This window comes from Ovis aries, chromosome 15 (genome assembly GCF_016772045.2).
Source record: "Ovis aries strain OAR_USU_Benz2616 breed Rambouillet chromosome 15, ARS-UI_Ramb_v3.0, whole genome shotgun sequence".
Classification (NCBI taxonomy): domain Eukaryota; kingdom Metazoa; phylum Chordata; class Mammalia; order Artiodactyla; family Bovidae; genus Ovis; species Ovis aries.
Window position 1 is genome coordinate 78,914,129 of NC_056068.1, and position 72,089 is coordinate 78,986,217.

General features: G+C 41.6%; 1 pseudogene; it reads left to right on the top strand.

Annotated features, from left to right (window-relative positions):
- The first annotated feature begins 10,821 nt into the window (after window positions 1-10,821).
- Window positions 10,822-50,288, top strand: LOC114118566 (fatty acid desaturase 2-like protein FADS2B; annotated as a pseudogene).
- Window positions 50,289-72,089: the final 21,801 nt, after the last annotated feature.

Below are 72,089 nucleotides of genomic sequence, written 5' to 3' on the forward strand. Positions count from 1 at the left end.
TCTGAGGGTGCTGGACAGTCACAACCTTCCTCACGGGGTGTGCCAGCTATCCACCCAGAAAGCTGAGCAACAGCGGCAGAAAAGGTGACAAGCCGCGGCGATCGCGCTCGCCAAACTCCTGAGCTACTCGGACCTGGGAAGGGCACAAAGTGCAGTCCCAGCCGAATCTGTGCCTCTGAGGGCTGCCTGAGCGCCAAACCTGAGTGGCTTGGACCAGGGAAGTGCACGCAGCCTAGGGCCGGCCCCAGACGGTTCCTGGCTGAGCATCGTAGAGCCGGAGTGGTTTGTGCGCCGCGAGAAAGGACAGGTCAAGTGGGGCTGAGATACTGTGTGTACACGACAGTGCTATTTGTTTGCAGCATCCCCCCTCCCCACAGCGTGACTAAACTAGTGAGCCTAAAAAACCAGCAAACAGAAGAAGTTAAACAGAGGGAACCACCTTAGAAGTGATCCCACATTGCCCACAACATCGGAGAAGGGCCAGATATTTTTACTATTTTTAAAATCATTCCCTTTTTTTTCCTTTGCTTTTTTGTTTTTTGTTATTTTTTTCTTATTTCTTTTTTTTCTAAATTTTTTTATAATTGTTAAGTCTTCTATTTCTCCTCTAATTTTTACTTCTATAACCTATTATTACTATTTTTTAAAAAAAGACTTTTTTTTAAGGCAAACACCATATATAGTCTTTGGATGGTTGTTGGTGGGTTTTTTTTTGTTGTTGTTGTTTTGTTTTTTTGTTTTTTTAATAATTCTTTTTTTCTTTCTTCCTTTTTCCTTCTGCTTCTCTTTAATATTGTATCTTTGAAAATCCAACCTCTACTCTAGATTTTTAATCTTTGCTCTTAGGTTTTTGTTGTCAATTTTGTACATTTAAAAATCCAAACTTCACTACCCAAGTTTACCTGAGAGCGAGATTACTGGCTTGACCACTCTCTCCTCCTCTGGACTCTCCTTTTTCTCCACCAGGTGGCCTCTATCTCTTTTCTCCCCCATCTCTTCTCTATCCAACTCTGTGAATCTCTGTGTGTTCCAGACGGTGGAGAACACCTAAGGAACTGGTTACTGGCAGGATTTGTCTCTCTCCTTCTCATTCCTCTCTCTTATCCTCCTGGTCACCTCTGTCTACTTCCTCCCTCTCCTCTTCCCCGTATAACTCTGTAAATACCTCTGAGCGGTCCAGACTACAGAGCGCACATAAGGAAGTGACTACTGGCTAGCTTGCTCTCTTCTCTTTTGATCTCAGCGCATCTCATTCCAGTTACCTCTAACTACCCCCTCCATCTTCTCTTCTCCTTGTAACTCGGTGAACCTCTCTGAGTGTCCCTCAATGTGGAGAAACTTTTCATCTTTAACCTAGATGTTTTATCATCGGTGCTGTATACATGGAGAAGTCTAGAGACTACTGTAAAAATAAAACTGAAAACCAGAAGCAGGAGGCTTAAATCCAAAGCCTGAAAACATTAGAAAACTCTTGAATTCAGGGAACATTAAGCAATAGGAGGTCATCAAATGCCTTCATACCTATACCGAAACTAAGCTCCACCCAAGGGCCAACAAGTTCCAAAACAAGACATACCACGCAAATTCTCCAGCAACACAGGAACACTCCCCTGAGCTTCAATATACAGACAGCTCAAAATTATCCCAAAACCTTTGATGTCTCCTAACCCATTACTGTTCACTCCACTGCACTCCAGAGAGAAGAAACCCAGCTCCACCCACTAGAACTCCAACACAAGCCTCCCTAACCAGGAAGGCTTGACAAGCCACTGATAGAACCCCACCCACAGTGAGGAAGCTCCACAATAAAGAGAACTCCACAAATTACCAGAATATAAAAAGGCCACCCCAAACGCAGCAATATAACCAAGATGAAGAGACAGAGGAATACTCAGCAGGTAAAGAAACAGGAGAGTTGCCCACCAAACCAAATGAAAGAGGAAGAAGTAGGGAATCTACTGGAGAAGGAATTCCGAATATTGATAGTGAAAATGATCCAAAATCTTGAAATCAAAATGGAATCACAGATAAATAGCCGAGAGACAAGGATTGAGAAGATGCAAGAAAGGTTTAACAAGGACCTAGAAGAAATAAAAAGAGTCAAAATATAATGAATAACGCAATAAATGAGACCAGAAACACTCTGGAGGCAACAAATAGTAGAATAATGGAGGCAGAAGATAGGATTAGTGAAATAGAAATTGAATGGTAGAAATAAATGAATCAGAGAGGAAACAAGAAAATGAATTAAAAGAAATGAGGACAATCTCAGAGACCTCCAGGACAATATGAAACGCTCCAACATTCGAATTATAGGAGTCCCAGAAGAAGAAGACAGAAAGAAAGATCATGAGAAAATCCTTGAGGAGATAATGGTTGAAAACTTCCCTAAAATGGGGAAGGAAATAATCACCCAAGTCCAAGAAACACAGAGAGTTCCAAATAGGATAAACCCAAGGCAAAACACCCCAAGACACATATTAATCAAATTAACAAAGGCCAAACACAAAGAACAAATATTAAAAGCAACAAGGGAAAAACAACAAATAACACACAAGGGGATTCCCATAAGGATAACCGCTGATCTTTCAATAGAAACTCTTCAGGCCAGGAGGGAATGGCAAGACATACTTAAAGTGATGAAAGACAATAACCTACAGCCCAGATTACTGTACCCAGCAAGGATCTCATTCAAATATGAAGGAGAAATCAAAAGCTTTACAGACAAGCAAAAGCTGAGAGAATTCAGCACCACCAAACCAGCTCTCCAACAAATTCTAAAGCATATCCTCTAGACAGGAAACACGAAAAGGGTGTATAAACCTGAACCCAAAACAATAAAGTAAATGGTAACGGGATCATACTTATCAATAATTACCTTAAACGTAAATGGGTTGAACGCCCCAACCAAAAGCAAAGACTGGCCGAATGGATACAAAACCAAGACCCCTCTATATGCTGCTTACAAGAGACCCACCTCAAAACAAGGGACACATACAGACTGAAAGTGAAGGGCTGGAAAAAGATATTCCACACAAATAGAGACCAAAAGAAAGCAGGAGTGGCAATACTCATATCCGATAAAATAGACTTTAAAACAAAGGCTGTGAAAAGAGACAAAGAAGGCCACTACATAATGATCAAAGGAACAATCCAAGAAGAAGATATAACAATTATAAATATATATGCACCCAATATAGGAGCACCGCAATATGTAAGACAAATGCTAACAAGTATGAAAGGGGAAATCAACAATAACACAATAATAGTGGGAGACTTTAATACCCCACTCACACCTATGGACAGATCAACTAAACAGAAATTAACAAAGAAACCCAAACTTTAAATGATACATTAGATCGGTTAGACCTAATTGATATCTATAGGACATTTCACCCCAAAACAATGAATTTCACCTTTTTTTCAAGTGCTCATGGAACCTTCTCCAGGATAGATCACATCCTGGGCCATAAAATCTAAACTTGATTAATTCAAAAAAATCGAAATCATTCCAAGCATCTTTTCTGACCATATTGCATTAAGATTAGATCTTAATTACAGGAGAAAAACTATTAAAAATTCCAACATATGGAGGTTGAACAACACACTTCTGAATAACCAACAAATCACAGAAGAAATCAAAAAGAAATCAAAATATGCATAGAAACGAATGAAAATGAAAACACAACAACCCAAAACCTGTGGGACACTATAAAAGCAGTGCTAAGAGGAAAGTTCATAGCAATACAGGCATACCTCAAGAAACAAGAAAAACGTCAAATAAAAAACCTAACTCTACACCTAAAGCAACTAGAAAAGGAAGAATTGGAGAACCCCAGAGTTAGTAGAAGGAAAGAAATCTTAAAAATTAGGGCAGAAATAAATGCAAAAGAAACAAAAGAGACAGTACCAAAAATCAACAAAGCCAAAAGCTGGTTCTTTGAAAGGATAAATAAAATTGACAAACCATTAGCCAGACTCATCAAGAAGCAAAGAGAGAAAAATCAAATCAATAAAATTAGAAACGAAAATGGAGAGATCACAACAGACAACACAGAAATACAAAGGATCATAAGAGACTACTATCAGCAGTTGTATGCCAATAAAATGGACAACGTGGAAGAAATGGACAAATTCTTAGAAAAGTACAATTTTCCAAAACTGAACCAGGAAGAAATAGAAAATCTGAACAGATCCATCACAAGCACGGAAATTGAAACTGTAATCAGAAATCTTCCAGCAAACAAAAGCCCAGGTCCAGACGGCTTCACAGCTGAATTCTACCAAAAATTTCGAGAAGAGCTAACACCTATCCTCCTCAAACTCTTCCAGAAAATTGCAGAGGAAGGTCAACTTCCAAACTCATTCTATGAGGCCACCATCACCCTAATACCAAAACCTGACAAAGATGTCACAAAAAAAGAAAACTACAGGCCAATATCACTGATGAACATAGATGCAAAAATCCTCAACAAAATTCTAGCAATCAGAATCCAACAACACATTAAAAAGGTCATACACCATGACCAAGCGGGCTTTATCCCAGGGATGCAAGGATTCTTCAATATCCGCAAATCAATCAATGTAATTCACCACATTAACAAATTGAAAAATAAAAACCATATGATTATCTCAATAGATGCAGAGAAGGCCTTTGACAAAATTCAACATCCATTTATGATAAAAACTCTCCAGAAAGCAGGAATAGAAGGAACATACCTCAACATAATAAAAGCTATCTATGACAAACCCACAGCAAACATTATCCTCAATGGTGAAAAATTGAAAGCATTTCCCCTAAAGTCAGGAACAAGACAAGGGTGTCCACTTTCACCACTACTATTCAACATAGTTCTGGAAGTTTTGGCCACAGCAATGAGAACAGAAAAAGAAATAAAAGGAATCCAAATTGGAAAGAAGAAGTAAAACTCTCACTGTTTGCAGATGACATGATCCTCTACATGGAAAACCCTAAAGACTCCACCAGAAAATTACTAGAGCTAATCAATGAATATAGTAAAGTTGCAGGATATAAAATCAACACACAGAAATCCCTTGCATTCCTATACACGAATAATGAGAAAGTAGAAAAGAAATTAAGGAAACAATTTCATTCACCATAGCAACGAAAAGAATAAAATACTTAGGAATATATCTACCTAAAGAAACTAAACACCTATATATAGAAAACTATAAAACACTGATGAAAGAAATCAAAGAGGACACTAATAGATGGAGAAATATACCATGTTCATGGATCGGAAGAATCAATATAGTGAAAATGAGTATACTACCCAAAGCAATTTACAAATTCAATGCAATCCCTATCAAGCTACCAGCCACATTTTCACAGAACTAGAACAAATAATTTCAAGATTTGTATGGAAATACAAAAAACTCGAATAGCCAAAGCAATCTTGAGAAAGAAGAATGGAACTGGAGGAATCAACTTGCCTGACTTCAGGCTCTACTACAAAGCCACAGTCATCAAGACTGTATGGTACTGGCACAAGGACAGACATATAGATCAATGGAACAAAATAGAAAGCCCAGAGATAAATCCACACACATATGGACACCTTATCTTTGACAAAGGAGGCAAGAATATACAATGGAGTAAAGATAATCTCTTTAACAAGTGGTGCTGGGAAAACTGGTCAACCACTTGTAAAAGAATGAAACTAGATCACTTTCTAACACCGCACACAAAAATAAACTCAAAATGGATTAAAGATCTAAATGTAAGACCAGAAACTATAAAACTCCTAGAGGAGAACATAGGCAAAACACTCTCTGACATAAATCACAGCAGGATCCTCTATGATCCACCTCCCAGAATTCTGGAAATAAAAGCAAAAATAAACAAATGGGATCTAATTAAAATTAAAGCTTCTGCACAACAAAAGAAAATATAAGCAAGGTGAAAAGACAGCCTTCTGAATGGGAGAAAATAATAGCAAATGAAGCAACTGACAAACAGCTAATCTCAAAACTATACAAGCAACTTATGCAGCTCAACTCCAGAAAATAAACGACCCAATCAAAGAATGGGCCAAAGAACTAAATAGACATTTCTCCAAAGAAGACATACGGATGGCTAACAAACACATGAAAAGATGCTCAACATCACTCATTATTAGAGAAATGCAAATCAAACCACAGTGAGGTACCACTTCACACCAGTCAGAATGGCTGTGATCCAAAAATCTGCAAGCAATAAATGCTGGAGAGGGTGTGGAGAAAAGGGAACCCTCCTACACTGTTGGTGGGAATGCAAACTAGTACAGCCACTATGGAGAACAGTCTAGAGATTCCTTTAAAAATTGCAAATAGAACTACCTTATGACCCAGCAATCCCACTTCTGGGCATACACACCGAGGAAACCAGAATTGAAAGAGACACATGTACCCCAATGTTCATCGCAGCACTGTTTATAATAGCCAGGACATGGAAACAACCTAGATGTCCATCAGCAGATGAATGGATAAGAAAGCAGTGGTACATATACACAATGGAGTACTACTCAGCCGTTAAAAAGAATTCATTTGAATCAGTTCTGATGAGATGGATGAAACTGGCACCAATTATATGGAGTGAAGTAAGCCAGAAAGAAAAACACCAATACAGTATACTAACACATATATACGGAATTTAGGAAGATGGCAAGGACGACCCTGTATGCAAGACAGGAAAAAAGACAGAGATGTGTATAACGGAGTTTTGGACTCAGAGGGAGAGGGAGAGGGTGGGATGATTTGGGAGAATGGGAATTCTAACATGTATACAATCATGTAAGAATTGAATCGCCAGTCCATGTCTGACGTAGGGTGCAGCATGCTTGGGGCTGGTGCATGGGGATGACCCAGAGAGATGTTGTGGGGAGGGAGTTGGGAGGGGGGTCATGTTGGGGAATGCATGTAAGAATTAAAGATTTTAAAATTAAAAAAAAATTAAAAATTAAAAAAAAATTAAAAAAAAAAAAAGATCATACACCATGACCAACTGGGCTTTATCCCAGGGATACAAGGATTCTTCAATATCCACAAATCAATCAATGTAATTCACCACCTTAACATATTGAAAAATAAAAGCCATATGATTATCTCAATAGATGCAGAGAAGGCCTTTGACAAAATTCAACATCCATTTATGATAAAAACTCTCCAGAAAGCAGGAATAGAAGGAACATACCTCAACATAATAAAAGCTATCTATGACAAACCCACAGCAAACATTATCCTCAATGGTGAAAAATTGAAAGCATTTCCCCTAAAGTCAGGAACAAGACAAAGGTGTCCACTTTCACCACTACTATTCAACATAGTTCTGGAAGTTTTGGCCACAGCAATCAGAGCAGAAAAAGAAATAAAAGGAATCCAAATTGGAAAAGAAGAAGTAAAACTCTCACTGTTTGCAGATGACATGATCCTCTACATGGAAAACCCTAAAGACTCCACCAGAAAATTACTAGAGCTAATCAATGAATATAGTAAAGTTGCAGGATATAAAATCAACACACAGAAATCCCTTGCATTCCTATACACGAATAATGAGAAAGTAGAAAAAGAAATTAAGGAAACAATTCCATCCACCATTGCAACGAAAAGAATAAAATACTTAGGAATATATCTACCTAAAGAAACTAAACACCTATATATAGAAAACTATAAAACACTGATGAAAGAAATCAAAGAGGACACTAATAGATGGAGAAATATACCATGTTCATGGATCGGAAGAATCGATATACTGAACATGAGTATACTACCCAAAGCAATTTACAAATTCAATGCAATCCCTGTCAAGCTACCAGCCACATTTTTCACAGAACTAGAACAAATAATTTCAAGATTTGTATGGAAATACAAAACAACCTCGAATAGCCAAAGCAATCTTGAGAAAGAAGAATGGAACTGGAGGAATCAACTTGCCTGACTTCAGGCTCTACTACAAAGCCACAGTCATCAAGACTGTATGGTACTGGCACAAGGACAGACATATAGATCAATGGAACAAAATAGAAAGCCCAGAGATAAATCCACACACATATGGACACCTTATCTTTGACAAAGGAGGCAAGAATATACAATGGAGTAAAGACAATCTCTTTAACAAGTGGTGCTGGGAAAACTGGTCAACCACTTGTAAAAGAATGAAACTAGATCACTTTCTAACACCACACAAAAATAAACTCAAAATGGATTAAAGATCTAAATGTAAGACCAGAAACTATAAAACTCCTAGAGGAGAACATAGGCAAAACACTCTCAGACATAAATCACAGCAGGATCCCCTATGATCCACCTCCCAGAATTCTGGAAATAAAAGCAAAAATAAACAAATGGGATCTAATTAAAATTAAAAGCTTCTGCACAACAAAAGAAAATATAAGCAAGGTGAAAAGACAGCCTTCTGAATGGGAGAAAATAATAGCAAATGAAGCAACTGACAAACAACTAATCTCAAAACTATACAAGCAACTTATGCAGCTCAACTCCAGAAAAATAAACGACCCAATCAAAAAATGGGCCAAACAACGAAATAGACATTTCTCCAAAGACATATGGATGACTAACAAACACATGAAAAGATGCTCAACATCACTCATTATTAGAAATGCAAATCAAAACCACAATGAGGTACCACTTCACACCAGTCAGAATGTCTGCGATCCAAAAATCTGCAAGCAATAAATGCTGGAGAGGGTGTGGAGAAAGGGAACCCTCCTACACTGTTGGTGGGAATGCAAACTAGTACAGCCACTATGGAGAACAGTGTGGAGATTCCTTAATAAATTGCAAATAGAACTACCTTATGACCCAGCAATCCCACTGCTGGGCATACACACCAAGGAAACCGGAATTAAAAGAGATACATGTACCCCAATGTTCATCGCAGCACTGTTTATAATAGCCAGGACATAGACACAACCTAGATGTCCATCAGCAGATGAATGGATAAGAAAGCAGTGGTACATATACACAATGGAGTATTACTCAGCCGTAAAAAAGAATTCGTTTGAATCAGTTCTGATGAGATGGATGAAACTGGAGCCGATTATACAGAGTGAAGTAAGCCAGAAAGAAAAACACCAATACAGTATACTAACAGATATATATGGAATTTAGGAAGATGGCAATGACGACCCTGTACGCAAGACAGGAAAAAAGACACAGATGTGTATAACGGACTTTTGGACTCAGAGGGAGAGGGAGAGGGTAGGATGATTTGGGAGAATGGCATTCTAACATGTATACTATCATGTAAGAATCGAATCGCCAGTCTATGTCTGACGCAGGATACAGCATGCTTGGGGCTGGTGCATGGGGATGACCCAGAGAGATGTTATGGGGAGGGAGGTGGGAGGGGTGGTTCATGTTTGGGAACGCATGTAAGAATTAAAGATTTTAAAATTAAAAAATAAAAACTAAAAAAAAATTAAATAAATAAATAAATAAATGAAAATAAATAAAATGATTGAAAGATGAAATCTTCACACTTTTGGAAATAAGGATGGGCTTCCCTGGTGGCTCAGATGGCAAAACATCTGCCCACAATGCAAAGGAGACCCAGGTTCAGTTCCTGGATTGGGAAGATCCCCTGGAGAGGGAGACGGCATCCCACTCCAGTATTCTTGCCTGGAAAATCCCATGGACAGAGGACCCTGGTAGGCTACAGACTTGGACACCACTGAGCAACTTCACGTTCTTGAGAATATTATACTAAGTGAAAAAAACCAAGCAGAGAAAGACAGCTACCATATGACTTCACTCCTTTCTGGATACAAACGTGAAATGTTAAAAACAAACACTCAGTGCAGTGGCTCCTCGAGTGGGAGTGCGGGGAGGATGGTAGAATGGGTAAAGAAGGTCAACTGCATGGCGACTGATGGAAAATAAAACTTTTGGTGGTGAGCATGCTGTACTGCTTCCGAAGTTGAATTATAATTTCCCACGCCTGAAATTTATATAATGTTGTAAACCATGTAACCTTAATAGGGTGTTACAAACATTTTAAAGTCAAAAATGCTTTTTTCAGAAGTTTAAAACCCTTAGGGAGAAACAACAGCTGTCAAAAGACCAATTTGCTGTATGACTGAGGGAATTCAAGCAGGGGTTCTATGACAGTCTGAAAGGGTGGGATGGGGAGGGAGATGCAAAGGATATGGTCGTACCTGTGGCTGATTCTTGTTCATGTATGACAGAAAGCCACAAAATTCTGTAAAGCAATTATCCTTCAGTTCAAATTTAAAAAAAATTTTTTTAAGTAATCTGAGAAAAGCAGAAGAAAAGGAAAATTTCCAATCTTAACAACAACAAGGAAAGAACATATCCCAATTCCAGGAGGCGTTCATAGCCTCCTAGAGGTTTTGCAAGCTTCTGCTCATGTGTTGAATTAAAACAACTCTTCCTTTCAATGGGGGAGAGCTAATGAGCCTGACCCAGCATGATGCCAGTGCAGACAGTCAGCAAAAAAGGAGCCAGCCCCTCCTCCCAGGGGTCAGGACACAACATCCTCTGCGCTGTGATTGGCTCCAGCTCTTGACTAAGGGACACTTAATGATGGATAAGAACTCGGCTAAAAGATCAGCCAGCAGAGAGAGACAAGAGTGAAAGGTAGACCAATGTTCTGGAGTGTGGGGAAAGGTAGTACAGTCTTCATCAGGACAAAAAAGACACAGGACAGAGAAGTGAGAGGCTGGGAAGGAGCTCACCATCAGGTTTCCCAAGAGTCAAGTAGGCTAAACAGTTTTCTGTGTAGGCTTACTTCACAGGAGAGGGAAAAGGTCATTCTGTAGTTCAATCAGGTGAGAATTAGAAATTCCAGGTGTCAAGCCAGAAATTCTAAAAGTACAAAGACAATGACATTTGAAGAAAAGCCTGAGGGCAATGGGAGCCTCATAGATGAGAACCAGCTGGACCTAGGTGCGAAGCATCAGCCAAATGGGAAACCAGGAGCAAGTGGGAAAGCCAAGCTCTCTGCAAGGCAGGAGGCAAATGCAAAGTGCGACTTGCCCAGAAAAAGCCTCAACAGGTACACCTGGCAGGAGATCCAGAGACACAATCAGAAGACTGATCAGTGGCTGGTGATCAATCGCAAGGTCTATGATGTTACTGGCTGGGTGGACAGGCATCCCGGTGGGCGGAAGGTCCTCCACTGCTACGCTGGGGAAGATGCCACGGTAAGGAGCTCAAAGCCTGCCCTCTCTCTCTCTGTTCCAGCTGCTGGGTGGCTGGGACCTTGGCTGTCTTTCCAAAAGCATTTCAAGTACGTGTTCAAGCTCCATGATCACTCATCTCCTCCCAAACCAATTTTCTAGGATTCCTATCAGCAAAAACTTGAAAGCTAATTAAGCCTCAAGGTCTAGCTATTATTTGCACTGGGTTTGGGGTGGGCTCAGATGCTGACAATAGATGCTATGTGTATTGCAGGTTTTGGTTTTTGTTCTTGGCATTATGTTTTTTGTTTTATTTGTTTGGTTTTGAAATGTAGTTATTGTCTTATAAGAAGAAAATTACAAATAGGTGAGCAAAATCTGGAAAAAACGTCTTCACCCAAGTAGAAATTTCTCAGACTCCTACAACTGGAGTGCGTGAAGTAGACAGCAGTCCATCTGGCGAGCATCAGAGTGTTGAACGGTGTTTGAAGCGTACAGTGACACAGGCTTTCAGACTTTGTAGAGTTCTTTTTAGTCATGCAGTTCATTCAGTGGGATACAGGTGATACAGCCCACTTTTATGGAAGAAGTAACTGAAATCAGAGTGGTTAAGTGACTGACTCAAGTTCACTAAGCCAGCAGATCTCAAATTCAAAACACTTATCTTTCTTAACTTTCAGTCTTAACCACTTTCCTTCACTGGTTTTCCCCATGACTCTCCTCCACCAAAATAGCTGAAAAAAATAGACTTTCAATGGATGCCTAACATCATGTATGTTAAGTAGCTTTCAGTTCAGTTCAGCCGCTCAGTCATGTCTGACTCTTTGCGACTCCATGAATTGCAGCATGCCAGGCCCCCTTGTCCATCACCAACTCCCGGAGTTCACTCAAACTCATGTCCATCAAGGCCATGATGCCATCCAGCCATCTCACCCTCTGTCGTCCCCTTCTCTTCCTGCCCCAATCCCTCCCAGCATCAGTCTTTTCCAATGAGTCAACTCTTCGCATGAGGTGGCCAAAGTAGTGGAGTTTTAGCTTTAGCATCAGTCCTTCCAAAGAACACCCAGGACTGATCTCCTTCAAAATGGCCTGGTTGGATCTCCTTGCAGTCAAAGGGACTCTCAGGAGTCTTCTCCAGCAGTTCAAAAGCATCAATTCTTTGGCCCTCAGCTTTCTTCAGAGTCCAACTCTCACATCCATACAGCCACATTCAACTCTTTGCAACCCTATGGACCACATCCCACCTGGCACCTCTGTCCTTGGGATTCTCCAGGCATGAATGGTGAAGTGCGTTGCCATGTTCTTTTCCAGGGGATCTTCCTGACCCAGGGATCGAACCTGTATCTCTTACCTCTCCAGCAATGGCAGGAGTATTCTTTACCATCAGCACCACTTGGGAAGCCCTAAGATACCATAGACACATTCAAAGGCATGGCCTCACTTAAACCTCACCATAAGGAAAGTGAATGGTATTCCCATATTAAAGATGAAAAAAACTGATGCTAACACATGAAAATAATGTTTCTCACAGTCCGCAATAACAGCGACAAATTTTAAAATCAGATAGGTTTTTTACCATAAAGCCCTTTATAGCTGATCTTAAAAATAAAATTTCCATTTAATATTAAAGAAGGAGGTTTCTCAATCCTTAAATATATTTAGGAATCCCTTCTAAAATATTCTATAAGAAAGTTGGTTTTAGCCCAATTAGGAACTTTTTCTCCATATTGTACACACAAAGAAATGGAAAATAAAAGGTGTAAATAAACTAATTCAAGATCAGAAAATTATCATATTATTGAGTAGAAATTTAAACAGATTATTTTTACGTTACCCTTATTGTTTTCATGTTAGTATATAATTTTTCCAACTGGTTTCAAAGCATAGGACTAAAAATATTGATTCATGAAGCTCTGCTCTGTGAGTGTTACCTGACTGATAAAAACAGAATACACAAGCATACGGCAAGTTTGCAAAGTAAGAAAGATTTTGGGTTTTGACACTAGCAACATCTTCTTTCCCCAATTCTCATTTTCTCCAAATGTCTCAACTTCTCTGTCTAATCAGGGTCTTCTACCATCTTCTTGTCTTGATTCTGTAGTCAGAGGAATGCCTTTATGAACAGACCCTTCCACATCTCCACCACTCCAATCTGATCTGATATTTTCAAAGCAAAGCTCAACCTTTTCCTGGGAAAGTGTGCATGAGCTTGTAGTCCATGATGGGAGTCTCACATGTGTCAGGAAGGCCCTAGGAAGCCAGAGAGCTGAGGATAGAAGAAGCCAAGTGACAGGCATTTGTGTATTAACTGAGAGAAAAATTAACAAAAATAAAGGGAAAAAATACTTGTTGACGAATAACAGAAAACCACAAAATTCTGTAAAGCAATTCTACTTCAATTAAAAAAATAAAGTGGCAAAAAAAGAGGGAAAAAATACCACAGATCTCATCTCCACAACACAAAGAAAATATGGATGATGCTTTTCTAACACAAGTCGCAGAATCAGCTCAGAGGATGTGTTAGAAAAATATGTACCTTCAACCACCTTGAATATAACTGGTAGATGTAGCTTGCAGAAAGCAGGTCAGCTGATGAATTTGCAATTTGCTGGTGAGTTTTTAATCTCCCAGAAGTTAGAGAAAGACCACGATTCTGCATCCAATTCTAGTCAACAAGGAAGAATTGATTAATAAAATAGAAACAATCAGAACCTGTGGGAAGATACCCATGACACCTCAGGATTAGTGCCTTAAGGATGAACACCCTGAGCATGGTCAGTCATGTACCCTAGACTTTTAGAAGGCAGATCTAGAATGTTCAGAGGAAAGTCCCAGTGGATGATGGCTAGAGAAGATGGAAGGGTGCCAGGAGAATTCTGACAACTGCGGTGTTCCATGGCCACTCAGAGTCCATGGAGCCTGAGGTGCAGTATACTGGTTAGATAAGCCTGGGAAAGTCCCTGAAATGCTCTGGAACTCAGCTTCATCATCTGCATAATGGGAACAACCTTACCCATCTAATTAGGAAATGAGACTAAAGCTTGTAAAGTGTTTAGCATAATGCCAGACACCCTTTTCATTAAACCATAGATATTGTTATTTGTATCACACCTCCATAGACTCAGAGGTGTGCTTAACATTTCCTGTTTACCACCTGCTTAGAAATCCTGATTGTTTGCTGCCAGCTCTTTGGGAACAGAGGAGTATGTGGTGGAGAAATGGCGAGACCAGGGAAGGAGGGAAGAACATGAAGTCAGAGAACCTGAGGTCAGATGCGCTCTCTCTACAGCCTAAAAAGTGTTTGCAGGTGGTGCCCTGAAAGGCAAATGTGCACCAAATATGATCTCTGTGCACAAGCCCTGGGCCATTGCTGCACCTGCCCAGAGGGGGCATCTTTCCTTACTTACATAGAAACTCTTCTCCAAGAGTCCATCCTTCTCATGAAAAGTACATAATGATACCAAGGTAGCTTGTTCCATACCAAGGGTCACTCATTCATTCATTCACTCATTCATTCATTCATGTGGTCAGTCATTCTAAAACTTTTTGAGGTGTCCAGTCTAATGATTAAGAGTACAAATTTGAAAATGAAACAGGTGTGGTTTGCATCTGGGCTCCACCACTTACTAGGAATGTCCTGAGGGGCTTGCTGAAGCACTTGGAGCCTCGGCTCCTTTTATCTAGAAAGTGGGATAATGATAACTCTATCTTAGTATGGTTGTCAAAGTCAGCAGAGATAAAATAAAGGTTTTCTTATACCTGGCACAGATTAAATATTCAAAAAATGGTGTTTAGTATTACTTAGATAAGTAATTACTGAGTTGTCATTTTGTCCAAGGAATTTTACTGAGAAAAATGTCTATTATACAAAACACAGGCACATCAATTCCTGTTATTGCACATATTATTCATCTGATTTTTTCAAACTATATGGTTTAAAACTAATGCACAATGCTAATAACTAAAGTCGAGGCTCAGATCTTCTCACCTAGAAAAGCTTACCTAGGAAAAGCCAGAAACAACCTATATGTCCAACAAGAGGAATTAATTACATAGATTACAACATGTCCGCATGAAGCATCCTGCATGCTAAGTTGGGCTAAGTTACTTCAGTCATCTCTGACTCTGGGCAACCCTATGGACTATAGCCCACTAGGCTCCTCTGTCCTTGGGGATCCTCCAGGCAAGAATACTGGAGTGGGTTGTCCTGTCTTCACGTGATTAAAACCTAAGGTGGGGAAACACTTTACTAACTGCCTAGCATGCATATACTGATCTTAACATCCTCCCAAAACAATCTTGTGTCACCCTTCTTTCAGGAAAAGAACTGTACATGTTCATGCTGGAATGGACCTTTATGGCTTCCTGGCTGTAAAGCCACATAGCCTTGAGTTCAAATCCCGGCTCTCCCACTTACTGTGGCAATGTTCTGAGATTTGGAGTCTTTATATGTATAACAAAGATGATGGAACCTCACAGAAGTAAGCTGATGGTGATGAGTTGGCCCACAGAGCGCCTTGTACACAGGATACACTAAAAACATGGTGCTACTCCCTCTCCCCTTCATTTACGCCTGGACTTTCTTCAGGAGGAGCATGCTTGTCAAATAAAGATAATTTTAAAAAAACAACAACTCATTTTTGAAGGTCTTTTGAGAAGGAGATTTCACAACTTATTCAGTATCCAGATTCTAATAAGGAATTCCTTCAAACAATGTTCTAAGACTACCTAAGCCACTTTTGTACTGCCCATTAATACAATGAAAAGAGTTCCACACAGCAGGGCAATTCTTACTCTTCTGGAAAACTCTGTAAGTCTTCAGGCTCTGTTGTCACAGTATTGACCTGTGAATCTTGCTGAAGATCAGAACAGTGAACCCAGAGGAATATTAGCGTCAGCACACTGTTCCAGGGCTCTGGGCGACTTCTCAGAGTAAGAAGCAAGTCCAGGGCCTCTCCCCTGCTCTGCATCCTGACCTTGATCCCTCAGAGCATTTCTCGCCCTCCTCTGTTCCTTAACAGCAGGCAGACCATGATTTTCCAGTATGGGCCACCCTGAAATGTTTTAGTCACATGGTTAATCACCGAATGACTCTCATCCTGGTTAGGTAAACTAACTTTAGGGTCATTGAATGTGACAACGAAAACACATCTTTGAAAGCAGCATTTCCCAAGGGGGTCAGAGCAAGTGTGCAAAGGCAGAAGGAGAAGCAGGTCCTGGACTGGTTCTCACGGATACAAATCCCTTCTTCCATCACTGAATCCAGAAGAGTGAGTCTAAAGAGTTGATATTGCACCCTTCTGAATAGCCTCATTCATGTTATATATATACATACAAGCCTATACACATGAAAATGCTCCATGTGTAGGTTTGTATGTAGTTCTAGATGTATCTAAAGTTGCTTTAGATTTTGAAGATGGAGGGTTCATTGTATTCACTAAAACAATTCAGAGCTCACTCCGAGTGGAGTATGGAAAGAAATTCTCTGAACTGTTATATTTTACTGAAGAGAAGAGAGGCAGATAGCCCTTATCCAGGTGCGTCTTAGTCACTCAGTCATGTACAACTCTGTGCAACGCCATGGACTGTAGCCCACTAGGCTCCTCTGTCCATGGAATTCTGCAGGCAAGAATACTGGAGTGGGTGCCATTCCCTTCTCCAGGGGATCTTCCCAACCCAGGGATCTAACCGGGGTCTCCCGCATTACAGGCGGATTCTTTGCCACCAGGGAAGCCCAGAGGTACACATATAGGAAAGAGAGCTAATATGTTTGAGAATTTACTATAAACCACTCAGATTCTAATCAGCTCACTTAAGTTTTATAATAACTTTATAAATTGAGTAGCTATTACCATCGCTCCCGTGTTAGGGAAGAGAAAACAAGAGCATGGACTGATCAAGAGATTTGTCCACAGTTACACAGCAAACATAGACTTACGTGTAGGAAGGCTGCTCGGGGATCCAGTTTCTTAATCAGCACTCTGCAACACCACCACTCCAGGGTATTGTGTATGGATTCCACATATTCAAATTAATAAACCCTTGGTTATTTTTCTTCATATTAATCATTCCTATTCTCAGCCATAATAGCAAGAAGTCCAGTATCTTACTCTTGCAGAAGCCTCCTTCCCCTCAAAGCAGTTTAAATCCCTGGAGAAAAAAAAAAAAAGTCTATCTCATATTTCCAAACTTAAGCAGGACATGGGAACCAACACTGCTTCTCATAGCCACTTGGAGTTACTACTTAACATGGGAATGGAGTTGGAAAAATATAGTGGGTCAGCTCTATTTTGTGCCTGTCTCCAGCCCCTACAGAGAATGCTATGGTGCTTTTTTGTTTTTATTTTTGTTTTAGAAAGAATGCTAAGGCTTCTTCAGTGATAAACTTAGCCAAGAAAGTGCCACTTTAGACAACTAAGGGTTCGAGGGCTTTGCTCCCATGCTCTCTTAGACATTTGTTATCATCATCAACTTTAACTTGTCTTTCCTTGGAAATAACTTAATGCAAGAGCCTCTGTCCCCTGGTCCTTGACCAAGAACTAAAAGGGAAACTGATAGAGGTGGTTTGCGTAGGCAGTCTTGGTTGCTGCACGCTCCAAACAGTGTGGGCAACTTCCACACCAAGCCTGAGGTTTGACTCTAAAGATTCACCGTGGCCCATAATCTCAAAGCCAACTACTTCTTCTCATGCTCAATAAAATAAACAACGATCTCTTCCAATGCTTGGGGATCAACTTTCTACCCAGGACTTGCCTAGTAAGCCATGCACTCAGTGGGTGGGTCTCCAGTGTGAGGCTCTCATAGAAGAATTTCAAGGGTAACTCTGATCAATGAACTTGAAGTGTCAACCTAGAGTTAGAAGTAAATGCTCTATAACATAGTCTGTGCTGATTCCTAAGGTCGGTGCAGAATGAGATAAGAAAGGGGAGATATCTGTGTGTAAGCGTGTCATTTCTAAGCCTCTAACAGTTCTCTCTGATTCACAGGACGTCTTCAGAGCCATGCATCTGGACCCTGACATTGTGCGGTTGTACCTAAAACCACTGCTCATCGGAGAGCTTGCTCCAGAAGAGCCCAATCAGGAGAGAAACAAAAACGTGAGTGAGGTCTCAGGACTCAGGAGTATGTGGAGGGAGGGGGCAAGGTATATTTCAGGGCCAACTTATTTTCTGTGGGAAACCAGCCATCCTGCCTGGGAGGACCTGCAATAGCATAAATGAGAGGATTCAAAGTATTTCAAAGCAATGACATCCTCCTGAGATCCTCAGAATTCTTAAACCTCTGAGAAACAAAGGAATGGGATGCTTGGCCCTGTGCCAAACAGTAATTCCATGTTTCTAACTACCTACTTCTTGCCACGCAACTTACGCATAACGTTTCTTTTTCCATGACTGCTTATAATTGTTTGATGTTCCCTGTTAAAGCAGTTTCCATGAGAGCAGAGACTATGTCCATTTTGCTCATCCCTGAGTTCTCAGTACCCACTGGCACAAGATTGGACCTGTAGTAGGAATTCCATAAATAGCTGTTAAATCAATGATGTGACTATATCCTAACTATAGTTCTTTTTACGGTTGGAGAAATTACAGTTCCAGGAGAATAAACTACCTTCTGAAAAGCAAAGAACAAGAACTCCAGTTCACCTCTTCCTGGCCCCAAACCTTTGGGTATTCCCCACGAAAAGCACCACTTTCCTTTCGCCAAGACTTTGGTTGACTGAAAAACGGTCTTCAGAAGACAGGGCCTCCATAAGACTAGACTTCACTAGAATGGTTGCACATAAAGCTTAAAGGGATTTTAGCTAATATTAAGCACTGCGGTTTTTTGGTGTGGTTTTGTTTGTTTGTTTGTTTGTTGTGGTTTTTTTTTGCACTTCATGTTTTAAAACAGCTTACAATTGTACCATTCTTTTGAAATGCTTTGTACAAGGTGGTGATCCAGATATCACTGTGAGGCAGAAAGAATAAGAATTACATTCCCACTTTAAAAAAATGAAGAAACAAACTCACAAGGGGATAGGAGGAATCTGAGGAAAGAGGACTGGTTAAGTGCAGGCCCAAGACCAATACTTAGGCTGACACCTGAGGCCCATGTGCATCCCTTAATGCTGTGTGTCAGGAAGCAACACACTGTACTGAGATGAGTGGGCCATCGGGCACACAGCCTGGACACAGCCCGGTTCCAATGACAAGGTGTAGGAGCTGAGATGCCATTGTTCGGTCAGTAAGTCATGTCTGACTCTTTGTGACCCCATGAACTGCACCATGCCAGTCTTCCATGTTCCTTCACTATCTCCCAGTTTGCTCGAACTCATGTCCATTGAGTCCATGATGCCATCCAACAATCTCATCCTCTGTCGCCCTCTGCTCTGCCCACCCTCAACCTTTCCAGGCACCAGGGTCTTTTCCAATGAATTGGTTCTTCCCATCAGGTGGCCAATGTATTGGAGCTTCAGCTTAATCATCAGTCATTTCAATGAATATTCAGGGTTGATTTCCTATAGGACTGACAGGTTTGATCTCCATGCTGTCCAAGGGACTGTTAAGAGTTTTCTCCAACACCACAGTTCAAAAGCAACAATTCTTTGGTGCACAATCTTCTTTCTGGTCCAACTCTCATATCCACACATGACTACTGAAAAACCCATAACTTGGACTATATGGACCTTTGTTGGCAAAGTAACATCTCTGCTTTTAATATGCTGTCTAGGTTTGTCACTGCTTTTCTTCCAAGGAGCAAGCATCTTTCAATTTCATAGCTGCAGTCACCAGCTGCAATGATTTTTGGAGCCCAAGAAAATAAACTCTATCACTGTTTCTATTTTTTCACCATCTATTTGCCATGAAGTGATTGGACTGAATGCCATGATCTTCATTTTTTGAATGTTGAGTTTGAAGCCAGCATTTTTACCCTCCTCTTTCACCTTCATCAACAGACTCTAGTTCCTCTTCGCTTTCTGCCATTAGAGTAGTATGATCTTCTTATCTGAAGTTGTTCATATTTCTCCCAGCAATTTTGATTTCAGCTTCTGCTTCATCCAGCACAGCATTTCACATGAAGTACTCTGCATATAAATTAAATAAGCAGGGTGACAATATACAGCCTTGACGTACTCCTTTCCCAATTTGGAACCAGTCCATTGTTCCAAGTCTGGTTCAAACTGTTGCTTCTTGACCTGCATGCAGGTTGCTCAGGAGGCAGGTCTAGTACTCCCATCTCGTTAAGAATTTTCCACAGCTTGTTGTGATCCACAAAGGGTCAGAAGAAACAGTGAACCCAGAGGGATATTAGAGTAGTCAGTGAAGCAGTTTTTTTGTTTTGTTTTGTTTTAGAATTCTCTTGCTTGTTCTATGATCCAACAGATGTTGGCAATTTGATTTTTGGTTCCTTTGCCTTTTCTAAATCCAACTTGTCTATCTAGAAGTTCTCAGTTCATGTACTGTTGAAGCCTAGTTTGAAAGGATTTTGAGCATTACCTTGCTAGCATGTGAAATGAGAGCAATTATATGGTACTTTGAATGTTCTTTGGCATTGCCTTTCTTTGGGAATAAAAATTGATTTTTCAAGTCCTGTGACCAGTGCTGAGTTTTCCAAATTTGCATATCGAGTGTAGCACTATAATAGCATTATCTTTTGGGGATTTGAAATAGCTCAACTGGAATTTCATCACCTCTATTAGCATTAAATCACCTCCATTAGCATTGTTCATATCAATGCTTTCTAAGGCCCATTTGACTTCACACTCCAAAATGTCTCGCTCTTGGTGAGTGACCATAACATCCTGGTTATCTGGGTCATTAGAGCTTTTTGGTATAATTATGTTTACTCTTGCCACATCTTCTTAATTTCTTCTTTTCTGTGAGGTCTTTACCATTTCTGTCCTTTATTGTGCCCATCTTTGCATGAAATGTTCCCTTGACATCCCCAATTTTGTTGAAGAGATCTCTAGTTTTTTCCGTTCTATCATTTTCCTCTACTTCTTGCTTTGTTCACATAAGATGCTTTCTTATCTCTACTTGCTATTCTCTGGAACTCTGCATTCAGTTGGATGTATCTTTCCTTTTCTCCTTTGCCTTTCACTTCTCTTCTTTTCTCAGCGATTTGTAAGGCCTCCTCAGACATCATTTTGCCTTTTTGCATTTCTTTTCCTTGAGGATGATTTGGATCACCACCTCCAGTACAATATTACTGTAATTTGTCATGAAATCATGAGACCGGATGCAATGATCTTCATTTTTTGAATGTTGAATTTTAAACCAGCTTTTTCACTCTCCTCTTTCACCTTCAACAAGAGGCTGTTTAGGTTCTCTTCACTTTCTGCCATAAGGGTGGTGTCATCTGCATATCTGAGGTTATTGAGATTTCTCCCAGAAATCCTGACTCCACCTTCTGCTTCATCCAGCCTGACATTTCTCATTATATACTCTGCATAGAAGTTAAATAAGCAGGGTGACAACATATAGCCTTGATGTACTCCTTTCCCAATTTGGAACCACTCCATTGTTCCATGTCTAGTTCTAACTGTAGCTTCTTGACCTGCATACAGGTTGCTCAGGAGGCAGGTAAGGCAGTCTGGTATTCCCACCTATTGAAGAATTTTCCACAGTTTGTTTTGATCCACATGGTCAAAGGCTTTAGCATAGTCAGTGAAGCAGCTGTCTTTTGGAATTCCCTTGCTTTCTCTATGATCCAACAGATGTTAGCAATTTGATTGCTGGTTCCTCTGTCTTTTCTAAATCGAGCTTAAACATCTGGAAGTTCTCAGTTCACATACTATTGAAGCCTAGCTTGGAGAATTTTAAGCATTACTTTGTTAGTGTGTGAAATGAGTTCAACTGTATAGAAGTCTGAACATCATTTGGCATTGCATTTCTTTGGGATTGGAATGAGAATTGATTTTTCAAGTCCTGTGGCCACTGCTGAGTTTCCCAAATTTGCTGGTATATTGAGAGCAACACTTTCACAGCATCATCTTTTAGGATTTGAAATATCTCAGCTGGAATTCCATCACCTCCGCTAGCCTTGTTGGTAGTGATGCTTCCTAAGGCCCACTTGACTTCACTTTCCAAGTTGTCTGGCTCTAGGTGAGTGATCACAACACCATTGTGATTATCTGGGTCATTAAGATCTTTTTGTACAGTTCTTCTATATATTCTTGCCACCTCTTCCTAATATCTTCTGCTTCTGTTAGGTCCATATTGTTTCTGTCCTTTATTGTGCCAATCTTTGTATGAAATTTTCCCTTGGTATCTCTAATTTTCATGAAGAGATCTCTAGTCTTTCCCATTCTATTGTTTTCCTCTATTTATTTGCAAGGATCACTGAAGAAGGCTTTCTTATCTCTCCTTGCTATTCTTTGGAACTCTGCATTCAGAGAGGTATATCTTTCCTTTTCTCCTTTCCCTTTCACTTCTCTTCTTTTCTCAGCTATTTGTAAGGGCTCCTCTGACAGCACTTTGCCATTTTACATTTCTTTTCCTTGGGGATGATTTTGATCACCACCTCCAGTACAATGTTATGAACCTCTGTCCATAGTTCTTCAGGCACTCTGTCTCTCAGATCTTATCCCTTGAATCTAGTTCTCACTTCCACTGTATAACTTCAAGGGATTTACTTCAGGTCATACCTGAATAGCCTAGTGGTTTTACCTACTTTGTTCAATTTAAGTCTGAATTTTGCAATAAGGAATTCGTGATCTGAACCACAATCAGCTCCTGGTCTTGTTTTTGCTGCCTGTATAGAGCTTCTCCATCTTTGGCTGTAAAGAATATAATCAATCTGATTTTGGTATTGACCATCTGGTGATGTCCATGTGTAGAGTCATCTGTTATGTTGTTCAAAGAGGGTGTTTGTTATGACCAGTGTGTTCTCTTGGCAAAACTCTGTTAGTCTCTGCCCAGCTTCCTTTTGTACTCCAAGGCAAAGCTTGCCTACTACTCCAGCTTTGTCTCGACTTCCTACTTTTGCATTCCAATCCCCTATGATGAAAGAAAGCCAAGCGCTGAAGAATTGATGCTTTTGAACTGTGGTATTGGAGAAGATTCTTGAGAATCCCTTGGACTGCAAGGAGATCCAGCCAGTCAATCCTAAAGGAGCTCAGTTCTGGGTGTTCACTGGAAGGACCGATGCTGAAAGTACAATACTTTGGCCACCTGATGCAAAGAACTGACGCATTCGAAAAGTTCCTGATGCTGGGATAAATTGAAGGCAGGAGGAGAAGGGGACAACAGAGAATGAGATGGTTGGATGGCGTCATTGACTAAATGGACATGAGTTTGAGTAAGCTCCAGGAGTTGGTAATGGATAGGGAAGCAGCGTGCAGCAGTCCATTGGGTCTCAAAGAATCGGACACAATTGAGTGACTGAACTGAACTGATGATGAAAAGAACATCTTTTTCGGTAATAGTTCTAGAAGGCCTTGTAGGTCTTCATAGAACCATCCAACTTCAGCTTCTTCAGCATTAGTGGTCAGGGCACAGACTTGGATTACTCTGATGTTGAATGGTTTCCCTTGGAAATGAACAGAGATCATCTTTCTTTTTTGATTTTGCACCCAAGAAGTGTATTTCAGACTCTTGTTGACTAGCACACTTGTGTGATCTATTAAAGTTATCTATGGCCACCAGAATTCTGATGTTCATGAGGCCTTTTGAGATGAGCCCATCCAGACTTTCCCCAGGCATTGGATCATTTAAAAGTATCAGTGAATTTTGAAATGAATTTTCTTGCTTCTAGGATTATGTTCGTAGCTCTTTTACTATTATTTCAAATTTCTCTTCTCTTTTACATCTGAACAATCCAGTTTTCATTCTCATACCCTGGTGACTTTCTCAACAGTCTGAGTTTCAAACCCATTCTAGTCATTAAGCTAAGGAGAGATTTCTTCCCAGGCCTTTCGCTGACTCTTGAGTATGATGTGCAAGTTTGTAAATTGGTGTTAGCAATTGACCTACATACATGAGCACAGTACATGCACACAGAATCAGGACCCCTCCAACCAACGGAAAGTGAAAGTGAAGTTGCTCAGTCCTGTCCGAGTCTTTGTACCCCATGGGCTGCAGCCCACCAGGCTCCTCTTTCCATGGGATTCTCCAGACAAGAATACTGGGGTGGGTTACCATTTCCTCCTCCAGGGGATATTCCCGACCCAGGGATGGAACCTGGGTCTCCCACATTGCAGGCAGATGCTTAACCCTCTGAGCCACAAGAGAAGACACACACACTAATACGACAGAAGACCCCATCTTATTCCTGTAGAGCTTCTGAGCATCTCACAGGAAATTCATCCTTTGAGCTAATCTAAGTGAACACTATCTTTCATAAAGGAGTCTTTTGCACACGCTAAAGACTGGCATATTGATATGCCAGTCATAAAGCCACTGCCTGGGCTTAGGATATCTACTTACCTGAGCAACTGTGAGAAGAAAAGGAATGAATATTGTGATAAGCCAGCCATTTATCTATATTATCAGCTAATAACATAGAAAGTAACACAGATCTATGTAGATAACAAAGTTCCCCAAAGTATAATCAGAGATCAAATAACACATTAATTTTAAAAGGCAACTATTATTACTAGATACACACTTCTACATATAAAACAAACAAACGACAAGGACCTATTGTTTGGCAGGGATCTATATTCAGTATCTCATAATGATCTACAATGGAATAACATCTTTATACAATATTATATAAGCAATATGTATATATATGTATATTTGCTGTACACCTGAAACCAATACAACATTGTTAATCAACTAAACTTCAATACAATTTTTTGTTTTGAAAAGTAGAATATTAATTTTGGGGATTTTCCCTGGCAGCCTAGTCATTAAGACTTCTCTTTTCAATGCAGGGAGTGCTGGTTTGATCCCTCATCAGGGAGCCAAGATCTCATATGCTTCACAGCCAAAAAAAAATCAAATCAAATCAAATCAATATTGTCACAAATCAATAAAGATTTCAAAAGAAATGATCTGCATCAAAAAAAAAATTTTAATTAATCACTTTTTAAAAGAGAATTGTTAGAGATATGTATCTCTTCATTGAACCCCCCACCCCCCAAAAGAGAAGTAAATTATAAGTCCCATAACAATTTGAGGACAGTTTACAAATCACTACTCATCTGTCTCTTCACCAGAAAAATAAATTTTCGTAACTTGTTTTAAGCATTTTGCTTTTATGTTAATTTTTTAAGATTTGGGTTTCTTATTTAAATTATGCCTGATAGATAGAGTGCCTGATGAACTATGGAATGAGGTTCATGACATTGTACAGGAGACAGGGATCAAGGCCATCCCCATGGAGAAGAAATGCCAAAAAGCAAAATGTCTGTCTGAGGAGGCCTTGCAAATAGCTGTGAAAAGAAGAGAGGCAAAAAGCAAAGGAGAAAAGGAAAGATATAAGCATCTGAATGCAGAGTTCCAAAGAATAGCAAGAAGAGATAAGAAAGCCTTCTTCAGTGATCAATGCAAAGAAATAGAGGAAAAGAACAGAATGGGAAAGACTAGAGATCTCTTCAAGAAAATTAGAGATACCAAGGGAACATTTCATGCAAAGATGGGCTTGATAAAGGACAGAAATGGTCTGGACCTAACAGAAGCAGAAGATATTAAGAAGAGGTGGCAAGAATACACGGAAGAACTGTACAAAAAAGATCTTCATGACCCAGATAATCATGATGGTGTGATCGCTAATCGAGAGCCAGACATCTTGGAATGTGAAGTCAAGTGGACCTTGGAAAGCATCACTACGAACAAAGCTAGTGGAGGTGATGGAATTCCAGTTGAGCTGTTTCAAATCCTGAAAGATGATGCTGTGAAAGTGCTGCACTCAATATGCCAGCAAATTTGGAAAACTCAGCAGTGGCCACAGGACTGGAAAAGGTCAGTTTTCATTCCAATCCCAAAGAAAGTCAATGCCAAAGAATGCACAAACTACTGCACAATTGCACTCATCTCACATGCTAGTAAAATCATGCTCAAAATTCTCCAAGCCAGGCTTCAGCAATACGTGAACCGTGAATTCCCTGATGTTCAAGCTGGTTTTAGAAAAGGCAGAGGAACCAGAGATCAAATTGCCAACATCCACTGGATCATGGAAAAAGCAAGAGAGTTCCAGAAAAACATCTATTTCTGCTTTATGACTATGCCAAGGCCTTTGACTGTATGGATCACAATCAACTGTGGAAAATTCTAAAAGAGATGGGAATACAGACCACCTGACCTGCCTCTTGAGAAATCTGTATGCAGGTCAGGAACAACAGTTAGAACTGGACATGGAACAACAGAGTGGTTAAAATAGGAAAAGGAGTGCATCAAGGCTGTATATTGTCAGCCTGCTTATTTAACTTCTATGCAGAGTACATCATGAGAAACACTGGGCTGGAAGAAACACAAGCTGGAATCAAGATTGCCAGGAGAAATATCAATAACCTCAGATATGAAGATGACACCACCCTTATGGCAGAAAGTGAAGAGGAGCTAAAAAGCCTCTTCATGAAAGTGAAAGAGGAGAGCGAAAAAGTTGGCTTAAAGCTCAACATTCAGAAAACAAAGATCATGGCATCCGGTCCCAGCACTCCATGGGAAATAGATGGGGAAACAGTGGAAACAGTGTCAGACTTTAGTTTTGGGGGCTCCAAAATCACTGCAGATGGTGATTGCAGCCATGAAATTAAAAGATGCTTACTCCTTGGAAGAAAAGTTATGACCAACCTAGATAGTATATTCAAAAGCAGACACATTACTTTGCTGACTAAGGTCTGTCTAATCAAGGCTATGGTTTTTCCAGGGTCATGTATGGATGTGAGAGTCGGACTGTGAAGAAGGCTGAACACCAAAGAATTGATGCTTTTGAACTGTGGTGTTGGAGAAGACTCTTGAGAGTCCCTTGGACTGCAAGGAGATCCAACCAGTCCATTCTGAAGGAGATCAACCCTGGGATTTCTTTGGAAAGAATGATGCTAAAGGTGAAACTCCAGTACTTTGGCCACCTCATGTGAAGAGTTGACTCATTGGAAAAGACTGTGATGCTGGGAGGGATTGGGGGCAGGAGGATAAGGGGACGACAGAGCATGAGATGGCTGGATGGCATCCCGGACTCAATGGACGTGAGTCTGAGTGAGCTCCGAGAGATGGTGATGGACAAGGACGCCTGGCGTGCTGCGATTCATGGGGTCGCAAAGAATCAGACATGACTGAGTGACTGAACTTATCTGAACTGATACTTATTAAATAAATAAATGTCTATTCATAAAATTAAGGTATCATACACTGATAAAATAGATTAATAATACATGCTCATCTGTGCTCCCTTTCCACTGAAGGAACTAATTCCTTTCTTGCATGCTTATTTCACAGTCCCGGTTGGTGGAAGATTTCCAAGAACTGCGGAGGACATTAGAGACCTTGAATATGTTCAGTGCCAACCTGGGGTTCTTCTTCCTTCACCTGGCCCAGATCTTGACTTTGGAGGCCCTGGCTTGGGTAATAGTGTGGCATTTTGGCAGTGGCTGGCTTATCACAATATTCATTTCTTTTCTTCTCACGGTTGCTCAGGTAAGTAGGTATCTTAAGCCCAGGCAGTGGCTCTATGGGAAGCCTCAGAATTTTTCTTCTCTCTTTACACTGGTATCAGTGGCTGCCTGGCACTTCCTGTCAAGCTAAGTTATCAAAACCCACAGGGCCCCAGTTCTCTTATCTGTAACATGGGGTAACAATTTTTTATGGAAATATTCTGAGGAGAACTAAACAAGTTACTCTGTAGAGTACTTAGCACAGAGACTGGCATGCGGTAAATATCCTTGACAGTTGCTGCTCTTTGCCCGACGTTATCCGCACAATGTCAGAAACTGAAGTTCCTTTCTAGGCCACGTAACCTTCACCTTTGTCTTTCGTTCATTAACCAACCGACATTTTTCATGGTTGTTTGATGATTTTGTTAAGACTATAGGCACACACACGAGCTTATTTTGTTCTCTTTTTAATCGCTCAGTTGTTTCCAACCTTTTTGACCCCATGGACTATAACTGGCTCCTCTGTCCATGGATTTCCTCAGGCAAGAATACTGGAGTAGGTTGCCATTCCCTTTACCAGAGAATCTTCCTGACCCAGGGATCAAAACCGAGGCTCCCACATTGCAGGCAGATTCTTTACTGTCTTAGCCACCATGAAGAAAGGAAGCCCCACATTAATTTATACCTATATGTGTGTGTGTGTGTGTGTGTGTGTGTGTATCACTATTTATACATGCTGTTTCATAATAAAAGATTCTACTAAAAATATTATATATCTGTATTTGTTTTAATTCCCTGAGAACCTAGCCAAAAGCCTCATTTCACCAATACTTATCAACACATCAGTCTATGAAGAGAGTCTATTTATTATTATATGATAATAGGATCATGTATTCTGCCAGAAATAGCAGTCAGCAACTGGCATGTAGCAGGGCAATTGATAAATCCTTTGAATGAATCACAGATCTCTGAAGGTGGCATTCTATGACCACAACACTGTATTGTGGACACAAAGGGAAACGCACCTGACCCTGCACTTGGGAAACGGTCTTCCAGGGGAGGAGCTGGTTGTTAAAATGTCTAGACATGATACAAGGCAGAAGGAAAAGAAACAAGCATGTGCTGTGGGAGCAGAAAGAGGCATCTAATTCTAATGAGGCAATTGGGGATGATTTCATGGAGAATTAACATCAGTGTCAATTACAAAGTTTTATCTGCTCATTTTTTTCTTGAAAAGTCAACTTGCTTTATTCTTTGAAGCAACTTTTAGAATTAAGAAAGGAAACAAATATTTGTTTGACTGCTTAGCATTATCAGGAATTTTCCATACATTTTGGCTGCACAACAGCTGAATGAGCAAGGTATATTATAATCCCTGCTTCTCAAACAAAGAACTGAGTTCAGAGCTACTGACTAGTGTGCCAAGAGTTGCAAAACTTGTAAAGTGGTGAAGGACAGTTTAGAGCCCTAGTCAGCCTGACTCCAAAGGCATCCTCCTTCCATTCCACACTGGAGATTGTGCCGGGGGGGGAAAGAGCATTCTAGGCTGAGAGAACCACCTGTGCAAAGGCACAGAGATGGGAAAGAACTCAGCAAGTGTGACAGATACACATTTGGCTTGAGGTCAGACAAGGTCTCCAACTGTTCTCATGGGTTCCTGAACCTACCAGCGGGCTCACTTACTACTTTCTTCTTAACTTGTCAACTTCTCTGACAGTAACCCTGTCTCTTCTGGGCTCAGGGTTCATTTCTGCAACATGACATGGGACACTTTTCCATATTTAAGAAGTCCAAGTGGAACCACTGGATGCAAATATTTCTGATCTGTCATCTCAAGGTACAGAATGTTCCAGGAGTATGATGGGATTCTGAAAGTCATTTCACTAAGCAGTGGTTTCTTCATACACTTATCTGCAAAAAATTTTACTACACACCCCACAAGTAAATGTAAATATACCAACAATGTAGTGACTATATATATATATATATACACACATAACATTATAACATATATGCTAAGACTAGAATTTTAAATGTTTAGGAGAAAAGGTTTATTTTTATTCAGAAGTTCCGTTTTTTTCTTAGCCAATAAGCTAATTGTCCCAATCCCTGGTACACCATTAAAGAACCACGTCTCAGGAGATATACTCTATAAAGTCATGAGTAGGGATATTCTTAGAAGGGATCTGGACATGCATTTCTGGGAGGTTAGGGGAATCCAGCAAACTATTTAATCCTGGGAGGACTCTGTATTAATAAAAGAAAAGATGCAAAACAGATAAAAGTTTAACAAAAGAGAGAACCAAGGAAAGATAGATTGCTCTGTTTAAGAGTTGAGGGTTGCAAAACCCAGACTGCTGGAAAAAGCAGGGGCAGTTGGTCTTATCCCCCTCAGATATGCTCCAGAAAGACAGGAACACTATCCTATGCACCCCTGAAATGCAGCGCCTAACAGAGTGCCTAACACACAGTAGGCCTTCAATAAGCATTTGTTGAATGCATGAAGGAATGGATGGATGGATGGAATGATGGATGGATAGATGGACAGATGCTAGATAACAGGACATGGATTGATGAAAGTAGGTTTTAGCCCAGGCTCTGCTAATGCTCACTGTGCAACCCTGAACAAGTCAGATTCTATCTCTGGCTCTCAGTGTTCTCATCTCTAAAACTAGCACTTCAACTGGATATCAGCTTTTCTATGATGTTCTAGGATTTGGTGAGAAACCAAATGACAGAATGATCTCTGTTCGTTTCCAAGGCAAACCATTTAGAATCACAGTAATCCAAGCCGAGATAACTCTGCTAGCCTTTGCCCTGCTTCATTTTGTACCCCTTTTCAGTATTCTTGCCTGGATAACCCCATGAACAGGATGAAATGGCAACAAGATATGACACTGAAAGATGAAGTCCCAAGTCGGTAGGTATCCAATGTGCTACTGGAGAAGAGCGGGGATATAACTCCAGCAAGAATGAAGAGACGGAGCCAAAGTGAACACAGTGGTGAGCTGTGGATGTGACTGGTGGTGGAAGTAAAGTCCAGCGCTGTAAAGAGCGATTATTGCATAGGAACCTAGAATGTTAGGCCCAAGAATCAAGGCAGATTGGAAGCGGTCAAACAGAAGATGGCAAGAGTGAGCATCGACATTTTAGGAATCAGTGAACTAAAATGGACCAGAATGGGCAAATGTAATTCAGATGAACATTATATCTACTACTGTGAGCAAAAATTCCTTAGAAGAAATGGAGTAACCCTCATAATCAACAGAGTCCTAAATGCAGTACTTGGATGCAGTCTCAAAAATTAAAGAATGATCTCTGTTCGTTTCCAAGGCAAACCAGTCAATATCACAGTAATCGAAGTCTATGCCCCAAACACTAATGCCGAAGAAGCTGAAGTGGAATGGTTCTATGAAGACCTACAAGAGCTTCTAGAATCAACACCAAAAAAAAAAAAAGATGTCCTTTTCATTATAGGGTACTGGAATGCAAAAGTAGGAAGTCAAGCGATACTTGGAGTAATAGGCAAATTTGGCCTTGGAGTACAGAATGAAGCAGGGCAAAGGCCAAAAGAATTTTGCCAAGAGAACACACTGGTCACAGCAAACACCCTCTTCCAACTTTATTACTCCTGTATATATTCCAAATATTTTCATTTTAACATGAAAGAAATATAAAAATTCTTTTTTCATTCTGAGGCTTTGAATCTAGTATGTATTATATCCTTACACAGCCCGCCTCAATTTGACTGGTCACTTATTAAGTACTCAGTGGCCACACATAGATAAGGGCTCCTCTGTTGAGCACTGAAGATCTAAAATACACATTAATCAGTTTTTGAGAGATGTCATATATTCAGTAGAAACTATGACTATTGTTTATTCTTCTATGAATGATTAACATAATAGGGGAAGGGAAGAGAAATTTAATATCTCAATATGCCAGTATTCTACATACAGCAATTCATGTCTCCTTAAACAACCCATGCAGGTAAATGTCATTGTATTATACTATATTTACTGAAGATGAAATTGAACATCAAAGGGTAGATAATTTTCCCAAACCACACAGATGCATTTATACATCCAGTGGATGCAAGTAAGTTGATGTGCTTACAAATCCTTTTCTCTGTTAAAACATTCAGATTTTCATTGAAAGAGAGAAAATCCCAAACAAATTAATCAAAGATGACATGAGCCCAGCATCAACTAAAATACTGTTATTCTCATTTATATTTAATGAGATCATTGAAGCTTGAACATGTGATGATCAGAGGCAAGCCCCCATAGGAGATGACTTCAGATCCATGACTCTAAAATATTCATTGAAATAGAAACCCTGAGGCCATTTTCCCCCCAGAACTAATTAGCTTTAGAGCTGAAGTGTCTTTATTTATAAAATAAGAAGTGTTCTATCTGCTCTACCTATTTCATATTTCTTTTTAAAATGAGGACAATAGAAAGAAAGATGGAAAAACCTTTCATTTCAATGGTTTTTCTTCTTCTTCATTATCAGGAGTTGTTTTAGCCTGGAATTTATATTCCTGGATAAGATAATTATTTGCTGGTAGGCTTTTAGAGCCTCTAGCCAATGAATGATTCTGTGACCCAGGAATGGGGGGCAGCATGTTCCAGGAATCCATATCCTAATTAAACTTTGGAGATGTAGGCAGAAAACTCTGATTGTTACTATTCAAGCACTGCTGTTGCTGCTAAGTTGCTTCAGTCATGTCCAACTCTGTACAACCCCATAGATGGCAGCCCACCAGGCTCCCCCATCCCTGGGATTCTCCAGGCAAGAACACTGGAGTGGGTTGCCATTGCCTTCTCCAATGCATGAAGTGAAAAGTGAAAGTGAAGTCACTCAGTCGTGTCCGACTCTTAGTGACCCCATGGACTGCAGCCCACCAGGCTCCTCCGTCCATGGGCTTTTCCAGGCAAGAGTACTGGAGTGGGTTGCCATTGCCTTCTCTAACTCAAGCGCTAGTCATGTCCAACTTATTGTGACCCCATGAACACAGCACACCAGGCTTCCCTGTCCTTCACCAGTTCATAAAGTTTGCTCAGACTTATGTCCATTGAATTGGTGATACCATCCAACCATCTCATCCTCTGTCATCCCCTTTCCCTCCTGCCCTCCATCTTTCCCAGCATGAGGGTCTTTTCCTGTGAGCTGGCTCTTCACATCAGGTGGTCAGGATTGGACATTCAGCTTCAGCATCAGTCCTTCCAATGAATATTCAGGGTTGATTTTGTTTAGTTTTGGAAAACTCTGATAACAAAAGATATTTCAGGAGAGAAATCTTGCAGCTAATGAATGTTCTCTTCTCCTCAGGGCTTATCTGCAAAATGGTGGAATAACTGGCTCTCCCAACACCATGTAAAAACAAACATCTACCCCAAAGACCCAGATATTAAAGTAGGCCCATTTTATGTTATTGGAGATTTACAACCTGTCAAGGTATGTTTACAAATTCTAAGCACTAAAGAAATGTTTCAGGAAGTGATTTCTTGGAAAGGCCTACTACACCTTTGTCTTGAGGAGATCAGGCTGGAGATTCTGCCTTCAAGCATGTTTTCAGAGCATCTCTTCTTTTAACTCCATGATAAAAATTTTAAATAAGTGAATCTGGTTTTGTAAGAAAAGAAGAAAATGTGGAATGAATAACTCTGTGATCTTAAAAGTCATTCAGGCTAAATCATTCATAGAAGGCATGGCAGTACATTCAACAAGTGCTAAATCATGAACCATCTACATATCCAGTTATGTCAACTAATTTTAGCTGTTGGAAGAAACAAAGCTGTTATTTTTAATTTAGGTCCATTTTGGCTCATTTATACGTGAAACTCAGCTCAAATGCCTCATAATACACAGGACCTCTCCTCTAATTCAGATTTCTTAAGGAAAAGAAAAAGGAAGGCAAACTCCAGCATTTCTCAGCTGTTGACTTTCTTAAACCTCAGCTTAAAAACCAGCATGTAAGGATTATTACCAAGATTTTTAGAGTCTGCTTTCAAGATAGAAGGAATAAGGATAACCACAGAAAGGTATCTTTCCTGGAGAATAAATGATGGATCCTGAGATTTAAGTGCTTAGGAAGAGGCTCCATCTCCTTCTGGAAGAATTTAGAAGCTTTCTAAAAACAAAGGAGTATAACCTGGTCAGTTGCTGCAGGGACTTTGTGGTAACCAGAATTGTGAAACTTTCTCAAAATAGGTTTTCCCAGTTTGAGAAGACAGCCTTCTTCCAATTAGGAGGAAAAATCTCCTGCCTGTATTTAAAGAAAAAAGAAAGAAAGAAACCTTGACTGTATTCTTCAGTCAGTTGTTCTTCACAATGACTCCACAAACAAGTCAGAGCTCTCTGAAGTTGGCCAACTCCTAAAGTGAAGTCTCTCAGTGGTGCCTGACTCATTGCAACCCTATGGACTGTATCCCACCAGGCTCCTCCACCCATGGGATTTTCCAGGCAAGAATACAGGAGTGGGTTATCATTTCCTTCTCCAGGGATCGAAACTGGGTCTCCCACATTGCAGGCAGACTCTTTACAGGCTGAAGCCACCAGGGAATCCCTGTGAACTCCTTTGCTGATCACTAAACTTATGACTTTTTGACTTCTCTCCTCAGTCCCTAACAGCAATGGAGATTTGTCTCACTGGAGTTCATGAGGCAGCTGGCCCCCTCCAGAAGTCCTTTCTGTAGAACTGTATCCAGTTCACATGCTGCCTCTTCACAGAGGATGGAGACATCATCACTTCTCCATCATTCGAGAGACACATCCCTCGAGCAATTGGTTTCTGTTTACTATAATTTCAAAGACAATGCACAACACATTACTTATAATCATTTAGTCTCTAAATTCAGTCGTTTTGCAACAAAACTAATTCTGATAAGCCCCTAAATTGTTTCTGTTCTTCCCATTTTACTGTCAGTCTTTCTACGACTTTCTTAAAACATCCATTCCTTTCAGTTCAGTTCAGTTCAGTTCAGTGGCTCAGTCATGTCCGACTCTTTGAGACCCCATGAATTGCACCACGCCAGTCTCCCTGTCCATCACCAATTCCTGGAGTTCACTCAGACTCACGTCCATTGAGTCCGTGATGCCATCCAGCCATCTCATCCTTGGTCGTCCCCTTCTGCTCCTGCCCCCAATCCCCCCAGCATCAGCGTCTTTTCCTATGAGTCAACTCTTCACATGAGGTGGCCAAATACTGGAGTTTCAGCTTTAGCATCATTCCTTCCAAGGAAATCCCAGGGCTGATCTCCTTCAGAATGGACTGGTTGGATCTCCTTGCAGTCCAAGGGACTCTCAAGAGTCTTCTCCAACACCACAGTTCAAAAGCATCAGTTCTTCGGCGCTCAGCCTTCCTCACAGTCCAACTCTCACATCCATACATGACCACTGGAAAAAACATAGCCTTGACTAGACGGGCCTTAGTCAGCAAAGTAATGTCTCTGCTTTTGAATATACTATCTAGGTTGGTCATAACTTTTCTTCCAAGGAGTAAGCGTCTTTTAATTTCATGGCTGCAATCACCATCTGCAGTGATTTTGGAGCCCAAAAAAGTAAAGTCTGACACTGTTTCCACTGTTTCCCATCTATTTCCCATGAAGTGATGGGACCAGATGCCATGATCTTTGTTTTCTGAATGTTGAGCTTTAAGCCAACTTTTTCGCTCTCCTCTTTCACTTTCATCAAGAGGCTTTTAGATCCTCTTCACTTTCTGCCATAAGGGTGGTGTCATCTGCATATCTGAGGTTATTGATATTTCTCCCGGCAATCTTGATTCCAGCTTGTGTTTCTTCCAGTCCAGCGTTTCTCATGATGTACTCTGCATAGAAGTTAAATAAGCAGGGTGAGAATATACAGCCTTGACGCACTCCTTTTCCTATTTGGAACCAGTTTGTTTTCCATGTCCAGTTCTAACTGTTGCTTCCTGACCTGCATACAGATTTCTCAAGAGGCAGGTCAGGTGGTCTGGTATTCCCATCTCTCTCAGAATTTTCCACAGTTGATTGTGATCCACAAAGTCAAAGGCTTTGGTGTAGTCAATAAAGCAGAAATAGATGTTTTTCTGGAACGCTCTTACTTTTTCAATGATCCAGCGAATGTTGGCAATTTGATCTCTGGTTCCTCTGCCTTTTCTAAAACCAGCTTGAACATCATGAAGTTCACAGTTCATGTATTGCTGAAGCCTGGCTTGGAGAATTTTGAGCATTATTCTACGAGCATGTGAGATGAGTGCAATTGTGCAGTAGTTCATTCCTTTAACAAGTATTAATTTAATCCTCTAGGGCCAGGTCCTATGTTCATACTCTGGAAAAGTTAGACTTCTCCTTTGGAGCAATACTCAAAAATCAGTCCTTCACCTACATTTGCCAACTCTCCAAAATTCTCCACCAACTCCCTCTTTCAAGTTTCCTACCACTTAAATGTCCAGAAGCTTGGGAGTAACTGCAAATAACTATCCTTACTTTATCACCATGACATTTATTTTTATTTATGATAATAAGAGAAACAAGGGTCAAGTTTAACATCCAAATAACAGAAGAAATATGTAGAAGGGAAGGTATCAAAAGAATGGGAAAAGCAAAAATCAGGCATGGCTCACAGTGTTGTAACTGACTGAACATAAGGTAAAATTATACAGGAGATCTGCGTTATCATTCATTCATTAATTCCTTCAACTAAACATGTATTAAATGTCTCTTAGGAAATAGAGATAAACCATTACTTCTATGCCCCCTGTCAATATATTTGCTGCCTTTGTACATTTGGGCTCTGATTAAATTAACTAAGAAGACCCCCTAGAAAATGGCTCAAATTCTCAGTGGTAAGATTATATGTTCAGTTCAGTCGCTCAGTCGTGTCTGACTCTTTGCAACACCATGAACTGCAGTACACCAGGCCTCCCTATCTATTACCAACTCCCGGAGTCCATCCAAACCCATGTCGATCTAGTTGATGATGCCATCCAATCATCTCATCCTCTGTCGTCCCCTTCTCCCCCTGCCCTCAATCTTTCCTAGCATCAGAGTCTTTTCCAGTGAGTCACCACTTCGCATCAGGTGGCCAAAGTATTGGAGTTTTAGCTTCAACATCAGTCTTTCCAGTGAACGCCCAGGACTGATCTCCTTTAGGATGGACTGGTTGGATCTCTTTGCAGTCCAAGGGACTCTCAAGAGCCTTCTCCAATACCACAGTTCAAAAGCATCAATTCTTCGGTGCTCAGCTTTCTTCACAGTCCAAGCCTTACACCCACACATGACCACTGGAAAAACCATAGCCTTGACTAGACAGACTTTTGTTGGCAAAGTAATGTCGCTGCTTTTTAATATGCTGTCTAGGTTGGTCATAACTTTCCTTCCAAGGAGTAAGCGTCTTTTAACTTCATGGCTGCAATCACCATCTGCAGTGATTTTGGAGCCCAGAAAAATAAAGTCAGCCACTGTATCCACAGTTTCCCCATCTATCTGCCATGAAGTGATGGGACTGGATGCCATGATCTTTGTTTTCTGAATGTTGAGCTTTAAGCCAGCTTTTTCACTCTCCTCTTTCACTTTCATCAAAAGGCTCTTTAGTTCTTCTTCACTTTCTGCCATAAGGGTGGTGTCATCTGCATATCTGAGGTTATTGATATTTCTCCCGGCAATCTTGATTCCAGCTTGTTTTCCTCCAGCCCAGAGTTTCTCATGATGTACTCTGCATAGAAGTTAAATAAGCAGGGTGACAATATATAGCCTTGACGTACTCCATTTCCTATTTGGAACCAATCTGTTGTTCCATGTCCAATTCTAACTGTTGCTTCCTGACCTGCATACAGATTTCTCAAGAGGCAGGTCAGGTGGTCTGTATTCCCATCTCTTGAAGAATTTTCCACAGTTTATTGTGATTTGCACAGTCAAAGGCCTTGGCATAGTCAATAAAGCAGAAATAGATTTTTCTGGAATTCTCTTGCTATTTCCATGATCCAGCAGATGTTGTCAATTTGATCTCTGGTTCCTCTGCCTTTTCTAAAACCAGGTTGAACATCTGGAAGTTCATGGTTCACGTATTGCTGAAGTCTGGCTTGGAGAATTTTGAGCATTACTTTACTAGCATGTGAGATGAGTGCAATTATATGTTATCAAGCCTTAAAATGATTAAACCACAGCATGAGATCCATGACGGAATTAAAGGATGAAAGATGAAGTAGATATGACTATGAAGAGTTATGACTATGTGTTTTATAATGTAACCATTCAACAAATATCTGTTAAATGGATGAATGGATACAAGCAGACTGAGCTTCAAGCAGAATTGTAAGCACATAGGTTGAAGAAGTCCTTGAAAACTTATCAGAAATATTTCTCCTCCATCACTATTCCATTTACACCAGGACAAAATTTTAAAATGGCTCCCATGGGAATAATAATAAACGATCACAATCCCTGAATTCAAATGGAATAAAGCATCCCTGCAAGAATTGCCCACATTTAAATAAAGAAGAAGGCACCACAATATTTCCTTCCCCTTCAGTTCTGGTTCCTCAGTGCCTTCACTTTGACAGTAAATGAACTCTGACCAGATGGCTCTTTCCATAGAGATTCTACACACACACACACATGCACGCACACACACAAAGCAAAAATGTTTTGCTCTTAACCGAGTCAAACTCATGATAGCCCACAAAGAAAAGTTTAGGACCCCAAAATATGCTCATGCAAAACATGCTTACTCATTTGGAAAAGAAGCCCAAATCAGGGAAGACTGCAAACATTTCCTATAGATCAGTGGTTCTCACCTAAGAGCACTGTGGCCCCCAGTGGGACATTTGACACCGTATACATACTTTTTTGATTATCACAACAAAGAGGGAGAAATGGTATTGACACCCATGGGGCAGAAGCCAGGGATGTTATGAAATGTCTTATAGTACACAGAACAGCCCTGAACAATAAAGAATTATCTGACCCTGCTTTATTGACTATGCCAAAGCCTTTGACTGTGTGGATCACAATCAACTGTGGAAAATTCCGAAAGAGATGGGAATATCAGCCCGCCTGACCTGCCTCTTGAAAAATCTGTATGCAGGCCAGGAAGCAACAGTTAGAACTGGATATGGAACAACAGACTGGTTCCAAATAGGAAAGGAGTATGTCAAGGCTGTATATTGTCACCTTGCTTATTTAACTTCTATGCAGAATACATCATGAGAAACGCTAAACTGGAAGAAACGCAAGCTGGAATCAAGATTGCTGGGAGAAATATCAATAAGCTCAGATATGCAGATGACACCACCCTTATGGCAGAAAGTGAAGAAGAACTAAAAGCCTCTTGATGAAAGTGAAAGAGGAGAGTGAAAAAGTTGGCTTAAAGCTCAACATTCAGAAAACAAAGATCATGGCATCTGGTCACATCACTCCATGGGAAATAGATGGAGAAACAGTGGAAACAGTGTCAGACTTTTTTTGGGTGGAGGGCTCCAAAATCACTGCAGATGGTGATTGCAGCCATGAAATTAAAAGACGCTTACTCCTTGGAAGAAAAGTTATGACCAACCTAGATAGTATATTCAAAAGCAGACACATTACTTTGCTGACTAAGGTCCGTCTAGTCAAGGCTATGGTTTTTCCAGTGGTCATGTATGGATGTGAGAGTTTGACTGGGAAGAAAGCTGAGCGCCCGAAGAATTGATGCTTTTGAACTGTGGTGTTGGAGAAAACTCTTGAGAGTCCCTTGGACTGCAAGGAGATCCAACCAGGCCATTCTGAAGGAGATCAGCCCTGGGATTTCCTTGGAAGGAATGATGCTAAAGCTGAAACTCCAGTACTTTGGCCACCTCATGCGAAGAGTTGACTCATCGGAAAAGACTCTGATGCTGGGAGGGATTGGGGGCAGGAGAAGAAGGGGACAACTGAGCATGAGATGGCTGGATGGCATCACTGACTCGATGAATGTGAGTCTGAGTGAACTCTGGGAGTTGGTGATGGACAGGGAGGCTTGGCATGCTGCGATTCATGGGGTCGCAAAGAGTCAAACAAGACTGAGCGACTGAACTGAACTGAACTGAAAATGCCAACAGTGTTAAGATTCAGAAAGTGTTGCAGATGATCTGGCTTGCCCAAACTTTGGCCACCAAGGGTCATCTGTCTCGTGCCTGACCGGGATGGCCTCTGAGTCCTTATTCTGAGACACGAGGCTCAACCACCACTGCAGCCTCTTCCAGGGCTAGAATTCTGAGGACTTCTCCTAATGCAGTTATTCTCTTTCATGACCAAAAAGGGTGTGGAGGACATTGGTGTCCCAGTTTGAAAGGAAACTCTTCCAGCCCTGACAGATGTGTATTCACATAAGAAAAAACTGTTGGAGTCTCTTGTCTGAACTCTCCTCCTGTGTGTAGTAAACCAATACAGCCTTAGCTTATGAGGAATGGATGAATACTGTAGCTCACTGCAGAATGCCCAGCTTACAAACCACATCATCCTCAGGAGCTGCTTCATTTTGTCATTTTCTTTCAAATGTCTTCAACGCAGTATGACAGGTACAAATGAGTCATACTCAACCTGTCAGAGAGAGATGAGGCTTGACACTTCATAAATGTGGCGAGACAGCTTTCATGCAGATTCCTGTAGTAGGGAAAGGTAATTCAGTATAGGCTGAGCTCAACTCTCCAGAAATGAAAGGTGGGAGACTTTTAAAACACGGGGACATGCTAATGGAAATCAGGGAAAGAGGATAAAGGGAGGGGAAGCTGGTCATGTGTTAAGCCACCCGTGGCTTCTCACTGGTGCTTATCAAAGTCAAACTCCTTCCCCTCCCAGAGGCTGCAGGACAGAGTCCGATCCGCAAGGATTGTACTTCAAAGGGATGACTTCCCAAGTCGTTGAGAAAGAAACTCTGGATCAGGGACAATCCATCCCAGAGGGACACAGTAAGAATTTTATAATTGTAAGTTTTCTAACAAATGATTGAAGAAAAGGAGGTCAGAAGCCTACTGAACAAGCAGTAAGTTCTTTGGACAGTCTTGAACTTTCTCAAGAATTTTAAGGGAGCTGGAGTCATGCCAGGAGCACAACCTTGAACTGTTCTTATAAACTATTTCTAGCATTTTTGCGAGTCTCTTAGTGTGTAGGGTGGCCAAAATCGTTTATGCTGACAGTTCACAGACTTTGAAAGTTTACAGGTCAAGTTTGAAGCCTCATCAGGAAGGGGGCTCCAGAACATCTGACTCAAGTTTGATCAAGAAGAGTTGTCAAAACCTGAAGGGTCTCCATGAGACTCCTACCTGCTCCAGGCAACTTCACTGGTCCTGGGGGAGACGCAGGTAAATAACTATCTGGCCAGACTCAGTATGCCTGCTCTGTATCTGCCACCTCGACATATTGCAACAGGGCCCAGCGAAAAGGATCGTGAAGGATTGTAGCATTCCAGGGACCTTGAGAAAACTTAAAAGCTCACAGCAGAAGCCCTTGCAGGATGCCTTCATCAGGAATGACTCAGATCTTCAAAGCTTCCCTAGTCTCCTTAGGGGAGCTTGAACCGAAGGCCCAGTTCACCCTCAGAGACTCTGAAAGCCCAGCAGCATCCAGGATGCGGTTGTGGATCTCCACCCTGCGTCCTTCTCAGGGGCAATACTCCAGGGGCAGCATGTTAGGAGATCAAATCTCACTAGCTTCCACAGGAATCATATCTGCTCATTTGTTCACCATCTTATTGCTTTTTTTCAGCTGGGGCCACCCTTCTCATGCCAGTATATTTTAATATGGATTCTATTCAAGTAATGTACCACAGAAGGTACTGGGAGGTGAGCAACTCGATTGTTTCTCTAGAGCTAGATCAGGCTGGTATAAAAGGGGAAAGGTAAATGCTTGGTCCTTTCCAGACGTAGCTTCCTTGAGTATCAGGATATAAGATTTAGCCAGTTTTATTTCCACTAGCTTAATTTTCAAGCACTTCTTTCCACAGGACATTGCCTAGGTCAGCAGCTTTTATATCTGCTATTTCATCACATTTGGCCCTTTCTATGGAATCTTCAGAACCCTGATGCTCATATACTTAGTCAAGTAAGAAAACAATAATATCTCCTATTCTTATTGCCTGGATGTTCCTCTTACCTTTCTTACTTGATCTATTTATGATTGGCAATGATTAGCAGACTATGATACCAGACTGCATTCTTGTAGCTGAGACATTTCCAAGAAAATGTGGGATAAAATAGCTGAGATAGTTGAATGAGTTTCTTGGAAACTGCATTTGCCCAATCCTGCCTTTTTTCCCACGTGATTAATTCCCAATTACAGAGCGTCTGAGGAGGATTAGTCCCTGGACCCACCTCAGTTACCAAAATCTGCCGGGGGCCAGCGTGAGGAATTCCGCCCATGGCAAAGGTCATGAGGAAGGAGGCTTGGCATACGCAAAGGTGTGATCAAGCCTCAGGAAACCCCCTGTTCCCGAGCATCTAACCCCAAAGCCAGAGTCTGTTTTATGCTCTCACCTACACCTCTGACTTTACGGGGGCTCTCCCCCATAACCGTTTCTCTTGGAGAAGGAGTAAACGTGCAGCTCCAAGGCAATAAAAATTCTTGGGCGTGACAAGAGTGTTTCAGCTTACGGACTCCTCTGAAGGTTATCTAGCCCACCTGTATAGGTTCGTCTGGCCACATGTGATTGTTTACAGCCTCCAAATCTGAGAGGCACAAGATGTTTTAGACTTACTAAAGGCAAATTCTTTGGGGGAGTTGGAAATTATTAGTATAGTGTGTTGGTTAGGAATTATATTGGTGAAGGATTTTTTCATTTGTTGTGTCAATAATTGCTGCTAATTCCCTGCTCTGGGTGGGACAAGGATGTCTCAGGTCAAACCTCTCTGCTGACAGACTAGCTTGTGTGATAGGATTATCCATACTCCTGCCACATGATTGTTTACTACCTCTTAACCATAAACAGCACAGAGTTTTGGAGTATTTTGAGAGTCTTAATTAGCATAGGACTTTTTCCTCTTGTTGAGTCAATGATTGCCGCCAGGCCTCCATATACTTAGGCACTTGGGAATATATTAATCAATGTATTTGGAATATAGAAAAGGAAATACAATAGTTTTTGATGTTAGCAATACTAGACTTTTTGAGTTAATGGATTTTCCCTTTTGTAATAGATCACTGTACTTTGTTATATATCACTGTGTCCTTGCTATGTAAAAATGTAACTTTATCATATCTTAAGACTAAATAGATCTTAAGGGGAGCATTGGTGAAAGGATTTTCGTTTGTTGGGCTGATGTTTGCTGCTAAATCTCCATGTTCCCTACCCTTATAATGAATATAACTAACATATAGGAGAAATAAGTATTAACCTTTAAGCATATAGGAGAAATAAGTATTAACCTTTAAGACTAATCATGTTAACCTTGAGTTAAATAAATTCCTTTCTTGATTGTAACTCACTACACCCTCACCCTATAGGAATGTAACTTTATTTGGAGGGTGGTGCCTGGTTTAAGAAGAAACACCCTTGGAAGAAATAAGTTTTTGGTTATCAGAAAGAAAGGATCATAAAATGTCAGCAGGTCTCATTCATGGCCAGAAGATGATATAATATCCCTAAGACCTTTTTTTATACATTTATGTGAAGCACCTGATTTTGATAAAGGTCAGGACTGCTGACCCCCGCGTGACTCTGTATTCATCCCTATGTGTAACAAAAGGTATATAAGCAAACCCAAAAATAAAGAAATCGGATCAGTTTCCGGAAAGACTGATTCCCCCATGTCACTTCTTTCTTGCTCCCGTTTTTCTGGCTGAATTCCCATCTGGAGCATGGATGCTATTCCACGTAATCCAAGTTATTCAGCCTCTTTTTCTCCACTGATCTTCCTACTACACTATCCATTTCTAATCTCTCTATATCTGTGATTAAATATGTATTTTTCCAAAGACGCCGACTCCGTCCCCCCACCTTCGAATCACCCTGGATCCACCGGGGCTGGACCCCGGCAAAAATCCAAAGATATTCAAGCTCCATAGTCATCTATCCATTTATGTGGTTCCACTACTGTGGATTCATGCAACCACTAATCTTGTAGTACTGTGTGTTTACTTAAAAATATCCACATTTAAGTGGACCTGTGTGTTTCTCAAAGGTCAACTGTATTCTGCCTGATCACCAAGTCCTTCAAACTGCAATCCAGCTGGACATCATAATTCTTACCAAAGATAATAGGAGGCCAGTTTTTTTTAAAGTTATTTTATGACTAGAGATTTTCCCCAAATCAAAATGACTTTAAACTGAATAACCCTCTTCAACTTCCCAATTTATTCCTTCCTCATTCATTTGCATTACTATTCATAACAATAACGGTAGCTACTATGCATCAGGCAATTTGCTAAAGGCTTTACATGCATTGTCTTATTTGATGTAATAAAAAATGCACAACCAGGCAATGTAGATAGTATCAATTTCATTTTTCTGATAAGAGAACTAAAGTTCAGAGAAATTAAATCCCTTACTCAAGAGCAAATAAAGGCCAGTGGCAGTGCCAAATCAGAGCTTGTACTCAGTTCTATCTGACGACAACAGCCAAGCTGTTAATCACGTTGCATATATCTTTAATTTGTTGTTGCTTTAGTCGCTAAATCATGTCTGACTCTTTTGTGACCCCATGGATTGTAGCCTGCAAGGCTCCTCTGCTCTGGGGATTTCACAGGCAAGAATACTGGAGTTGGTTGCCATTTCTTTGTCCAGGGGATCTTCCCAACCCAGGAATCAAACCTGGATCTCCTGCATTGGCAGATGGAATCTTGACCACTGAGCCACCAGGGAAGCCTGACCTTCAGTTATCTAGGTATCTTCTGAGCCTGGCACCAATGCCTACAGAAAATACTGGGGACACTGCTCTGGTCCAGTAGGCTGCAAGACAGGTAGTGTGACTGAATACCTAGTATGCCCTCTTTAGACATAAAAGGTCTGCAAAGATGAAAAACAATCCACCACCACATGATGGAACCTTTGAGTCACTGCCATTTCCTCTACTGCTCAGCCAGATCTGCCAGTGGCTACGCAAGCCCAGTGACTGGAACTTAGACTCCCCAAGGAATGATCATATCTTCCTATTCTCTTAAAGGTTTTTGGAAAGTCCCTGGATTGCATATGTTACCCAGATGAGCCACACATCAATGAAAATCGGCAAAGAGGAGAACCAGGACTGGTTCAGCGCTCAGGTAATAATGCTGTTCCGGGAAAACGTCCACCAAAGCATCCTAATTACTGTCTGCTTACCTCAAATAATGTTTATTGGAGGCTTACCAGGGGCCAGGCACTGTCAACTATTTTGCATGTAGCTACATAAGATGTAGCTACATGTACCTACATGCTCGGAATATTCCCGCTTTGCGAATGAAAACCTTGAGGTATGAAGAAGCTGCACAGCTTGCGCAAGATCACACAGCTAAGTGGCAGAAGCAGGTTTTGTTGATTAATTTGGCCACACTGTGCGGCAGGCAGGGTCTCAGTTCTCCTACCAGGGATCAAACCTGTGGTGAGCACAGTCTTAACCAGTGGACCAGTGGAAGTTCCCCAGAAGCAGGTTTTAAACCTGCTTTTTAAACCTCAGCAGTTTGATTTCAGAAGCTTTGCTCTTAACTAAGGCTTAATAAACTATAGTCCAGGGGCCAGTCTAGCCCAGTCTGTGTTTTTGTAGTTTTATTGGAACACAGCCACACTAATACATTGCGTATTCTCCATGATAGCTTTCATTCTAAAACAGCAGAACTGCGTAGCTGTGATGCAGAGCTGAAACATTTACGGTGCGGCACTTTACAGACAAGGTTTACTAAACCTACCTCAATATGGTACAGTCTTTCAACGAATCTCACACTCCTAGAATAACAGAAGGGAGAACCCTGGAATCCCCCTCATTTCATTGTACAGATAGTGGGGCCCAGAGAGGAGACTCAGTGTTCTCAGCAAGCCTGCTGTTAACGATTAAAAGATTCATGACCCATGCAGAATACCACTGCCTCCTAAGCCTGACCCTGGCTGTGCTGTGATTAACTGGAGAATCCAGTCATCACACTGCTTCCTTCTCCATGCTCACTTGCAAATTCAGTGGACATTCCACACAGTAGTGATGCTCAATCTTTTTGGTCAAGAAACCACTCTTAAAACTTATTGAGAACATCAAAGAGCTTTCGTTTGTGGTGGTTACAGCCACTGATACTTACTGTATTTAAAATTGAAACAGAGTTTTAAAATATCTATTAATTAATTTTAAAATAATAAGATAAAGCCAATAAAGGTTAACATCAGAGTGATGACATCATCCCATGCTTAATAGCCCCTGGAAAAACCCATGCTATAAGCATGCATGGATGAGAATGAAAAAGGCGAATACCGTCTCAGAAGTATTATGGGAATCATTTTGACCTTGAAGATCCCCTGAAAGTGTCCTAGGGAAGCCCAAGGTGCTCTAAAGCACACTTTGAGGAACCCTAACATAGAGCAACTGCAAAAATACCATTCAAAATGGCAACAACCCTAACAAGAATTAAATCTTAGAAAGGCACTGAATAAAAGTCACATTCATAAGCATTCTAAGTAATCTGGAGAATCCTATGAACTTCTTCTCAGTCTGTCTTTGTACAGAATAAAATATATTAGATTAAAAAGGAAGCTACTTGTATATATTAATAAATGTATTTCTATGCACAAAACCCTTGATTAAAGCCCTTGCATGCTTTATTCCCCATTTAGAAGTCCTTTACGTCTACTCTGTGGTAATAATATTCAAACTCCTACAATTTCTACCAGAGTCCTACAATCCCGCTTCCATCTGCCAAAGTCCTTACTCATGACACCTTAGTCTTCTGATTTTGAGGGCTGATAGTGACTTAGTCCTCTCAAATCCTATTTACTTCTTCATATCTATTGCCTTATCTATACTTCTTAGCAAAATGTCTTATTTACTTCACAATTGTAAGGTCCTTAAGACCTGGGACTTATTTTTATCCTTCATGGTTTGTTACACAAAATATGTACTCAATCAGTACTTGTTGAATGCTGGATAAATAAAAGAGTAACAATCTCTTGTTTGGCATGGGTTGATTTACATCTAACGTAAGCTTTTTCTCTGCAGGTCTTGGCCACCTGTAATGTTGAACAGTCCTTTTTCAATGACTGGTTCACTGGGCACTTGAACTTCCAAATTGAGCACCAGTGAATAAGAGAAACAGTTCATGATAAAGGGCAAGGACTGTCACTAATAACTGCCCCCCATATAGTCCAGAGCACTAGACTTGCGATCTTAAGGGGGAAAAAAATGAACCAGGATTCTCTAAAGGATGCTATTTTTCAATTAACAACAATGACTAAGAGACGAAGAAAGAAATGAAGGAAGTGTCACAATTGCAAGTTCAGTTCAGTTCAGTTCAGTCACTCAGTCATGTCTGACTCTTTGCGAGCCCATGAATTGCAGCACGCCAGGCCTCCCCTGTCCATTACCAACTCCTGGAGTTCACTCAAACTCATGTCCATCGAGTTGGTGATGCCATCCAGCCATCTCATCCTCTGTCGTCCCCTTCTCCTCCTGCCCCCAATCCCTCCCAGCATCAGAGTCTTTTCCGATGAGTCAACTCATCGCATGAGGTGGCCAAAGTACCGGAGTTTCAGCTTTAGCATCATAACTTCCAAAGAACATCCAAGACCAATCTCCTTTAGAATGGACTGGTTGGATCTCCTTGCAGTCCAAGGGACTCTCAAGAGTCTTCTCCAACACCACAATTCAAAAGCATCGATTCTTCGGCACTCAGCTTTCTTCACAGTCCAACTCTCACATCCATACATGACCACTGAAAAACCATAGCCTTGACAAGACAGACCTTTATTGGCAAAGTAATGTCTCTGTTTTTGAATATGCTGTCTAGGTTGGTCATAACTCCCCCTCCAAGAAGTAAGCATCTTTTAATTTCATGGCTGCAGTCACCATCTGCAGTGATTTTGGAGCCCAGAAAATAAAGTCTCAAGTAAATGGAGTGAAATCTTGGAAAAGTATCAGTGACTCAGTTTCCAGATTTCTATGGGCTTACGAATTGGTGATTTCCTTGCATTTGCTTTGTTGGCAAAACCTAAGAAAAATCAAGACACTAGAGTAACCAATTTGTGTTCAAACTTAACAATGCTATAATTCAAATATTTACTTATCTGTGTCTTTAGAGCCAAGTTTACAAAATAACTAATGAAGTGGAGTCCCTGCTGCAATTTATACATGGTATCTGGAAATACTTTGCCAATGGGTCAGTTACAGAGAGGAAATGGGTAGTTCACACCTTGATGCAAGTTAAAACATTGAGAGTCAGTTTCTCCAGAGTGTCCAGGGGAAAGGCTTTCCACATTCTCTTTGTCTAACCATGTGAGTCTATGATAGTCAAAGAAGGAACAATACCTTTATTTGTTCAAGGAATTTTTTTCATTCTATTTCTCGTATTAGGGCTTGAAAACTTCAGCAAAACAAAAAAAAGGATTATTACTCATAGTTTCATTAAAGGAGAGGTTTACATCCAAGACGGTCATCTGGCTGACTAATGAAAACTTGGGATTAAAAATCCATCTCTCCTCACTTCTTATTCCTTTCCTAGGACTTTTAGCTATTTCCCATTACTTAATATACATTCATCTATTCTTGCTAAGGAAGGTAGAAAGAGAGACTAAGACAGAGATTAGCAGGGGCAGGGTGGGCGGTTCAGTATCTCTAGTTCTCTGGGTAGTTCTAAAGAGTGGGTAGTTCTAAATGGTAGAAAGTTCTAAATTATATACTTTCATTTGATCATGCCAAAAATAAACAGTTGATGGAGCTAAAACATATTCTCTTAGTTCTCCCTAAACATCTGCCACCTACAAGGCTTGTGGTGGGTTAAGGGATAAGATGACTCTGCCAGCAAGTTTTTTAACTTCCCAAAACAAAAGTATTGTGGAAGGTCAAGGTTGGGTCTGCGTGGCTGATACCATTTTATTTTGTAAAAGGGGAAAGGGAACTTTGGGTTTCTCCTTAGGTCTGAGAAGTTTTATATCTCCTTTCTCTGTTTCCCTAGTCTATTTCCCACAATGCCACGCCATAATTATCACAAGGTGGCACCTCTGGTGAAGTCACTGTGTGCCAAGCATGGACTACCATATGTGAAAAAGCCCATGATGAAGGCATTTGGAGATATTCTCAGGTAATAACAGTCCCTCAACCCACAGCTCTCATTTCCCTTCACTGTTGGTCCCCAGACTCTTCAATGCTTTATTAATCATTCAGCCAATAGCTATTTATTAAGGAGCATCCACGTGCCCAGAATGGACATGAGGCTCTGTACGGAACAACACTAACACAGAAATGATAAGTCATTCCTACCATTTACCTGCTACCTTCTGGGTACTTCTTAGTGAAAATACCGTGATGCCCTACTAAATTTCAAGCTTCTTATAAACCAGGGTTCTGTGTTATTTGTCTGTATCACCCACAGAGCCTTGACATGTTTTAGAACTTAACCAGTGGAAGGGACTCTCAAATCATCTGGTCCAGGGTTGCAAACTAAGATGCTTGCAGGGTCTGGTGGGACAGGCAGGCATGACTCTTCCTATAGGAACTGAGAATCTGTACTCATCCTGAAGTATTCAAAGTTCCCTGGAGGATCCTTTGCTCATCAAATTAACAGCCAAAACCTTGGTTGTATAATTTATCTTAAAATTAGGGAAAAGAAAAGCAAGAGTATCTTTTTAATATGAATAAATAAACCAGCAAGCCTAGAGCTGGTCAGATCTGATCCCTGAACGGTGACCCATCTTCACTCTCTATCACTGCCTTCCTTCTTTCCTGCCCTCCCGATATCTGGCCTCCCTTTGGCCACTACGTAACTCCCTGCCCCTTGCCATGACACATCCTTGGTCATCTTTTCTCCTACCTAGAATAATCTCCCAACTTGTCACCCTCCTCCTGACACCTTCTCAAGTTCTGTTCACTCTCCAAAGCTCACCTGAAAGGTCTTTTCTTCATCTTGGTCCTCCCTTGCCTCCAAGACTAAACCTGTCATGTGCTCTCAGCACCTGTTTCTCTTCATTTCTGGTCCTCATTACAATCATGATTTAATAGCCTATTGGGTAATAAATTATGTAAAATGTGCCTCCCAATGTAGACCAGCTCCAGGTGGAAAGACTCTCACCACTCCTACTCATAGCTATATCACCAGAACCTAGGAAAGTCTTTAACTTTATAAAGTAGGAGAGGTAGGAAGATACAGGTTAGGTTGGTATAGGTATATGGTTTATCTTTTAGAGATTTGGTAGAGATTTTTCTTTTAATATGGAGAAAAGAATAACTGATGCTTTGGAGTACAGAAGAAAATAATTGATAGAAAAACTCAATCTCTTCCATATAGAAATGCTGATGGACTGTGGACTGCCAGGCTCCTCTGTCCATGGGATTTCCTAGGCAAGAATATTGGACCCTGAATTAAGTAAAACAGCAAATGTTCCATGAAGTAGCTCCTTTGACCTGAGTCTTGCCTACTCACAATTTTGTCTGCTCCTCTCGCAGGGCCCTGAAGAAGTCCGCAGCCCTCTGGATGGATGCTTACTACAGCCATCCAGAAACATAATGTGGATGTGCGTGAGTCTGTGTTAAAGAGAAAGCCACAGGCCCGAAAGTTTCACTTGTGCTAAAGCTTGTGACACCAAACCTCCTTAATGCCTGACTTACTTGCAGTTTCAACCTTCCCCAACGTGTAATTTTAATCAACTGTCTGTAATTTTCTGATCAACTATCTGTAATTTTTTGGATCAGCCATCTAGGAGGTAATATGTTGTTCTCCATCCCTGCCCCCAGCCCAGAGGAAGAAAAGGATAAAACCTTTGTCATCCCTTCCGCATCACCAAAAAAGGTATCTGCCCTAAATATACTTTGCTGAGAGCTTCTTTGCCCCTCTGTTCTTCTGATAAAAGCCTTCCATTTGCCCAACCCCTCAGAGCTCCATTTGATTAACTTTGTTCATAAATCACTGAATTAAGCCAATTAAATCATCAAATATACTCAGTTGAATTTTTGTTTTCTAACAGCTTATTCAATAATTTTCCCAGAGGAGAAGATGCAAGGCCTGCTAATTTCACGACTCCCTAGATCACTGAGCACTGGGTTAGAATTCAGATGATCCATCCTGCAGATCATTTCTGCCCTCTGTTCTTTGGCCGCAGGAATAAAGATGGCTTGATTGGCCAGACCTCTGTCTCTGTAACCAAGCAGGACCTGATGGGGCCTCCTGGCAACAGCTCCCCACAAAAGGCAATCTTGGCACATCCTCTGCTTTATTTCCTCTCTGAGGCACCAGAAAATAGTACTTGATGCAAATTTCCTGAACTGTTTTGCATATAGGAAGCCATCCCCCCATCACCACCAAAAGGAAGAACTACTTTTAGACCATGAACACATAGCCCAAGGCCACCTAGAGTCTAAGAAATGAGGATAGGAACCCCTGTGCCTCACCATCAGCCAGTCAGAGAACTGTACACAAGCTGATCCCAAACCCTGGGACCTCCCCCTCACATGCCCTTACAAACTGCTTTGCCAAAACCCTTTTGGGAGTCTAGATTTTTCAGAGCATGAGCCACCTTCTCTCCTTGCACAGGCCTGCAATAAACCTTTCTCTGCCCCAAACTCCTTTTGAGTTTCTTTGGCCTCACTAGGCATCAGGTACAGGAACTTGTGTTGACATCCCTGTACACCAAGCGGCTCATGAAAGTTATGTTACAGCCCTACCTGCAGCTCTTCAATGGACTCCCATGGCTGCTCTTGGAATGAAGATGAAACCTGGTAACTGTCAACAGACTATACATGTCGGTCCTCCCCCACGGACCCTGCCCCACCTTAGACTACTTGCCTCTTCTTCAGCCCAGGTGGTTTCCTTCCAGGCTCACACACTCTTCTGCTAAAGGGTCTTGGCTTCTGAATCCAGTGTCTGAACTGCTCTGTCACCATCCCTGCCCTTACTCCTCACCTGGTTAGTTGCAACTTCCCTGCAATCCTGGAACCACAGAACCACGCCTAACTGGTTCTGTTTCCAACAAGTCACTGAGACTTTTTCAAAGACAAGAGAACCAAATGCAAGCCAGGCAGCCAAGGTGAGTGCAGAGGAGAGAATTGTTGACCTCAAATAATACCCAGAACCAAAGAACCCACCACAACCCCCAGGAAACCAAAGGATCAGGGCATGGCTGGAACTTGAATGCCAGAATCTTTTCAGAAGTGAAGGGCCCATGGTCCTTGAGGATCCCATGTTGAAGCCTGAACCATATTTTACCATAGATGATCATGTTCCAAAGCTCACTAATGGCAACCTGCCCCACCAGCATTTGTGCAGACCAACCCAGCTACCATTAATTCATAAACGTTTAACCAGACCCCAGATCAAAGACACAGATTTGAGCCCTGCCCGCATCTCCTTGCCAGTGAACTTCAAAATAAAACTTCTGAAAAGCTGGTACCAAAATGACAACCCACTCCAGTACTCTTGCTTGGAAAATCCCATGGACAGAGAAGCCTGGTGGGCTACAGTCCATGGGATCACAAAGAGTTGGACATGACTGAACAACTGAGTATATATAGTATTGGCTTTTATGCACATCAAGCAATGAGCCCTTTTGCTTGGTAACAATTTCAGGGAAGCTTCCCTATTAAGTCAAGGCCTCCTGTGATATACTCTGTAGCTCTGTAGTAATTACTAGAGATATAATCTTACATCCATTTGTGTAATTACTTTAATAATTTGTCTTCTACAGTAGCCTGCAGCATCCATGAGAGTAGGGACTGCCTCACATGATAGAGACGCTCAGTAAAGATGTGAATACGGAAAGAAGGAAGGAATGGGGTGGGTGAGGATAGGAAGGAGGGGAAAATGAAGTGTCAACTTCTGGCACTTGTCTGCTACCTCTACAAGGAATATATCATGAGCCATTGCAGTCGCTGACCTTCAACACCCCCTGAAATGAGTTCAGGGAGGAGATAAGGAATGAGGCACTGTGTTCTGGGAAAAATTGGCAGAAGGGTTACTCAGATAGTTAGATATTTCCAGAATATTTTATGAGCCCAAATCTTGCATCTCCTCACATCTGAGAAAAACGCTAAGATCATTAATGATGACATCTGCTCCCTGGACTAGCGGCAAGTTCTGCCAAAATGTGTGTTTGACTGCATGTGCCCTTCTTTACTCAAATCACGTACATACTGACTCCCCTGCTATCTCTTCGGCACAGTTTCTCAGAGCTACCTGAAATCCTGTTTCCAGGGCAATAGTCCTCATTTTGCCCCCAGGAAAACTTAACTCTCAGCTCTCATGTTGTGCCTTTTTTTCAGTCTACAGGACAGAAGGAAAGAGGGAAGTCCTGGGAGGAGAAAAGAAGGAGGGAGGGAGGGAAGAAATGAAGGACAGAAGAGGGACAGAAGGGGGAGGGAGGAAGGGAGGGAAGGAAGGAGGAAGAAAAAGTTGTGTGTAAATGTTATTCCTTCTAATTAGACAGTAAGATTTCTTTCTCCAGGGGATTTTCTCCACCAGAGTTTGAACCGGTACCTCCTACATTAGCAGGCGAGTTCTTTACCAATAAGCCACTGGGGAAGTGCAGATAGTAAGATGAATTTTATCAAGTATATGAAGAGTACTTTTATGTTTTAACTCTGAATTATTAAAATTCTTACCAATACTTATGAGCATCTACCAAGCAGGAAGTACTGAGTTGCATCCTTCATGTGTGGAATGGGTGTTATTCCATTTAAACCTCACAACAGCTCCACAGGGCAAGTCCTATAATTAATCTCATTTTATAGATTAAAACATGCTACTTTGGGAGGCCAAGCAACTTGCCTGATGGCACAGGTAGGAAAGGGTGAGTAGAGTTTCAGACTCAGGGATGTCTTATTCCATAGTCAATACTCATTAACATTCCTACCAAGAAACCAAAAATAAAGGGGAATTAAGTGGTATTACAAGTCTTTTGGGCTCCAAAATCACTGCAGATGGTGACTGCAGCCATGAAATTAAAAGACACTTACTCCTTGGAAGAAAAGTTATGACCAACCTAGACAGCATATTCAAAAGCAGAGATATTACTTTGTCGACTAAGGTCTGTCTAGTCAAGGCTATGGTTTTTCCTGTGGCCATGTATGGATGTGAGAGTTGGACTGTGAAGAAGGCTGAGCGCTGAAGAATGGATGTGTTTGAAATGTGGTGTTGGAAAAGACTCTTGAGAGTCCCTTGGACTGCAAGGAGATCCAACCAGTCCATTCTGAAGGAGATCAGCCCTGGGATTTCTTTGGAAGTTATGATGCTAAAGCTGAAACTCCAGTACTTTGGCCACCTCATGCGAAGAGTTGACTCATTGGAAAAGACTCTGATGCTGGGAGGGATTGGGGGCAGGAGGAGAAGGAGATGACAGAGGATGAGATGGCTGGATGGCATCACTGATTTGATGGATGTGAGTCTGAGTGAACTCCGGGAGTTGGTGATGGACAGGGAGGCCTGGCATGCTGCATTTCATGGGGTCTCAAAGAGTCAGACACGACTGAGCGATTGAACTGAACTGAGCTGAACTGAACAAGTCATGAGCAGTGGACACACTTGGACTCTAATAGCTTCCCTGGGAGCTACTGGAATAAGCACAAAGGTAGTTATCTTTCCACCTCGGCAAGAACAGGCACGTGGGGAGGGGGAGACTGAGTAGCATGCGACAAGCATAGAAACAGTTCCCATCGACTGACTACTCCTCATCCTAAAAGAGTAGTAACCAGCTCAGAGAAATTCACTGCAGGAGAATCAAGCAGAGATTTAACTTTTCAAGGGAGAGACGCTGCATTAAACTTGGAAGAATGGGATGGAGAAATGGATCGGAGCTTTGGTGGTGACATGGCATGAATTCAACCCGGGGAGAGTTCACCTTACCTGCGGCTACCTTCACATGGCTTTTCCCTGATATCCTATTTCCTCCAAAGCTTCACTCTTTTCCAAATGTGAAACATTCTGGCAGTGAGAAATTGTATTTTCAGTTGGGCATGAAGTAAGGATGACTGACCAGATTAGAAGGCGGGAACCTCAGTCCTAATTTCAGCTCCTCAATGCCCTACCGTGAAATTGGCCATGTCTCTCACACATTGCCTCGATCTGTAAAATAGGTGGGGTGCATAATATTACCTGGCCTATTTGCATCATAGCTTTGTTGGGACAACTGAATAAGCAAATAGAAGTACATTAATAAGCCAGTAACACCCATTCAGATGATGGTTGTTGTGATTAATGTAACAGGTTTCTTCCATCCTGGCCCCATCAACAGCAAGAGCAGCTACAAAGTCAAATAGACTTAAGGGACAGAAAGATACTGAACCATTTTAATGATGACAAGGGCACATTTCCTTAGATAATAGGACTGTGAGTCACAAGCTAGAAAATTATTTCTCCTGTTACAACAGATAACACCTGGGCATCAGCTTCCACTTCTGACTTTACTCAGTCCCCTGGAACCAGCAGCCAGACCTCAGGTTGGAAGAATAGTAGAGAGCCATGGGCTCTAGTTTTCCAAACTTCCAGTCAATCATGTAAGTACATAATTCTCTACTGGAAATCATACCAAATAGAAGTATATCACTTGTTACTTAATCAGTATATTGTAAAGGATTTTCTTGACTATTTCCCTGCTAATCATCTACCCTAAAGATACAGAAAGTACTAAATTAAATATAAAAAATTTAATGTCTTTATTAATATCAATAAAGATTAAACATAAATTCTGTTGAGAGGAGGAACACTCAGATACCCTTTCTTTCTAAACTTCATTTATGAAAATGTGCAGTATTAAAAGGACTTTACAATGAACACCTGTCTAACCATAATCAAAATTTTGAAGTCACATTTTTAGTAAACTTGTTTTATTTTATATCCATCTACCTCTCTATCCATTACTCTATCCTTTTTATGTGCTTCAAAGTAAATTTCCAGAGGCTTTTTAAAACTAAACCTTTGCTGCTGCTGCTAAGTCGCTTCAGTCGTGTCCGACTCTGTGCGACCCCATAGACGGCAGCCCACCAGGCTCTTCCATCCCTGGGATTCTCCAGGCAAGAACACTGGAGTGGGTTGCCATTTCCTTCTCCAATGCATGAAAGTGAAAGGTGAAAGTGAAGTCGCTCAGTCGTGTCTGACTCTTAACGACCCCATGGACTGCAGCCCAGCAGGCTCCTCGGTCCATGGGATTTTCCAGGCAAGAGTACTGGAGTGGGGTGCCACTGCCTTCTCCGAACCTCAGATTATGCAAACAACAAAGTTCATTTCTCATCTTCAATAAAGAATTGTGTAGCAGTTTCATCTTTGAGGGAGTTTTATGGGAATTTTGCTATGTGAAGGGACTATAACAAGGTTAACATTGTGCAAAAGAAATTATTAACTCAAAACAGAATAAACCTTCTTATGCATGTATTTATCCTTCTCTATTTTTCGATTATTGATATATATGTAACTCCTTCATTCTGTCTCACTTGGCAGTATATATTGATCACTTACCATGTGTCAGACGCAGGCCAGGTGATATGAATAAGAGTTGCAGCGGCCTGGGCTCTTGGAGCATACAATCTAGTGGGGGATAAATGTCATTAAGAAAACTAAATGGGAGAAAAACCAAGACCATCACAAATGAAGAAAACAAAAGGCTGTGTGAGAGAGTGATAAGCAGGGACTAGTTTCAATAAGGGGCTTATGAAAAGGGGACTGTGAGAATGTGAAGAAGACTGCCATGAGGTCTTGATGAGCAGCATCATTAGAGGCAAGTGCAAAGGCCCTGAGATGGCAACAAACTTCTGTTCAAAGAACACAGCTGACTGTATGACTATGAAATAGTGTCCCAGGTTTTTCCCTCACTGTCACTTCAACTTCATTTCTTCAGTGTATTTTGCCTTGGCTCTTCAGAGGCACTTACACTTTTCACTCTCATGCATTCAAAAACAATTTTCCAGATAAAGGACAAAGAAACCGCATAGCACATGAAACCATAGCCATTATCTTGTAATAACTTTTAATGGAGTATAAACCATAAAAGAGCTTCCCTGGTGATTCAGCAGTAAAGAATCCGCCTCCCAGTGAAGGAGTTGCAGATTTGATCCATGGGTTGGGAAGATCCCCTGGAGAATGAAATGGCAGCCCACTCAAGTATTCTTGCCAGAGAAATACCATGGACAAAGGAGCCTGACAAGCTAAGGCCCGTGGGGTCACAAAGAGCCAGATACACTTAACAACTAAGCAATGGCAACAACAACAACAACAAAAAAAAAAACTATAAAAATTCTTAAGCACTGTGATGTTCACCTGAAACTAACAGAATATTATGAATAAACTATACCTCAATAAAAAGTAATAAAAGTAAATTTCTATTACTTTATTAATATAAGCATAGATTCCTCTTTGGAAATCCCCCAGATTTAACTGACCGGGTTAAATTTCCTTTTACAAGCCCTTGTTTCCTGTGCACCTGAATAACACAACTTGTTTTCTGCCTATGTGTTCACTGAACGCTGAAAACTCCATGAGGGCAGTCGCCACCCTGTATGTTCCACTCACCGGTTTATCACCAGCCCCTGTCCAATGTTTAGCACTGACCAGGTATTCAATAAATGTTTTAATGATGATTAATCTATCTTCTCATGACAAGCATTTCAAAAATTGCCTGTAAGTGCTCCCTAGACTCCAGCTGTTATTCTGATGCTCTCTGTTCCATATGGCGTCTACCCCTAACAAAAAAATAATAAAAATAAAAAACATGCCTTGTTTCTGTTGGTCGCTCAGTTCAGTTCAGTGGCTCAGTCGTGTCCGACTCTTTGAGACCCCATGAATTGCAGCACGCCAGGCCTCCCTGTCCATCACCAATTCCCGGAATTCACTCAGACTCACGTCCATCAAGTCAGTGATGCTATCCAGCCTTCTCATCCTCTGTCATCCCCTTCTCCTCCTGCCCCCAATCTCTCCCAGCATTAGAGTCTTTTCCAATGAGTCAACTCTTCGCATGAGGTGGCCAAAGTACTGGAGTTTCAGCTTTAGCATCATTCCTTCCAAAGAAATCCCAAGGCTGATCTCCTTCAGAATGGACTGGTTGGATCTCCTTGCAGTCCAAGGGACTCTCAAGAGTCTTCTCCAACACCACAGTTCAAAAGCATCAATTCTTCGGCGCTCAGCCTTCTTCACAGTCCAACTCTCACATCCATACATGACCACAGGAAAAACCATAGCCTTGACTAGACGGACCTTTGTTGGCAAAGTAATGTCTCTGCTTTTGAATATGCTGTCTAGGTTGGTCATAACTTTTCTTCCAAGGAATAAGCGTCTTTTAATTTCATGGCTGCAATCACCATCTGCAGTGATTTTGGAGCCCCCAAAAGATAAAGTCTGACACTGTGTCCACTGTTTCCCCATCTATTTCCCATGAAGTGATGGGACCAGATGCCATGATCTTCGTTTTCTGAATGTTGAGCTTTAAGCCAACTTTTTCACTCTCCTCTTTCACTTTCATCAAGAGGCTTTTTAGTTCTTCTTCACTTTCTGCCATAAGGGTGGTGTCATCTGCATATCTGAGATTATTGATATTTCTCCCGGCAATCTTGATTCCAGCTTGTGTTTCTTCCAGTCCAGCGTTTCTCAGTAGTGTACAACTCTTTGCGACCCTATGGACTGCAGCATGCCAGACTGCCTGGTCCTCAACCATCTCCCAAAGTTTACTCAAACTTATGTCCACTGAGTTGATGGTCCTCTGTCACCCCCTTCTCCTCCTGCCCTCAATCCTTCCCAGCATCAGGGTCTTTACCAATGAGTCAATTCTTCGCATCAGGTGGCCAAAGTATTGGAGCTTCAGCTTCAGCGTCAGTCCTTCCAATGAATATTCAGAACTGATTTCCTTTAGGATAGACTGGCTGTATCTCCTTGCTGCCCAAGGAACTCTCCAGCATATTCTCCAACACCATAGTTCAAAAGCATCAATTCTTTGGCACTCAGCCTTCTTTATGGTCCAACTCTTACATCCATACATGACTACTCAAAAAACCATACCTTTGACTATGTGGACCTTTGTTGGCGAAGTGATGTCTCTGCTTTTTAATATGCTATCTAGGTTTGTCATAGCTTTTTGCCCAAGGAGCAAGTGTCTTTTCATTTCATGGTTGCAGTCACCACCCTCAGTGATTTTGGAGCCCAAGAAAACAAAGTCTGTCACCGTTTCTATTTTTTCCCCATCTATTTGCCATAAAGTGATGTACTAGATGCCATGATCTTAGTTTTTAGAATGTTGAGTTTTAAGCCTGTAATTAGGAACCCTCTGCTCAGTCAACTGAAAAAGGCTACTAAGAGTGACTTAGGTCTACTTCTCACTGGTACAAATATTGGCTTACACTAAAAAGAATTTGCATTCTGCCAGATGATTTGTTGGAGAAGGACTAGGCAGAGATGAAGAGATGAGAGAGTAAGGCTGCCCTAAACCACAATGTGAAGTTTCCAGCCCTAGACTTGGGCTCTCTTTATAGTTACACATCTATTTCTCACTTACTCTCTGATTATGAGCTTGCTCCTTCCTTTCTAGAGAGTACCTCCTTTATTCATAGGTAATCTAATGAAATACAAGGAATTATATGGGGTTATAAAGAGTCAATATGTTAGAGTGTCAGTACCTTGACTATCCCGATCAGCTTTCAAGGACTACTGCATCAGCTTCCTAACTTTTCTCATTATTTACCCTCTTCTTCCATCATCAGCACATTTGAACTCAGTGTCCTAGCTACCTGGGATCTCCCAGATATCTGCATGAGGGGTATCTACTTATTCCCATGGTCACCTTCCATCCAATCCAATTTATGCACAGAATCCCTGTTCCTCCCTCACCAGGAGAACCTATCATTCCCTAAGCACTAATCCGTTTTTGGTTCCTTCACAGTTTTCAACACCATCCGAAATTATTTATGCTATCTTATTTCATTGGAATATAAGCTTTAACATAGAAATCTGGTAAGTGAATGAATGTAAACATATCCTTGTCATTTATAAAGTGTAAAGAGTGGGAAAATATCATCAGGTCCTTGAGAGCAGTGGTTTTGGACTAATTTGTTATACGTCCAGCACCAAACCTGCCCTGAGTGCCTGTGCAATAATTACCTGTTCTTCAAGGACTGCTGTTTTTCTATTCAAGCACTGAAAACATCTCAGAGTAGTCCTGCAGAGGATACAAGGTCCAGACCTGCTGGAATTTCTGTGGTAAAAAGCTACCAGCCCTATCCCACGGAGTAGGATTTGGAGGATTTAAGACAACCCAACATGCAACCATGGAAAACCTTGTATTGTTATTAAGGTGCACTGCAGGCACATGGAATATGGACTGCTAGTGTTTCACTCTCAAAGAGCCGACAGTTTCATTAAGAAGACAAGAATAATATACATTTAAGACGAAAATGGAAACTATAATCAGCCTCCAATTAAAATAAATAATTTTTTTATTTATTTTTTAAATTTTAATTTTTTTATATAATTTTAAAATCTTTAATTCTTACATGCATTCCCAAACATGAAGCCCCCTCGCACCTCCCTCCCCATAACATCTCTCTGGGTCATCCCCATGCACCAGCCCCAAGCATGCTGTATCCTGCGTCAGACATAGACTGGCGATTCGATTCTTACATGATAGTATACATGTTAGAATGCCATTCTCCCAAATCATCCCACCCTCTCCCTCTCCCTCTGAGTCCAAAAGTCCGGTATACACATCTGTGTCTTTTTCGCTGTCTTGCATACAGGGTCGTCATTGCCATCTTTTCTAAATTCCATATATATGTGTTAGTATACTGTATTGGTGTTTTTCTTTCTGGCTTACTTCACTCTGTATAATCGGCTCCAGTTTCATCCATCTCATCAGAACTGATTCAAATGAATTCTTTTTAATGGCTGAGTAATACTCCATTGTGTATATGTACCACTGCTTTCTTATCCATTCATCTGCTGATAGACATCTAGGTTGTTTCCATGTCCTGGCTATTATAAACAGTGCTGCGATGAACATTGGGGTACATGTGTCTCTTTCAATTCTGGTTCCCTCAGTGTGTATGCCCAGAAGTGGGATTGCTGGGTCCTAAGGTAGTTCTATTTGCAATTTTTTAAGGAATCTCCACACTGTTCTCCATAGTGGCTGTACTAGTTTGCATTCCCACCAACAGTGTAGGAGGGTTCCCTTTTCTCCATACCCTCTCCAGCATTTATTGCTTACAGACTTTTGGATCGCAGCCATTCTGACTGGTGTGAAGTGGTATCTCATTGTGGTTTTGATTTGCATTTCTCTAATAATAAGTGATGTTGAGCATCTTTTCATGTGTTTGTTAGCCATCCGTATGTCTTCTTTGGAGAAATGTCTATTTAGTTCTTTGGCCCATTTTTTGATTGGGTCGTTTATTTTTCTGGAATTGAGCTGCATAAGTTGCTTGTATATTTTTGAGATTAGTTGTTTGTCAGTTGCTTCATTTGCTATTATTTTCTCCCATTCAGAAGACTGTCTTTTCACCTTGCTTATATATTCCTTTGTTGTGCAGAAGCTTTTAATTTTAATTAGATCCCATTTGTTTATTTTGGCTTTTATTTCCAGAATTCTGGGAGGTGGATCATAGAGGATCCTGCTGTGATTTATGTCTGAGAGTGTTTTGCCTATGTTCTCCTCTAGGAGTTTTATAGTTTCTGATCTTACATTTAGATCTTTAATCCATTTTGAGTTTATTTTTGTGTGCAGTGTTAGAAAGTGATCTAGTTTCATTCTTTTACAAGTGGTTGACCAGTTTTCCCAGCACCACTTGTTAAAGAGATTGTCTTTACTCCATTGTATATTCTTGCCTCCTTTGTCAAAGATAAGGTGTCCATATGTGTGTGGATTTATCTCTGGGCTTTCTATTTTGTTCCATTGATCTATATGTCTGTCTTTGCGCCAGTACCATACTGTCTTGATGACTGTGGCTTTGTAGTAGAGCCTGAAGTCAGGCAAGTTGATTCCTCCAGTTCCATTCTTCTTTCTCAAGATTGCTTTGGCTATTCGAGGTTTTTTGTATTTCCATACAAATCTTGAAATGATTTGTTCTAGTTCTGTGAAAAATGTGGCTGGTAGCTTGATAGGGATTGCATTGAATTTGTAAATTGCTTTGGGTAGTATACTCATGTTCACTATATTGATTCTTCCAATCCATGAGCATGGTATATTTCTCCATCTATTAGTGTCCTCTTTGATTTCTTTCATCAGTGTTTTATAGTTTTCTATATATAGGTCTTTAGTTTCTTTAGGTAGATATATTCCTAAGTATTTTATTCTTTTGGTTGCAATGGTGAATGGAATTGTTTCCTTAATTTCTTTTTCTACTTTCTCATTATTAGTGTATAGGAATGCAAGGGATTTCTGTGTGTTGATTTTATATCCTGCAACTTTACTATATTCATTGATGAGCTCTAGTAATTTTCTGGTGGAGTCTTTAGGGTTTTCCATGTAGAGGATCATGTTATTTGCAAACAGTGAGAGTTTTACTTCTTCTTTTCCAATTTGGATTCCTTTTATTTCTTTTCTGCTCTGATTGCTCTGGCCAAAACTTCCAGAACTATGTTGAATAGTAGCGGTGAAAGTGGACACCCTTGTCTTGTTCCTGACTTTAGGGGAAATGCTTTCAATTTTTCACCATTGAGGATAATGTTTGCTGCGGGTTTGTCATAGATAGCTTTTATTATGTTGAGGTATGTTCCTTCTATTCCTGCTTTCTGGAGAGTTTTTATCATAAATGGATGTTGAGTTTTGTCAAAGGCCTTCTCTGCATCTATTGAGATAATCATATGGTTTTTATTTTTCAATTTGTTAATGTGGTGAATTACATTGATTGATTTGCGGATATTGAAGAATCCTTGCATCCCTGGGATAAAGCCCACTTGGTCATGGTGTATGATCTTTTAATGTGTTGTTGGATTCTGATTGCTAGAATTTTGTTGAGGATTTTTGCATCTATGTTCATCAGTGATATTGGCCTGTAGTTTTCTTTTTTGTGACATCTTTGTCAGGTTTTGGTATTAGGGTGATGGTGGCCTCATAGAATGAGTTTGGAAGTTTACCTTCCTCTGCAATTTTCTGGAAGAGTTTGAGGAGGATAGGTGTTAGCTCTTCTCGAAATTTTTGGTAGAATTCAGCTGTGAAGCCGTCTGGACCTGGGCTTTTGTTTGCTGGAAGATTTCTGATTACAGTTTCAATTTCTGTGCTTGTGATGGGTCTGTTAAGATTTTCTATTTCTTCCTGGTTCAGTTTTGGGAAATTGTACTTTTCTAAGAATTTGTCCATTTCTTCCACGTTGTCCATTTTATTGGCATACAACTGCTGATAGTAGTCTCTTATGATCCTTTGTATTTCTGTGTTGTCTGTTGTGATGTCTCCAGTTGCATTTCTAATTTTATTGATTTGATTTTTCTCTCTTTGCTTCTTGATGAGTCTGGCTAATGGTTTGTCAATTTTATTTATCCTTTCAAAGAACCAGCTTTTGGCTTTGTTGATTTTTGCTATGGTCTCTTTTGTTTCTTTTGCATTTATTTCTGCCCTAATTTTTAAGATTTCTTTTCCTTCTACTAACTCTGGGGTTCTCCATTTCTTCCTTTTCTAGTTGCTTTAGTTGTAGAGTTAGGTTATTTATTTGACTTTTTTCTTGTTTCTTGAGGTATGCCTGTATTGCTATGAACTTTCCTCTTAGCACTGCTTTTATAGTGTCCCACAGGTTTTGGGTTGTTGTGTTTTCATTTTCATTCGTTTCTATGCATATTTTGATTTCTTCTGTGATTTCTTCTGTGATTTGTTGGTTATTCAGAAGTGTGTTGTTCAACCTCCATATGTTGGAATTTTTAATAGTTGTTCTCCTGTAATTGAGATCTAATCTTAATGCATTATGGTCAGAAAAGATGCTTGGAATGATTTCGATTTTCTTGAATTTATCAAGGTTAGATTTATGGCCCATGATGTGATCTATCCTGGAGAAGGTTCCATGAGCACTTGAAAAAAAGGTGAAATTCATTGTTTGGGGGTGAAATGTCCTATAGATATCAATTAGGTCTAACCGATCTAATGTATCATTTAAAGTTTGCATTTCTTTGTTAATTTTCTGTTTAGTTGATCTGTCCATAGGTGTGAGTGGGGTATTAAAGTCTCCCACTATTATTGTGTTATTGTTGATTTCCCCTTTCATACTTGTTAGCATTTGTCTTACATACTGTGGTGCTCCTATATTGGGTGCATATATATTTATAATTGCTATATCTTCTTCTTGGATTGATCCTTTGATCATTATGTAGTGGCCTTTTTTGTCTCTTTTCACAGCCTTTGTTTTAAAGTCTATTTTATCGGATATGAGTATTGCCACTCCTGCTTTCTTTTGGTCTCTATTTGCGTGGTATATCTTTTTCCAGCTCTTCACTTTCAGTCTGTATGTGTCCCTTGTTTTGAGGTGGGTCTCTTGTAAGCAGCATATAGAGGGGTCTTGTTTTTGTATCCATTCGGCCAGTCTTTGCCTTTTGGTTGGGGCGTTCAACCCATTTACGTTTAAGGTAATTATTGATAAGTATGATCCCGTTACCATTTACTTTATTGTTTTGGGTTCGGGTTTATACACCCTTTCGTGTTTCCTGTCTAGAGAATATCCTTTAGAATTTGTTGGAGAGCTGGTTTGGTGGTGCTGAATTCTCTCAGCTTTTGCTTGTCTGTAAAGCTTTTGATTTCTCCTTCATATTTGAATGAGATCCTTGCTGGGTACAGTAATCTGGGCTGTAGGTTATTGTCTTTCATCACTTTAAGTATGTCTTGCCATTCCCTCCTGGCCTGAAGAGTTTCTATTGACAGATCAGCTGTTATCCTTATGGGAATCCCCTTGTGTGTTATTTGTTGTTTTCCCCTTGCTGTTTTTAATATTTGTTCTTTGTGTTTGATCTTTGTTAATTTTATTAATATGTGTCTTGGGGTGTTTCGCCTTGGGTTTATCCTATTTGGAACTCTCTGTGTTTCTTGGACTTGGGTGATTATTTCCTTCCCCATTTTAGGGAAGTTTTCAACTATTATCTCCTCAAGGATTTTCTCATGATCTTTCTTTCTGTCTTCTTCTTCTGGGACTCCTATAATTCGAATGTTGGAGCATTTCATATTGTCCTGGAGGTCTCTGAGATTGTCCTCATTTCTTTTAATTCGTTTTTCTTGTTTCGTCTCTGATTCATTTATTTCTACCATTCTATTTCTATTTCACTAATCCTATCTTCTGCCTCCGTTATTCTACTATTTGTTGCCTCCAGAGTGTTTCTGATCTCATTTATTGCGTTATTCATTATATGCTGACTCTTTTTTATTTCTTCTAGGTCCTTGTTAAACCTTTCTTGCATCTTCTCAATCCTTGTCTCTAGGCTATTTTTCTGTGAATCCATTTTGATTTCAAGATTTTGGATCATTTTCACTATCAATATTCGGAATTCCTTCTCAGGTAGATTCCCTACTTCTTCCTCTTTTGTTTGGTTTGGTGGGCAACTCTCCTGTTCCTTCACCTGCTGAGAATTCCTTTGTCTCTTCATCTTGGTTATATTGCTGCGTTTGGGGTGGCCTTTTTATATTCTGGTAATTTGTGGAGTTCTCTTTATTATGGAGCTTCCTCTCTTTGGGTGGGGTTCTATCAGTGGCTTGTCAAGGTTTCCTGGTTAGGGAGGCTTGTGTTGGAGTTCTGGTGGGTGGAGCTAGGTTTCTTCTCTCTGGAGTGCAGTGGAGTGACCCGTAATGGGTTATGAGACATCAAAGGTTTTGGAATAATTTTGAACTGCCTGTATATTGAAGCTCAGGGGAGTGTTCCTGTGTTGCTGGAGAATTTGCATGGTATGTCTTGTTTCGGAACTTGTTGGCCCTTGGGTGGAGCTTGGTTTTGGTGTAGGTATGAAGGCATTTGATGAGCTCCTATTGCTTAATGTTCCCTGAATTCAAGAGTTCTCTAATGTTTTCAGGCTTTGGATTTAAGCCTCCTGCTTCTGGTTTTCAGTTTTATTTTTACAGTAGTCTCTAGACTTCTCCATCTATACAGCACCGATGATAAAACATCTAGCTTAAAGACGAAAAGTTTCTCCACATTGAGGGACACTCAGAGAGGTTCACTGAGTTACCAGGAGAAGAGAAGATGGAGGGAGTAGTTAGAGGTGACTGGAATGAGATGCGGTGAGATCAAAAGAGGGGAGAGCTAGCTAGCCAGTAGTCACTTCCTTATGTGCTCTCTATAGTCTGGACCACTCAGAGGTATTTATGGAGTTATACAGGGAAGAGGAGAGGGAGGAAGTAGACAGAGGTGGCCAGGAGGATAAGAGAGAGGAATAAGAAGGAGAGAGACAAATCCTGCCAGTAACCTGTTCCTTAGGTGTTCTCCACCGTCTGGAACACACAGAGATTCACAGAGTTGGATAGAGAAGAGATGGGGGAGAAAAGAGACAGAGGCCACCTGGTGGAGAGAAAGGAGAGTCCAGAGGAGGAGAGAGTGGTCAAGCCAGTAATCTCACTCTCAGGTAAACTTGGGTAGTGAAGTTTGGGTTTTTAAATGTACATAATTGACAACAAAAACCTAAGAGCAAAGATTAAAAATCTAGAGTAGAGGTTGGATTTTCAAAAATACAATATTAAAGAAAAGAAGCAGAAGGAAAAAGGAAGAAAGAAAAAAAAAAGAATTATTTAAAAAAAACAAAAAACAAAAAAACAAAGAACCACCAACAACCGTCCAAAGACTATATATGGTGTTTGCCTTAAAAAAAAAAAAAAAAATCTTTTTTTTAAAAATAGTAATAGTAGGTTATAGAAATAAAAATTAGAGGAGTAATAGAAGACTTAACAATTAAAAAAAGTTATAAAAAAAGAAAAAAGAAAAAAACAAAACAAAACAAACAAAAAAAAGGAATGATTTTAAAAATAGTAAAAATATATCTTGCCCTTCTCCGATGTTGCGGGCCATGTTGGATCACTTCCAAGGTGGTTCCTCTGTTTAACTTCCTCTGTTTGCTGGTTTTTTAGGCTCACTAGTTCAGTCGCGCTGTGGGGAGGGGGGATGCTGCAAACAAATAGCACTGTCGTGTGCACACAGTGTCTCAGCCCCGCTTGACCTGTCCCTTCTCGCGGCGCATAAACTGCTCCGGCTCTACGATGCTCAGCCGGGAACCGTCTGGGGCCGGCCCTAGGCTGCATGCACTTCCCTGGTCCAAGCCACTCAGTTTCGGCACTCAGGCAGCCCTCAGAGGCACAGATTCGGCTGGGACTGTGCTTTGTGCCCTTCCCAGGTCCGAGTAGCTCAGGAGTTTGGCGAGCGCGATCGCCGCGGCTTGTCACCTTTTCTGCTGCTGCTACTCAGTTTTCTGGGTGGACCGCTGGCGCCCCCTGTGAGGCAGATTGTGACTGTCCAGCACCCTCAGAAGTCTTAGCAAAGAAGCCTGCTTGCAGTTAGGTAAGTAAAGTCTCTCTGGGTCTGCAATTGCCCCTTTCCAGTCCTTACGGCTCTGGCTGCCTGTCCCCGGCAGGGGATGGTCTGCAGCCGGCTTTTTCCGTTCCGTCCTTTGTTCTGTGCTCAGTCCTGGCGGTGTCTTACGTTCGAGCTTTTCGTGCGGTAGCTATCCCACAGTCTGGTTTGCTAGCCCAAGTTAGATCGTTCTGGTTGCACGTGGGGCGTTCCTGCCCGATTCTTACAGAGCACTGCAGCCTGCGCCTCCCGCGCGTCCCTGCCCTGCCCCCACTTCCCAGTGGCGGATGCAGGCGTCTGTGCTGCTTTTCCGCTGGGGGAGTTACTGTTGGCCTTGTAATCTGTTGGTTTTAATTATTTATCTATTTTTCCTTCCTGTTATGTTGCCCTCTGTGTTTCCAAGGCTCGCCACAGACTCGGCAGGGAGAGTGTTTCCTGGTGTTTGGAAACCTCTCTTCTTCAAATTCCCTTCCTGGGACGGGCTTCCCTTCCCGGGACGGAGCTCCCTCCCCACCTCCTTTGTCTCCTTTTTCGTCTTTTATATTTTTTCCTACCTGTTTTTGAAGACAATGGTCTGCTTTTCTGGTTGCCTGATGTCCTTTGCTAGCCTACAGAAGTTGTTCTGTGGAGTTTGCTCGGCGTTGAAATGTTCTTTTGAGGAATTTGTGAGGGAGAAAGTGGTCTTCCCGTCCTATTCCTCCGCCATCTTTTTTTCCAGTCTAAATAATTTCTTTTTAAAGAACAAAAAAAAAGAAAAAGAAAGAAATTAAGATGGCTAGGGCCATGTCCAACACAGAAAGAGCAGTAGGAGGCGTGAGCGGGAGAGAGGAGCGGTTGTGGAAGGGAGGGAAGGGGGCTGCTGGGAGCCTGCACCAGCTGCCCGCATCCACAGCTGCAGGTCCAGTACTCCAACAGCAGGATACGCGAGGCAACAAGAAGCTCCCTGAGGAGCCACAGGCCGGGACAGGCCTGAGGCCAGGCTATGAAGCCAGGGTAAGAGGCCTGATTGGGTCCTACTAGTCCTGGAGAAGCTACTGGAGAACCAGCACCCTCCTCCCCTGCCACTACCACTGCTGAGGCACGCCCCAATAAAGAGTGGAAGGAAAAACTGGAGGAACAATGGGCTGAGACAGCCAGCACCGGGCCATCTCAGTCTCCGTCATGTGGCGTGCCTGTGACCAGACCTCGCCAGGTGACTGCGAGATATTTTACCTGCAGTATGTGGCCCCGGATGGGCTCCTGCTGGAGAAGGGCCTCTCCCAGGCCCCAGCCACCTCGCTGAGAACCTGCCGCTGCCAGTGGCTGAGTGGGTGTCCCTGCTGCTCCTCCATCACCCTCTTCAGCCCTCAGAAACCTGTCCAGCGGAGGTTGGTGCTGGGTCCTTGAGCAGGACCACCTCCTGTTACCAAATTGCAAGTCCATGTGCCCAATGCACAGTGAGGTCAAACAATACTAAAACTTTGGAGTTTGGAACAGAGCAAGACTGATTACAGTTTCATGTAAGGGGGTGAGTGGTTTATGCCCAAGAACCCCATAGCCACTGAAAGCTTTCAGCACTGTCCTTTGATAGGAAAGGTGAGGGAGGGGCGTGGCTAGTTGTTGCAAACTTGGTGTCAAATCCTTGTTCCTGAAGTCAGTTTACGGTCAGGCAATGATGTCACTGTAAATCTCTACAACATGAATGCTATTCTCTCTTCTGACAAGGAAGGGCCCAACTTGCACCCTCCAATGCCCTGGTCCTGCGAAGAGGAGGCAGATCTCAGCTGACAGTTCCTTCAGGGCCAGGTTCCCAGACCCCACCCAGCTGTCATCACTGAGGGAGCCGGGGGCCCAACCCGACTGGCCCTCTGGCTCCTCAGGCCACCCAAAGCAGGGGAGGTGGGCTCCCGCAGACCGCCTTGCTATTAGGTCACAGAGACAGGGCTGGGAGAGAGGGTTCACCGCTTCCTCAGCCCTAAGACTGGCTAGTGAGTGGCCTGGGTGAGGGCTCTGGAGCCACACTGTAACAGAGGGCAGGGAGCGCAGCCCTCAGCAAGGCAGCCATCGCAGTGGTCATTACCTTCAGCCTGTTCCTAAGCAGCGGGTCTTGCTCGGCCACTGACAGCGCAGCAGAGGGCCCCTCCCACAAGCAGCCTTCAGTTGGAAAGGACAGTGAAGGGACTGAGATGACGGTGGAGTGGGAGTAGCCAGGAGGGCAGTTAGGGGAGGGGCGGAGCCTGGCGTTCTACCCCAGTGAGGCTGTGAGTGAAGTGAGGGGCGGAGCCTGGCGTTCTCCCCAGCGAGGCTGTGAGTGAGGTGAGGGGCGGGTCTGGCGTTCTCCCCAGCGAGGCGGGCTGTGAGGTGAGGGGCGGGGCCTGGCGTTCTCCCCAGCGAGGCTGTGAGTGAGGTGAGGGGCGGGGCCTGGCGTTCTCCCCAGCGAGGTGGGCGGTGAGGTGAGGGGCGGAGCCAGGCGGTTTCCCCAGCGAGGCTGTGAGTGAGGTGAGGGGCGGGGCCTGGCGTTCTCCCCAGAGAGGCGGGCTGTGAGGTGAGGGGCGGGGCCTGGCATTCTCCCCAGCGAGGCGGGCTGTGAGGTGAGGGGCGGGGCCTGGCGTTCTGCCCAAGGCCCTCCAGCTCAAGCGGTCCTGGGCCCGCCGGGCCAGAGGACAAGCCGGGAGCTGTGTTCTGTAGGGTGTCAGAGGCCTCACCAAGGCCACTGGCCAGCCTTGAACCAGGCCTCAAGGAAGCGGTGAACCTCTCCCCTGTCATTGCTGGGGCTAGCTGATGAGCAGTGGCAGTCTGCCTAGGTCCCGTCTGTGTCCTCTTCTCTGTGGTAGCCTGCGGAACCTGAGGACCAGTTGGGTTGGGCATCTGGCTCCCTCAGCAATGACAGCTGGGCAGAGTCCGGGGACCTGGCCCTGAGGGAACTGCCAACAGAGATCTGCCTCCTCTTCGCCTGGACCGGGACATTGGAGGGTGAATTATGCCTTGGGATCTTACCCTTTCTGGGCAGGACAAAGCATAACATTCATTTGGTAGAGATTTGCAGAAACATCATTTCTTGACCATGACCTGACTTTGAGAACAAAGGATCTGACACCAACAAGTTTGCAACAACTAACGGCAACACTTCCTCCCCTCTTGCTTTTAAAAGGGCTTTGCTGAAAGCTTTAGTAACTTTGGGGGTCTTAGGGCATGAGCCACCCAACTCTTTGTATGGTCGTGTAATCAACCTTTGTCTGTTCCAAATGCCAATGGTTTAGCGTTTGGCCTCACTGTGCATCAGGCACATGAACTTGTGTTTTCAGTAACTATTTATGGCGACTGCAGTAGATGACTTGTGCCTGTGGCAGGTTGACCCTGGCTTGAGGCCACCCTTTCCCAATTTTCCAGCAGCTGCTGGAGTGCATTTTGCTCTCCGGAACTGGAAAGGACTCTCCAGGACAGGTGCCAGCTCTCCCAAAGCATGAGGCTGTTTGGAGCAGACAAATGCCCAGAGCTATAGTCCACATCTGATGTCACCTGGGGTAAGTCACTCCATCTAGTGCAGGCTGGGAATTTTCTCCACTCCGTCTGGGCTCCTTCCATTGCAGGAAGTGAGCTCCTTTGTGTCTGTTCTCCTTTGAGAGCTGAGCCACTATGTTTAGAGACCTCCATCTGGGAGCGGAAGTGGAATTTTAGACTACAGCATTCTGATTTTCTGTCTGTGCAACTGTAGCTTATTTGTTGTTTGTGTTTGTGTGTGTGTGTGTGTGTGTGTGTGTGTGTGTTTCTGTTGAGCCACTCAGTTTGTCCTTTTGTCTGTGGGACCATGCTTATGTGTATGCTGCATGAGTGTGAATCAGTACTGGCATTGGCTAGTTGAGACTGCAATAGATCACTTGTGCTCCAAATAATAGAGCTTGCGTGTGACAACGCCAGATATTGATAGCTTATGGTGAACAATGTCAGATATGTGATCTCCGGAAAAGATTTAGCTTTAGGACCAGAGACCAGTCTTGATCACTCAGAGCTTTTGTGTGGCAGAAGTTTTATTAAAGTGAAAAAGGGACAGAGAAAGCTTCTGACATAGACATCAGAAGGGGGAACAGAGAGTGCCCTCCTTGCTAGTCTTTAGCAAGGGAATTATATAATTTTTAATTGGTTATTACAATAAATCAAAAGAATGTCTCAACTTTGTGAAAATTTTTTCCAGACCCACCCCCACAATTTACATTTTAGGATAACAGGATTAGAACTTAACAATAGAAAGATCCTACAAGACCCACTCCCATAATTTACATTCTAAAATATCAGGATTAATTACAAGGTTTTCAGGAAGGAGAAACTGTCCTCAAGCAGGATACATTGTTGTTATACAATCCCTCAGTTCAGTACATTCCCTCAGTCGTGTCCAACTCTGCAACCCCCTGAATCACAGCAACAGAGTCTTTTCCAATGAGTCAACTCTTCGCATGAGGTGAGCGAAGTACTGGAGTTTCAGCTTTAGCATCACTCCTTCCAAAGAACACCCAGGACTGATCTCCTTTAGAATGGACTGGTTGGATCTCCTTGCAGTCCAAGGGACTCTCAAGAGTCTTCTCCAACACCACAGTTCAAAAGCATCAATTTTTCAGTGCTCAGCCTTCTTCACAGTCCAACTCTCAGATCCATACATGACCACAGGAAAAACCATAGCCTTGACTAGACGGACCTTTGTTGGCAAAGTATTGTCTCTTCTTTTTAATATGCTATCTAGGTTGGTCATAACTTTCCTTCCAAGGAGTAAGCGTCTTTTAAGTTCATGGCTGCTGTCACCATCTGCAGTGATTTTGGAGCTCAGAAAAATAAACTCAGCCACTCTTTCCACTGTTTCTCCATCTATTTCCCATGAAGTGATGGGATGAGATTCCATGATCTTCATTTTCTGAAT